We start from the raw sequence: 72,089 nt of genomic DNA on the forward strand, positions 1-72,089 counted from the left end.
TTGAGTTGCTTCCTGTAGAACTGTTCTTTGCTTTCCACACACAAATCCCTTGACAAGAATAAAAAAAGCAACTCATCAGAATACACACATTTCCATCGTACCTGAATCTTCATAGGGTCAAAGGTAGCAGGAGATATTTCCAAAATGCAAAATCACAAATTGAGATAATTAATGACAAAGTGTAGCACTTAAAAGCAAACCAAACCAAATGTACAAGGCTTGAGCTTTTATTCATGTTTTTAATAAATTGCCTCGACACCATAAATATTATGCTATTTTTTATAAATTATTAGTTCAAATTCAAAACTTGCACACTTTAAGCACAGTTCAGTTTTACAATATAATGTCAGCCTTCTTTCCCAACCAACACACAGGTCATAGCAAAAAAAAAAAAATGATTAAGTTTAAATTTACCACTCTACTTGAAGTGATGGATCAAATTTACTACTCATATTTGAATAGATGCAATTTTACAACTGTACTTTTTAATATGATTAAAAAAATGTTCAAAAGTTAACTTTAATAGAATATTCAATTAGAAAATGAAGGACTATTTTATAAATATCCTAAGCTCTCAACATTCTTAAACCAATTAGAAAGTACAGTGATAAAATTGCACCAATTCTAATATGAGTGGTAAATTTAATTCATCACCCAAAGTTGGGGTCATTAATTTAGACCATAGTCCAAAAAAAAAAAAGTTAACAAAAATCCAACAACATGCTGCTGATGCTAGCTTCAGGACAGCTATGATCATGTTAAAGGTTTCAGCTCTTCACTCATTATCCCTCTACTAACAAAAGCAATGCTGGAGATCCAAATATAGAGTTAATATTCTACTTGCTTCAAGTTATGGCTTTATGTAGACATTATAGAAGACTAAATTTCTCCAAAGATAAACTCAACTATTTCTTACTCAATCTGAGTATAATACATGCACGAAGACATACATCACCAGTTTTAGACAGTCAAATCTCTCTTCTCTGGTGGTTTCCAAAACCTCTCCATATAGCGACCCACACCAGGGGCTCCCAGTCTAACCACTTCAATTAGTGGTTTGACCCACAAATTTCTGTTGATAAATTACATACTAAATACATTGTATGTTGACATCATTTTGCATCTCGCTCGATGGTTTTGTGTTTTGATCGACCAAGGGCAATGTTTCAAACCTCACATTTACTAAAGATTTTAAGAAGATAAAAAGCATTTTAAGGTCAATTTTAATGAACCAGAACTGGTTCAACCAGGCTTAACTGAGCAATTCAATTTTGATTGCATCGAGTTTAAACAGTTTGCGACCTTTCCGCCAAAAGTATGTTCCTAACCAGAAAATTGACCAATTTCCGGTTCAAACAATCAAATTGGCTGGTCTGGTCCAATTTTCACAACACTGCCTTCCTCACCCAACTCCTTTTCCTTTTTTCTCCCTTTTTTTCCTCTGCCATTTATAAGGTTTACATAAACCTAATACTATAACAAATTGTCTTCCAAAATATAGGAGAGGGAAAACCTTTAAGAGGCAAATCCGGTCTTGGAGCTATAGGGGGCGGATGCTTTACAATCCATGATTTTAAAGACCTGCACAAAGACATCATATATGTGCAGATTTAGCCAACAATGTAAAGGCACTTGAAAATTAATCATAATGTAATAACAAAATACTCACGCTAAAAAGGGGGCCACCATATAAAGCTTTAGGCCTGTGATCCCACGAGATATCACTTCATTGGTTGCTGGCTGAAGATCATCAAGCCGGTGCCATGCAATTTCCTGCAATCAGATAATAGCAGCTAGCCATCAACATTACTGCTTTCTAAGAGATACAAGGTCTTAGACATCATCTCCATCACTTGGCAAAAACAGACGAACATGCTATGCAGGCCATAAAAACCAAGAGAAAAAGCACAAATCAAGTACCTATTTGAAAAAACGATTATGCTGCAGGTCATTTTCCTAGATAGGAGATAATTTGTCTATAGTTGGATCTAAATTTCTGATTGTTGTACCCATGAGATCCAAGTACAATCTACCGTTGCTTAACATGAAAAAAGAAAGTTACTATCATAATCTGACAAACTTAACTTATGGCCTTTTAATTCTAAAAGCAAAAAATTCAAGGGAAAAATTTTCGGTTACAGCTTTTACATCTTACTTCCTAATAGCGAAGGAAGGAAACTTTGTACTGTGCTGGGGCTATAGCCATGCCCCAATTGGTTAGTGCCACACACCACCGTCTAATAAAGAGCACTTACCCCAACCATTTCCAATATAGAAAAAGCATCTTTATTTTAGCAAAAGAAAAAGGATTCAACTGTTTGCTACTAAAAGAATATCTATCGAGCTTGTAACCCTATTTTCTAAAAATATTTTGAAGTTACCCTTGTTAAGTACCTTCTATGATATCTTGAATACAATTTTTTTTTTTCAAAACAGAAAAAAAAGTAGAAGAACAAATATCAAGTATGCTACTACCATATTTGCTTTTACTCTATATCAAATTTATCAAAATTCATTATCGAACAATGCATTAATTAAATCAATATAGCAATTCTGCCTTGTGTTTCCAAGCCAGCAATGTTCTATTTGAAGCAGACAACAGAGCTTATAAAGAAGGAAAAAAAACACATGCACACACATAATAAGAGCAGTGCGCAATTCTTGACAACTGTGGATGAGAGTGTCAGTTTGTGAAGGTCCCTTTTAATTTTCTTCATTTCCATTGGCAGAGAAAGACCAAGTAAAAACAGGCAATGCAAAATGTCTGAAGTTCATTGTATATTGAATTTGCCAAAAACAGCCCAGATGTGAATTATTTGAGAATTGAGCATACTAAAGTAACTAAACATAAACCAATTAGATATAATATAGGCTTTTAAGTTGCAAGAAAAACTGCAACTACATACAGAAGGGTTGCTTAAAATAGTACTTCTATCAGGCCGTTAGTGTTATGAACAAGTAAATTGCACTTATCAATGAAAGAACCACATACACTAATCTCCTTTTTTGTAAGCGGGGCAAAGGCAGTATCATCCTTAACACCAGCAATTATGTAGAGCCGCACCCTCTGCTGCCCAAATATTACTTCAATGTATTCATCTTTGTTTAGGAGCTCTGAAACATCAAAGCCTGTTTCTTCTAACACCTGTATTTCCATAGACAATACATCAATAATCAGAGATGGAGGAAAGAAAACAGAGTAATGGGAGACAAAGAACTCCCAAAGTAATCAGCAATCATTTGAATTCCCTCATTATCAGAAACTGGACTTATCTCTTTTAGGAACCATCAATTTCCAAATTAGAAGGAAAACATGTAATGAGTAAATTACAATAATGCTCCATGCCACAGATAAAGTTTAATGAAAGGTCCAATAGAAGATTGGCAACCCTTCTCTAGTTTTTGCTTTCGAGGAGTCAATGAACAACTGAAGGAAAGCTAGTTAATAAACTAACAAACATTCTACATTTCTTCCTCACCCATGTCACTCACAACTAGAAAGCAAAATCATTATGAAGTAAGCTTAGACTCTCTAGCCAACTGCATTAGCTAGTAGAGTCTAATTACTACTATCCGAAAGAAGAACACAAACAATACTGAATAGATCCATCTTGAGTGCAAAAGGCTAACCACTGGTCAAAGGAGATACATTTGTGATCTGATCTATTAGGAATCAGTTTCCAATCCTTCACACAAAATTGGTCACCAGTAATAAAGCATAATTACCATTGAATCATTAGACATCTGCTTATGGACAAAAATTTGTGGAGAAGCCCTAAAATACAGATAAGTTGAATGTGCAAGAAACTTGCACGAAAAATAAGCTTACTTCTCGTATGGCACATGCATGGTCTTCCTCATCTTTGTTCTTTTTCCCACGTGGGAAGCTCCAGCTAGTCCCTTTCCATCCCTTCACTAGGATGCACTATTAATTGCAGCAATAAACACAAAGTAAAGACACTAGTAGAATGGAAAGCTTAACACTTTACTTCAACATATATGATAATCCTGGCAAATGTTATACATCTTGAATTTAACATCCTGAAATGCAATAAATAGCTTTAATTTGAAGCCCCATCAATTGGAAAATAACATTTGAATGAAAAGACCCAAGAAGTATGGATGCAATAACACAAAATCTCTGACAAACATATCAAGAGATTGAGATTATGGGGAAACAGAGTGAATTAGCCAGATTTATAAACTAAACAGGAGCGAAATTTCCATTCTTAAGCATGAATACAAGAATAGCAAAGTGTATTAGCGTTAAAGTCAAGTACACAACTACCATGAAGCTAGCTTGTCAAAGTGGAAACCAGAGAGGGACAAAAAGTAACATTCACTCAAAATTGAAAACATGAAAAGGACAAAAGACTCTTCTTGTTTCTAACTTGCAAGTAAAAGACTCACCCGTTCACATGTTTCATCCAAAATAATTGCCCCTGTTACAGGAACACGAACCTTGTAATCGGTGAAATCCTTAAAGATATCATCTATATGAGCAACATAAGGCCTTAAAACATCGCAGTTGTTAAACACTGCAACACATTAAGGAAATGGATAATATTGATGACAGGAAAACAAGAAAAAGTACAGAACTAATACAATGCCTACAAAGATAGTCTTCTAAAAATAAAATCAAATGTCATGTCAAAAAGGATCTTGACTTATACTGCACTTAATAGTGTAACATCTAATCTTCAATTCCAAGAGGAAAACAAGATGGAATCAGAGGTCATCCTCTTCAGGGACAGAAAAAAGTTATAGGCTAATAATCCAACTCTATGTTATAAAATAGAGTTTTACTTTTTCTAATGGTATAGATTCCATGAAATAGAATTCCAAACTTTTGCGATCATTACATCAAAACCAGACATCAACATTAACTTATATGCTTTTTCTTTTTTTCCAAAAGAAACAATTTGATTCTTATGACAAACAACCTTCATCCTATTTAGTTGCAACATTAAGGAAGAAGTCAGCATCCAAGCAAAAAACTCCAAGGTCTTATATAAAAATGTTATTTCAGAAATTCAAGCAAAGTGAAATTAAATAACATAATCAATAGACAATAATTGGCAGACAAAAATGGAAAAAGAGAACCCACATCTTTGATCTTTAAGTATAGGCAAAAGAACCTTCACCATGTTAACAATTAAACATTTAATCATTAATCGCATCAAAGAATGCACATAAAAAAAGTTGTTACACAACTGGCTTCAACTTGACTAGTGACTAGTGTCTAGATGTAACCTTTTTCATAAACCAAGCTGCGAAACAAGATGATGCCAAAACATTTTGTTTTTATTTTGAATCAATACTTTAATGTAAAAAGCTATGATTATTTAAGATGAAAAGAGGTTTGAACAATTAAAAAAAAAAAGTCATGGAGTTGAAATCAACTGTGAATATTTAACAAATCAGCCATCGGGATAGTGATAGCAACAAATCACAACAACAAAGATGCATCAAATATAGGATACATAAAGAGGTGAACTCTTTCAGACTTAATGACTTCAGCGATGGGTTTTTTTCCACTGTATTGTCCTCGTAGAACCAATGTGCATACTCCACAAGGAAGAGAATTCTCTCAAATGACTGTTGGTCCTCTTTCGGCACATTTAAAACAAACCGACTGCAGCAAAATTATTGAAAGTATGCTTTAGATAGGATCTACGGAAAAACACAGAAATAGGGAAACAAAATGGAAGAACTAGAGAGAGAGAGAGAGACTGCTTCTGTCATAACACTTTAATGATAACTCATTTGGAAAAAAAAAAGAAGCCTTTAGAGAATAGTATCATACAAACAGACTATCGGTCCTCAATCAAATCATATCAGAGAAACTTTTAAAAAATAAATTTCCTAGCAACACAATCAATTTCCTCATTACCTCTAGCTGGTTTGATCAGATATTGCAAAAAAAAAAAAAAAAAGACATCTAAATGAAAAACCAGCTGATACAACTTGTCCAAGAATCATTTGGTCGAAAAATTCAATTCTGTGATACTTGGATGGATGATACTTAAATCATGATTCAAAGTCTAAGCATTATTGAATTTAAACCCTATACTAACTCAATTCTAACAAGCTCGATAGCAATGCTATTAAGAATCCCTATACAATATACATGAATATGGTTAAGTATAATTTGCATAATAACCTCCATGCCACACTACTAATCACGCTAAAGACCTTCGAAAACACATTTTGAAACAAGCAATATCAGAAAAATCACGACCTAATAAGTCAAAGATCCATTTTTTAACCAAGTTTAACAATCTTACAACAGAATTCAGTTTTTTTACTATAGAAAACCATAGCACCAGTCAAAATAAATCCAAAAAATCACTGCAAACTTAACACCAAATTCTCGGGCAACAAGCAGAAAAGTGAAACCTGCAAAGATCATCGAGGAGCTCTTGAGGAGGAAGGCCGTTCTTCAGTGGCGCACTCGAAGACCGATGGAGACCAGACATAGCTTTTACTAGTTAAAAAGAAACACCTAAAACCCTAACCCTGACTATTTTCTTAGAGAAAGATCCAGCAGATTCTAAAGGAAACTTTTTTTCTAAATTTCTTTTTTTTACTTTTTATCGGAAAACGAAGATGGAAAGAGGTAAAAGAGAGGTCCCGCCGGCCGGGATCTCTCAAGGGATGGTGACCCGAAAAACAAAAACGGTTTCTCCGCCTCCCAGAAAATGAGTTCTTCTTTGTGAATTTTGGGCTTTTATAGGACCCGGTTTTAAACATTAACGAACCGGGTTAAATTATCGGGTTGAAGTTGAATTGTTTTCTTGGGCTGGTCCATGGCCCATTAGCCATTAATTATTTGTCCCGGGTTGAAGTTGAACTGTTTTCTTGGGCTGATCCTTTAGCCCATTAGCCATTAATTACTTATCACGTAACGTTTTCAACTCAAACAACATTTTGTGATAAATGATGACAAATTCATATTTATATTTACATTCTACCAATAAAAAAGAAAGACTCATACACTAATTTAAGTCTACTCCATCTTTGTATTTTTCATGGGGGGCTCACATCAGTGCAAATCCGAATTTACTCTCACACAAAATGTCACGAGCTGATATTACTAATCTAAAATATATTTGATAAAGGGTAGAAAGTTAATGTTTATATACCTAAAACCTAATATATCTTGTGAGATCCAAAACAATATGTTTTTAGAGAAACGTATTAATTGGATAAGATAAGACGAGGAGTAAATAATTAAATCTTTTTAATCTTAAGTTCAACATGGAAATATATTGATAAATAGAGCAAGAAGTGGTGAATTAAAGTCATTAAATAAATTTTTTTTAGATTTTTTAAGATAAAAATCAATTTATTTGTCTAATTAAATATATAAATATTTAGTTTAATGATATATATATACACATGTATTTTTTTATTCAAAAAATAAATTCAAATTCCATTTCTTTCAAAACCTTAACTTGATAAAAGATGAATAATAATCTAATTAGAAATCATGAGAGAACAAGGACTAGTTAATTTGTATAAAAGTAATCTTTTAAAATATTATCATATTAATTTCAATCTTTTTATATTTCATTAATTAATGATTTAAAAAATTACTTAAAAAAGCAAATATATCTACTTCTCTTTAAAATTTGTAAATGAGATTTAATAAAATAATAATGTAATTAAGTTTTATACTTATATATATGACACAATAAATGATAATAAAATGTGTTTAACTATTTATAATTGTATATTACAAATTATTTATGAATTTTATAATCATTATACTCTTTTTATGCTTTTTTTTTTTTGTAAATTTTGATTTATCTTCTTTAATCAATATCAATATATAAATTATTTGTGATGGATGATAATGAATTTTTTACTCTGTTGATATTTCATTTTCATTTTTATATAGCTGCCATGATTAGTGTACATTTAGATAGAAATATGAGGTTATTTTGATTTTTCCGATATAATTACAGTTTTTTTTTTGGTTTGTTTATTTATGTTTTTGTTCATTTTTTTTATTTGTAATTTTTATTACAATTAAATAAAATGAGTAAGTTATGCTATTTAAAAAAAACCCTTTGAACATTAAAAATTTATATATTTATTTAAATATTATTTTTAAAAATAAAATTAATAAAAAATTAGTATCTATCAATTTCGAAATTAAATAACTTATCATTTAATCCTTATATTTGTATTACCTATTAAGAGACATCAATTTAATTAAATAAAATTACATAAAAAAGAAATATAAAAATAATAAAAATCCATGAAAATAAGGATGTAAAAATTATTTATCTTTTCTGTAAGTTAGGAAATAGACCCAAATTTAAGTTCATTTTATTTATCTTTTCTATATTTTATATTTTTTTAGTATTTAGCGGTGCCTGTTTTTAGCACCCAAGCACAATCTCCTGCTTTGACGGGTTAACTTGAAATCAAGAGTCCACACCACACTGACAAATAAACAAACTCCGGGTTTCTGCATCCAGTCTCTGCTGTAAGTCTCTCCTTTCTCCTTCCTTTCGTATCAAAATCTCTCTGTCTTTTTTTTTTCTTCAATTTTGTTCGTTACCCACTTCAAATTACTTATTTTTAATCAAGTTTCTGCATTTTTTTAGCTTTTAAATTGGCGGTATATTCATGTAATTTTTCTTAATTTGAATTCAGTTTATCAGTAAATACCCATTTCTTTTATGTCTTGTTTTTGTTTGATTATGGCTTTTGAGATTGAAAAGGAATGATCCCATGGAGTAGAATTCGTGGAAAAGTTGAAATTATTGCTTACCATGAATGAGAATGTATTAGTTTAACGTTATGTCAAGGTTCCTTGATACTTTTAATAGGCTCAAGTTCATGAAATCAGTACTCAGGATCTAGTCAGTAGCCTGTCATCAGAGGCGGAGGGAAGGGAAGGGGGGGGTGGGGGGGCTAGTAGGGGCCCCCGCACCCTCTCCCTTCCCCCAACAATTATAAATTTTTGATAACTTATTTTTATTTTTTAAAAACTTATAATTTGGTCTCTATAAAATTTTTAAATTTTCTGTAATATATTTTTATTTTTTTAAAATTTTATAACTTAACCCCTACAATAATTTTTTATTTGGTGAGATGTCTATAACAATTAATCAACAATTAATTTTAATAAGATTAAAATAAAACTTATTACAACAGAATTATTCTCAAATCTCACTTCTCCTGACAACCACACTCTAGTTCTCTTTTCTTTTTACCAAATATGATAAAAACAAAAAAATCATTTTGTTACACTTTTTTGCTTATTGGCATTCTCTGTATAGAAAACCTCTAATAACTCAATTTTCATATCATACTAAGTGACAAATTTGGTTAATTTACTTATTTTATTTCTAATATTTTAATTTTTAATTTTTTTTATTTAATAATTTTTACTTGATGATTTTGATTTCGAATTTACATTCTTAGCCATTTTTTCTTAAAAGCAACAAAATAAGGATTTGATTAAGCACCTAAGGTTAATTATTGCTTATTTATTTAGGAATTGCTTGATTGATTTCTTAAAAATTGTTTTTTTTTTTTACTTAGATTCCTGTGAATAATTAAATTTTTATTTGAGATTGCTTTCTCATTGAATTGTTTATTGCTATTGTATTTAATTTTTGTGATTAATTTTGGAGAATTGCTTCCCCATTGAATTGTTTATTGATAACCTTTAATATTTTTTTGAGAAATTATTTTTTATTGAGTTTTTTGTTATTATATTGGTTAATTTTTATTTGTTGTTAAGTTAGGATTATTGTCATTATTAAATTATTTATGATTATGCTAAGATTGATTTCTTTGAATAATTTTCAAAATTTATTTGTATAATTTTTATATAAACTTTTTCCATCTAAATTGTTTTATATTTTTGTCAAACATTGAACTTCTAGAATGAATGTTTTATAGAGATTATCTTCCACTCTTTGCCCCCAAATGCAAATCTTGTCCCAATTTTAGAAAAGGTAGAATTTTGTGTAAACAATCTTTTGGTTATGTTTTGAGCAGATAGTTTGGTTAAAAAATGCGGAAACGGCCTCAAAGTTCATCAATTTCAGCTGACACATCAGCCAGCCAATCAAGTGATACCCCAAAAACTGATGAGGAAGCCAAATTTAATAACAATGTTCAGATAAAAAGTGCAACGAGGTCAGGATTCGTATGGCTGACATTGTTTGTGGTGATTGTGTACTCCTCTTGGACTGTTCACTATTACCAGTTTGAGAGTTTGCCTGTGCCTCTTACTGCTGTGCAAGCAGGCAAAAGGGGTTTCTCAGAGGTGGAGGCAATGAAGCATGTTAAGGGATTGACTGAATTGGGCCCACATCCGGTTGGTTCTGATGCTCTTGATCTTGCTCTGCAGGTTGGGTACATTAAATCATTTTATTAGTTTTCAGCTAATTATGATAGGATTATTGTCCTGAATCTTGATTATATGTATTCTCTTTGCAATTGTCATTGGATTCTTTGTTATGCTTAGGAAGAAAAGAGAAGAATCTTATTTTGGTTTTGATTATAATATTTCAGTTGTTTGAACAAGATGTAGTTTAGGTTCTTTGATATGAATATTGTGATGTCGACAAAAAATAAAATGACGAGATGACATTGTGTTGTTGGTATATCATGCCTAAAAGATGTTCTTAGGTTCATAGAGGGATTAACTTGTTGTTTTATGATTTGATTTATCCCTTATTTTGTGATTTAGGCTGCAAAGCTTCTTTTTAGTCTGCAGTCCAGTCATGCATCTTGATTGATCTGTATATTAAATCAACAATGGCTGTTCTAGTGATCCATTTCTTGTGCAATCATGTTGTAGATATAACTGAATATGCTTTCAACCGCAGTATGTTTTGGCAGCATCAGAGACAATTAAGAAAACAGCTCACTGGGAGGTTGATGTTGAAGTGGACTTTTTCCATGTTAATTCTGGTGTAATTCGTCTGCTCACTGGCTTGTTTGTGGGGAGAACAATTGTCTATTCTGATCTAAATCACATCATATTAAGAATCTTACCAAAATATGTACCTGAAGCAGGAGAAAATGCTATTTTGGTTTCTTCCCACATTGACACTGTTTTCTCAACGTATGATTTCTTCCTTCTCTGTTAATCTACTCCATATTGGTTCAAATAAGTTTCCTTTTGTCCAAAATGAGCAGTGTTTTTTATATGACATGTTGCTTTCATATGAATTTAGCTAAGTCAGATGGTCTTGACATTCTTTCTTGTGGTAAATATGCTGCTCGTGGACCAATATAGTGCTCAAGTTTTAAAAAATAAAACTGCAGGTTGTCAGCATTGTAATATCCAGTGAATAATGCCATTTACATTTCAAATAAGTCAAGAAAGAGAAGAACAGCTAATTAATTAGTTTCCTGAAGAACAAAAAAGATGATACAAACTTTTATATTGGTACAGAACCAAATACTTCAGAATCTGGTTTAAAAGGTTGTAGTTGGGAAAAATTAACTGCAACACCTTGAAGCTTATTTCTTGAAAAAATTCCACTGGAATCTGTGGCCTCTATCATTTCATGTGGGAACATAATTTATCTGAAACTTTCTCATAACCTTCACATTTGCATAACACTGCTACATTTGGGTGTCATCATAATTTATCCTTCATTTCTCTTTGCTTGACAGCTTTAGTTAATATTACGATGATTTTGTTTGTTGGAAAATGTCTTGGTGTTGTTTCAGGGAAGGGGCTGGTGATTGCAGCTCATGTGTTGCCGTTATGTTGGAACTTGCTCGGGGGATTTCTCAGTGGGCTCATGGATTTAAGAATGCTGTGATATTTTTATTTAATACTGGAGAGGAGGAGGGTCTAACTGGTGCTCATAGCTTTATAACACAGGTTTGAACTATTTTTAGGGTGTTCACTTAAAAATTAAATTGTATTTTGTAAATTTTCTTGAGGATTAGCCACTTAAAGGTGCATTGTTTTGTTTGGGTGTATGTAGTAGTTTACATTTCTCGTAGTGCTTGATGATGATACCTTCATGTGTTTTCTCCTATATAGTGACTAGAAGATTTGCAAGAAAAATAGCATAATTAAAATAAAGAAAAAGGAATCTTATATGTCTTGTCTTCTGCACATAACACATTCACAGACATGAAGAATGTCTCTACCGTGTTTAGTGCTTGAACAAACCTATATGAAACTTATGGTTTGGTTTTTTTATTACAGTTTAATGGTTGATTAAACAAATTTTGTCAATATTAAAGTTGGATAGTTACATAAATTTCTAGTGAAACATGCAAGTTTATGCATATATTTTTTCTTCATAGAGTTAAGATCTAGTACTGCCACAGAGAAAAAATATAAGCAATTAAATTAGAGAAAGGAGTTCAATTAGGGGGAGGATTGGTGAAGGCATACATAGATTTGAAAATATTAAAAATGATTGTGAAGGCATTCATTTAGAATGGTGCAAGTCGTGTTATTTATGATATTTGTATATGCTAAAGAGCAAGTGATGTAGCCGGAAGGTTTAGGGCAATTAGAACTCTACAATTAGGCCCCGAATAGGGTTGATTGTGTTTGGAATAATAGAAAGATTAAAAGATTTTAAAGAAAATCATAACAATAATAATCCCCTATATAGGATCTCCTATTTATACTGATTAAAATAAATCCTAATCATGTGTAATTTTATTCCTAAATAAAGACTTAAATTACTGAAATCCTAATAAAGATAGAAAAAGAATCTCAAACTAAATAAAATAAAGAAAACAAATCTCTAAACCAAGTAAAATACTAAATCAAATAAAATTCTAGATGCACTTGCATCATTTCCCTCGAGTCCAAAAAAACTTAGCTCCAACAAATAGGCCTTGACATACTCCTCGTAGATGTCTAGATCCACTTGTTTCAATTCCTCTTCAGCAATCCAAGTGCTTTCATTAGCAGGTTTACCAAGCCATTTCACCAAAAATCATCTATATGGGTTCCCTTGTCTAGATCGAACCTTTTTCACATCCAACACTTCTTCAATAACTTCAACCTTAGCAATTGGAAGGTGCTAAATATAGTAGATGCAGTCCCATCACATCCATCAAATGGATACAAGTCCAAAACATTGAAAATTGGACTGATTTGTAACTCAGGTCGCAGCTCAATTAAGTAGGCATTTGAACTGATTTTCTTTAGCACCTTACAAGGTCCAAACTTTCTAGACTTGAGCTTGTGATTAGTACACTTAGGAAATTTTTCTTGCCTCAAGTGCACAAGTACTTGATCACTTTCCTCAAATTCCTACTTACGATGATGTTGATTTGCAGTGAAAGAGTATTCTGCATTGCTGGCTTTTAAGGCAGCCTTTACCTCTTCATTAATCTTTCGAATATGATCAGCAAATAACTCTCCATCATTACTCACTCTAGCTTTGATACGGTCCCTTGAAACGGATTGAGTTATGGGACGTTGTGTGGAAAGGTTTGGTTTAGTTTGAGGTACGCTAGGTACTTGAGTGGAAGGTTTCTTTTTTCGACCTATGTTGTAGTGCTGGCTCATTAGAGAGAACCTGCAGATCTCTTGAGTTTTAAGTACTCAAAAACTTGAATAGATTCTGAACAATCCCTTTTTATTAACTTCACTCCTTTTTAACTACAGCTTGGTGGAATAACCACCCTTAAAGCAAGAAAGTGGAAAGGTGGAGACACAACCTCCAGCAACATGAAATAGAAAACTACCATTAACAATAAAATAGGGTGGAAAACAACCTCTAACAACATGAAATGGAAAACTACCATTTAACAATAAAATAGGACCCACAATGAAACTGTTAACAATAAACTGATAGCAACCAATCAGATATGTTGATTCAGTTTATACTTCTCATGTGTGAATCGCTTGTAAACTAAAGGATTATCTGATGTGCTAACAAGCTTCTTGTGGTAATGGCATTAAATCCAGCATGTGTTGAGGTTTTGATCCATATGCAGCCTCAAATGGTGTCTTCTTTGTGCTTCAATTGACGGAATTGTTGTAGGCAAATTCAACTTGGTGTATGACTTAATCCCAAGTCTTTGGGTTGTTCCGAATAAGACATCTTAACCAAATCCATATTCAAATGAATCCATGGTGTTACCGGCTCAGGTAAAGGAACATATAAACCTGTGTTTTGAGCACTGCTTTTACCAAATAGGCAAGCTGGACATCTTTTCACCAACCTTTCCACATCTCAGCACATTTTTGGCCAAAATAACAATTAGCCACCATTGCCAAAGTCTTGTCTCTGCCAAAATGTCCTCCCAAGCCATTACCATGAAGTTTGCTAATAATTTGCTCCCTTAAACATCCTTATGGAATGCACAATTGGTTCCCTTTGAATAAATAATCTTAATGCAATCTATAAGGTAAATTTTCAGCTTGTGTGAACCTTGTTAATGAACTATTATCTTACTGAATTAAGGATCAGAACCATACTGATTTTTAAGTTCCTCAAAGCCTGTAACTTGAGTGGTTGTAGTTGATAATAGTAAATGTCGTCTCCTCAAAGCCTCGACTTGTCTTTGTACCTCGACTCGTTGCATAGGTGGCATTCTATATGCTGACGGGTTTGGTAATGATGCTCCTAGTACTAAATTAATTGCATGTTGGATGCTCCCTAGAGCTGGTAGACTTTTTGGCAAATCCTCATTAACCAACTCTCTGAACTCCTTCAATAGCTGCTGAATTTCAGTTGAATATTTAGGCTATTTACCCATCTGATTTCTCTTCAAAAGCATAGTTAACAAAGCATGCATAATTCCCATCTCACTACTTTCAGCTTCAACATTTTCAGCAGATAAATACCCAGTGATTTTGCTGATTTTGTTGCTTGTAGAGTTTGAAGTTGCCGATTGCTTAGCCTCTTTTTTAAGAGGATATAAAGTATATCTCTTGTTGTCCTTGTAAAAGGAATAGGTATTTAGCTTTGTCTTATGATCCATATCATGATCATACAACCAAGGTCTACCAACAAGAATATGACCAACATCTGTTGGCACAACATCACGTAAAGCCTCAGCATCCAAGTTACCTCCCATAGTGAATTTCACCAATTATTGAGTAGTTATCAATACCTTGTGTCTTTTCTTTAGACACCCAATCTTGTAAGGACAAGGATGTTTGTTTATAAGAAGCTTCAATTTGTCTAGTGCCTCTTTTGAAATAATATTTTTCATGCTTCCTCCACCAATGACAAAATCACACACTTTACCTTCACAAACAACACGTATGCGAAAAATACTTAAACCTCTTTCAATCTTTGGCTTCCTTATTTTCTTGTCATCACTCTTCATACCACCAAGGACTCATCTTGTGCAGGATAAATATTGATTTCCTCTATCTTCTCATCATATTCATCATAAACTGGTTCTAACTTTTCCCCTAATTCCCTTGAGTTCACCCTTTGTTGTGGGCAAGCAAAAGAAATGTGTCCCTTCTCCCTACAAGTAAAACATCGAATCTGAGAATTGCTGCCTCCTTTATTTGTAGAAGAATCAAAATTGTTTTGTCCACCATAAGGCATCATACTTTTGCTTTTATCGTTCTTTTCAACATTGGTTGCACCCCTATTAGTTTTATTGGTTGTGGCAGCTCCCCAATAATTTTGTTGGAATGTTTGATAACCTCATTGTGCTTCAAAATTGCTTTGCCAATTGGTGCCATATAAGGGCTTTCTAGCACTATAGAGTAAAAATTTGATTTTTTTTGCTGCTAAAGCATACTGACGAGCATCTTTAATGTTGTACAAATGAATTACTCGCATCTCGTCTCTAATAGAATGATTCAAACCAACAAGATAACGAGAATTAAAAATGTTCATTACTTTTAGTTAACGCAACTTGAATTGATAAGTTATTGAACTTCGATGTATACTTCTCAACAGTCATGTTATTTTGCTTCAAGCAATGAAACTTTTCATATAATTCTTTAGTATAATCAGCAAGTAAAAATGGTTTTTGTAACTTACTTTTCATTTGCTCTCAAGTGCTGACTTTAAGCATCCCTTGTTGTGCACGTTGTTCTTCAACTCTCTTCCACCATTGAAGTGCGGTACCTTTCAATTTCAGCTTTACAAATAACATTTAAAGTAATTTTCCAAACTAGCTTCGTAATCCAAATAATCCTCCTCAGGAAACTTTCCATGAAAATTAGCTACTTTAAGCTTGATTCCTCCATTTAAATCAAGGGCGTGTACTAATCGGCCCTCCAGTCCAACTCTTGCCGCTTGATTTGCGGATCCATCTTCATAAATGGGGTTCTCGTTCTCAAATTCATCATCATCCTCATGATCTTGACTTTCAAGGGGGTCGTGGTCACCTTTTAGACTCTCCATTCGAGCTCTCACAGGTTCCTAACACTGCAAGGCTTGCGTAGCTTAGGTCAAATCGTCAATCATTCTTTGCATCTTAGCCAACTCAGTTTGTTGGGGTTGGTTGCCTCTAACTCGACCTCTGCTTGGCCAACCATAGTCTTTTGGCTAAAAAATCTTTGTAAACTAGTCGATCGTTTGCTCTGATACCACTTGATGTAGTGAAAAGGTTTAAGGCAATCAGAACTCAACTATTAAGCTTGAATAGGGTTGATTGTGTTTGGAACAATAGAAAAATAATAAGGTTTTAAAGAAACCTCTTAAATAAAATTCAGAACAACAAAGATAATAGTAATAATAATGATAATAATCCTTTATTCACCTATTTATGCTAGTTAGGATAAATCCTAGTCAAGTAATATTCCTATTCCTAAATAAAGACTTAAAGCACTAAATTCCTAACAAAGATAGAAAAAGAATCTTAAACTTAATAAAATAAAAAAAATAAAATCTTAAATTAACTAAAATACTAAATAAAATAGAATTCTAGATGTGCTTACAACAGCAAGTCTACGTGGTAGATAAAATGTCCATATTGTTTTAGCTGACAACACTAGCATCAATCCTCGTTCAATTTTAGTTAAGTATTGGTTTCTATTTGTTGATTTTGGTAATTTGTTAGATGATGAAGCTTGAGTAGGCAATTGATAAGAAAATATTTGATCTCATCACGTAGCAATTAAGAGAAAGGACAGAGATATTGAGGGGGCAGGGGGTAATTTGAGGATGAGGTTAAAATGTGATTGTTAAGATTTTGAGATATGTTAATAAATAAGGATGCCCTGTTTGTTAATAAAAATGGTTAAGTCTAGGAAATGAGACACTGAGAGTTTAGAAAAACGGGGGTGAGGAATTCAATATAATGAATAAACAATTATTTGTACATAGATAAAATTTCTTTTTTACATGAGATGGTGAATTATGTTTCTTTTTAGATCATGTTTCTAGCAAAGTGCTTGGATACTTTTTCATACTTGTATTCTTCTAAGTTGTGGTTTTGTAGGTTTTAGACACATGAACGAGTGATTACTCTTTTGCAGCATTGCTCCTAACTGAATATGTATCAAGTACAGAAACTAACAAAATAACAAAATCTTTTGAGTTGAGGATTAACATTTTAGTTTGCTATTGCAGCATCCTTGGAGTTCAACCATTCGTATGGCTATTGATTTGGAGGCCATGGGTATTGGAGGAAAGTCCAGCATTTTCCAGGTATATTTCTGGGAATACTTTGATTTCCCCCACGTGAACTTCGTGAAATACTCTCAACGAGACAATGGTAATTGTTTATAATTTTTCATCACAAAGTTAAGCAATTGTACTGTATTTGGGTGTATATCTGCTTGTCAGATTTACCTAATTTTGAGTTGTACAGCCTTCTCCTGTTTACTGTGTTAGCTGTTAACAGAGATTAATATCCTCGGTGCATTGGCCCAACTAATTTTCTCCAGTCTAACACCAGTGGTAATCCTGAAGGAACTAACCAGGAACTTCTTCCTCTCATGCATGGATGGGTGCAAACAGTGATTGTTGGACAGCTATGCCATCCATGCTCATTTTTTTTTTTTTTAAAGAGGATACTTTTTATTGTTTGAAGTGCTCATATGCCACTGTTTTGACCTTGTGAAATCAAGCATATGACCGAATCTACCATCTGCTTGTATGAGATGTTGTTAGATCCTTGTCGTGGACTAATTTGATTTCAGTAATGTTCTTGTGTTTTACCATGTGAAATTTTCATTGTCCTGTCATATATATTCTGAACCCCAAAATAATCAAATCAAGATTAGTAGGTATTTTCTTAGGCTTACATAGTTTGCTTTGTTTTTGCCATATATCCCTTCAACTTATATTCTGTTCTTTACTTGATAGGCTGGTCCTCATCCATTGGCTGTTGAGAACTTTGCTGCAGTGGCGAAATACCCATCTGGTCTAATCATAGCTCAGGTGTGATTTTCTTCAGCTTCTCTTTTGGGTGTGTGTACACATGCATTCAGATGCACGTGCATCTTTTTATATGCTTTTTATTTTATGTTATGCTTTGATAGTTTTTTCGTTTAAGTTAGAAGAAAACCTTAAAATCGGAATGATATAATGCTGTAGGATCTTTTTTCCTCTGGAGCCATAAAATCTGCAACAGATTTCCAAGTGTACAAAGAGGTTGCTGGTCTTTCAGGGCTTGACTTTGTTTACACAGACAATGGTGCAGTATATCACACTAAGGTCTTCTTTCTGTTTCTTTGCCTTTTTCTCACCATTCACTTGGAAAAGTTCATTTTGAAATCAAATTATAACTCATTTGGAATCTTTTATTACTCTGGTCGAAGAAATGGGATTCACTAGGTCTTTTTCTTTTGTCTAGAAAAGATTAGCTCCTTTATTTAGATGCTATTTGTGATCCATACACATACATACATACATACAGACAAACATACATACATATGTATGTCTGTATGTCTGTTTGTATATGTATATAGCCTAACTGATATACAAGGATAGAATCATAATGTATTCAGTTGTTGTCAGAGATTGCGTAGAACATGGGGAGGCTTGCTTTGATGCACCTGCAGGTGGGGCAATAGTTAATAGCTTGAAAAAGCCTGGTTTATTGATGCATACTTGTCATTTCTCATTTTTTTTTTATTTTTTAAGTTTGGGGGGTTCCTATTGCAAGTTGCAAGAGAGCCATTAAGTTCATTTGTTGTGAACTTAGAGAGCAGGAGCTAAATTGTTGTGGCCACAGGATGGAATGAATAAGTTTATAACGTAAGAGTTGGTAATATGTAGTATGAAGAAGAAGCACACAATATTGGTATCTGAATTTTAAATGTATGATGTTATGTGGAAAGAAGTAGAGTGCATTATGATGATGGAGCTGTCAAATAGTGGAAAATGGGAAAAGAGAGTTATTAATTTATGGAGGGAGAAGAGCAAATGGAAGTTGAGTTTTTGAATAAGTTGCATAAGGAGATTTAAAGCATTTAAGGATAGGCTTTTACCAATGGGAAGCCATTATGATCAGCTGGTCAAAAGAGATGATACGCTCGGTTGAACTAATAGAAAAATGATATCCTCGTGGTAATTACAAGAGAAAGGAATAACCAATGAAAGGTGCTCTATGGGAAAACTGGTATGTACTGAAGCTCAAGCATCCAAGAAAGGTCAAGGAGAGATGGTGCTCTCCTTAATGGATCCCTCCCCAATTAAAGTTTACCAAATCCAATAATCATGATTATCCTTTGAATCTTGCCATCAATGTAAGAATTTTTGGCATTGTAGTTGGATAAGGCACCTTTTAATGATTCAGATATATAATCAAGTTTGAAAACTAATCAAGACAAACTGGGACATAAATTAATATGCCTAGCTATTTGTTTGAAAAGAATACTGCTGGAATATTTTAACATTCAAATAATTTCACTCAACAAGATTCATAGTTTCAGTAATTTACACCATTGAGCAAGCAACAGAATTTGTTAAGCTGCTTTTGGGTTAATGGTTCACATGATGTGATGCACATATAATTGGCTAGTGATCCTCTAACTAGAATTCCTTTTTAATATTTAGTATTACAAATTCCACTTTCACAAGCCAATCTAATTAACATCCTTATATTTATCAAGAAAAGAAAAAGATAAAAATTTTAATGTTACACCTGATACACAAAGCATTTTAGTTTCTCAGAAGTTTCAAGTAGTTCAATTAACAGAGTGCTTAGTCTGTGCATGTTTTTATTATATTTTCACTTTTGGAGTTTCATTGAATCTCAATATTACTTCCCTGCATTCTCAGTGTTGGAAGCAATTCATAGTCTATGAGACAATTAATGAAGTCCTAGTATAAATAATTTAATTAATTAAAGTAAAAGAGGAACATTGAATTATTTTTAGTCCTTTTCTTTGAGTGCTAATTAAGAAGACAAAACAGGAAAGGTAAAAAAAATTGAATGACAACTCTAATTCGTTTGTCTTATTTTATTTCAGAATAGTTAAAATTGACTATTTTCTGCAGAATGACAAGTTGGAGCTATTGAAATCAGGATCACTTCAGCATCTTGGAGAAAATATGCTTTCTTTCCTGCTTCAGATTGCATCATCCTCTCATCTTCTAAAAGCCAAAACTATGGATGGTGGTGGAAAACCTAACCACGATACTGCCGTATTTTTTGATATTTTGGTACCTTCATTATCTTTGACACATGGTTCTTGTTTTGGAAATGCACTTTTCCTCATTCCTTTGGTGCTCCACATTATTATTTCCTCTTTAGCCATGCTATAATGTTTTTGTGGGGCATTCTGCTATCATGAAAACATTTGCAGGATGCTGTTGCTAAAACATTGTTCATCTCAGGGGCAATATATGGTTGTCTACCACGTGCGTCTTGCAAACATGCTTCAATATTCGGTGATAGTGCAATCTCTTCTGATATGGACTACATCTTTGCTTATGGGTGGTTATACAGCTGCAGTTTCATTGTTCTTTTCATGTTTGAGTATTATCCTCATGTGGATATTTTCAATAAGTTTCTCTGCTGTTGTCGCGTTCATTCTACCCCTTATATCTTCATCACCAGTGCCATATATTGCAAGCCCATGGTTGATGGTTGGGTTGTTCGCTGCACCTGCTTGTCTTGGGGCTCTAACTGGTCAACATTTGGGGTATCTAGTTTTGCAAAGATATATATCAAATATATATGCCAAGAGAAAACAGCTATCACCTGTTATCCAAGCTGATCTGATCAAGTTAGAGACTGAAAGATGGCTCTTTAAAGCTGGTTTTGTGCAGTGGCTTGTTCTTTTGATTATAGGAACTTACTATAAAATTGGATCATCTTACGTTGCCCTTGTTTGGCTAGTTCCGCCAGCATTTGCATGTAAGCTGACAATAATTAGTTTGTCTTTTGCACAAGAAAAACTTCATCACTTTCTGTGACTTTGATGAATATGATGTTAAGAAAAATAATGATACATTGTTCTGAGTTGGGCACCTGTGGATGCATGCTGTCATAAATAATGTAGATAACACATTTCAAATTACTTATACTTTTTTCTCTCTTTTATTTTTCTGGTATAATATTTGGAATTCCTTATCTTGATGTGATCTTTTCTTTAGACTAATTTTCTTTACTAAAATCCTCAGATGGCTTGTTGGAAGCAACTTTAACCCCAGTTCGGTTACCAAGGCCTCTCAAACTTGCAACTCTACTGATGGGCTTGGCCATTCCGATTTTAGTTTCAGCTGGCATATTCATTAGATTTGCTAATGTAATCATTGGACTTATTGTACGATTTGACAGGTAAAATTTATAAGATGATTCTTAGTTTGAATGTTTTTCCCTTGGTTGAGATTCTATTCTTACCCTTTTTCATGTTATTGATTGTCAGCATTGGTAAGTTTCTGTATTGAACGTGCTGATAATAGAGTAGTGATAAGGCCTTATACTTTATCAACAAATAGCAGCAAGTAAATCATTCTTAAACTTCAGGGTTACTGCCAAACCTTCAGTTTATTAGAGGATAGGCATCTGATCTTAAGTGATATTCAGTTTTACAGATCATTCAATCTTGAGTTCTGTCATATAGATTCATGTGATACTAGTTGGACGGCAGGAATGTTCTACCAACATTAGTTTGTTACTTTTGTTTCAGTATGCTAGATATTTACATCAACTTGGGTGATTAACATACTTGAATTGAGCTTTTGAGGAAAATTATCTTGAGAATTTGCTTGTAATATTTGTCTTGACATCTTAGTGAGGATTCTGCAGAAGTATAGAGCTTTCTTTTCCCTGAAAAGGCACAGAAGTATAGAGTTTGTACTCCTATATTACTGCCTTAAAAAATATGGGTGATAAATGCAAAAAATCTAAGCTTTGCCCTATATGTGATCAGATACATTGATTTTGTTATGCCATTTAGGACCCATATCTGCATGTGGGATCAATAATTTCTAATCCTCTTGATAGTTTCCACTCATGTCCTCAATCTTCCATTCTGGTATTTGTCATGGGCACCCAATGAATTTGAATTTTCTTCCAAGCATTTGTCGGGCTTCACTTTACTTTTTCATATCACCTTAAACGTGTCTCCCCTCCTTTTTTTCTTTTGATTGTCACTGTACTTACCTTCTCTCAGGGAGCTCATTTGTACTTTTTATCTTCTGCATGTGTGTGTGTAGGGTGGGGTTGGCAGAGGGGTTCATCCATTGTAGTGTCATCGTCTTAGCTATGCTTATTTCTGCACTTATTGGTACTTAGGTATTCAATATACAATTGTGTAAAGCATTGTAAGTATTATTTCTATCTTATAAAATTTCCCTTAGCTTAACTTATATTTGTGGTCACAAAAGATTCTGGATGCACTCTTTGCTTTTATCTAATTTTTTCATAGTAAAGATATCAACAAGAAGATATAAACTATACTAGCTTTACATAACTATTGAAATTTTTGGGGATTTGGGGTCTGTGATCTTTTACCTTACTGTTATGCATCCTTATGATCCGAAAGCTTACAACAGGGTCAAATGTTAAGCAGAAAAACTTACTACTTTCAAAAAAAGATCCAAAATCCTGAATACCTGATTGTTTAGAAGTTGTATAGTGAATATATTTTTGGCTATCTTTCTAGTGATTAGACAGCATGCCAGTCAACATCCTTTGGGTATAGCATGCTCTGTGTTAATGGAAAATCTTTTGATGTTATTGTTCTCATGACAAACTTCTTAGTTTGGTTTTGGAATTTGGATTTTATACTTGCATTAGAGATTTGAGAAAACCACTGCTGATTTTGCTTTATATGCTTGTGTGTAGAAATCCAGGTGATACTCCTGAGTGGCTGGCGAGCGTGGTACTTTCCATTTTTATTGCTGTTGTTATATGCCTAACTCTGGTGTATCTCCTTTCATATATTCATCTTTCAGGTATTTATTTATTACAAATGCTTTCTATGTTTGCCCTTGGCATTGACATTTTGGTTGGTGATGATGAGGTGTTGCCATTAGGTTGCATATTCAATGAATATAGAGACAATGAAATTGCATATTTAGGTCCAGAATATATATTAACCATTAAGGACAGTCATATCATTTAATTTGAGGTCAGAGTCTTTGTCTTTTAGGCTTAAAAGGGCGTGAATCTGAACAGGTGTGAATTTGATCTAGGATATGTTTTCTAGAGTTGATTATATGGTGGTAGCATAAGCCAGATATGTTCAAATACCCTTCTGGAACATGGAACTTTGCAGCCTCTGAACAGTTTCAATTTCAGTGGCTATTGCATAATAAGATGATAATATAATCATTTGCTAAACTATCCTTACAGCTAGATCTCTTAATTGATAAAAGATTGATGTATAGTGAACCTTTTTGGCCATCAGCTAAAGGCATGATGAGCATGCAAAACAAAGAACTTATGGCTGAGCAAAATAATTTAATTATGCCACTGTTGTGTCATTTTTTTTTAATTTAGAAGGTTCCTAATTCAACTGTGGGCATTATGGCACGTGCACTGGTGAGTAATGAGTTGATAGTCCTGATGTGTGTGGTTAATTGATCTTCAGCCTGCTTTGAAGTTTTCCAGAGCTTCTGCCAAATGTCAGGATGTGCCACAGGTGTAGAACAGATTTGGGTGTTGGTGAGCTAGTGGTAGAAAATTAGGGATTTAGAGGTTTATGGCTTTGATAGGAATAAGGGTTAAGGTTTTGGAATCAGTTGGGGTATGATTCAATTGATATTTGATGATGAAAGAGGGCTGGCATAAAGGGGAAAAGATGCCGTAAATTCTGAGCAGAAAACTAGAATAATGCAGGTTATGTACCATTCGCTTAATATGAGTAGTACTCCAAGGCAGTGTAGTAGTGTAGAAAGAGAATAAGAAGAGTAAAACTACTTTATAACTCAGGTTTTTATTAGAAAATCCAACTCCGCCAAGTCTTGTAGTTCAAAAGACATAATTAGCCAAATACTATCTCATCATTCCTGGGCCAGGACTCCTAAATCATAAGACTTAAAACTAAGGACCAATGTTATAAACTAAAGATAACAGAAGCCTAATAAGTTTATTAGATCGAAACTCAATGGACCAGAGCTAATGCCTATTCTCAAAACAAAAGATTACCGAAATACCTGTGTCCTCTGGACATAGAAAGTTGATTGAAATGATAAACTACTGTAATATTTACCTACTAACTATCAACATGTTCCATTGGACCAAAAGAACTTCTTTGCTGATGAAGAGCCCATAATGGTTAGTTTTTGGCTTTTAAAGTGGATGAATTTATATAAGCAAGCTATTGAAGTCCATCACCCATGTAGTGAAAATTTAAGCAAAAGAAGTTCTTTGTGGATGAAGAGCCCATAATATTTATATAAGCAAGCTATTGAAGCCCATCACCCATGTGCAAGATTTAAGGGCTTCTTGAGTTATTAAGTATTATTTATTTCTATGAAATTATTTTGGGATGTTAATCATCTCTTCTATTCCCAGAGTCAATTACTTTCTGCCTGCAATTTTCCTATGTTGTCATTTAGGTGCTCCTTTATGTACAATAAAATATTTATAAAAAAATTATTGTTTGACATGCCTGTTTATTCTCTTCATATTGTGTGACCGCTTTGTAGGTGCAAAAACATCTGTTGTCCTTTCAACTTGTATTCTGTTTGTTCTCTCACTTGCTGTGGTATTTTCTGGTATCATTCCACCATTCACTGAGGACTTTGCCAGAGCTGTGAATGTAAGTTCCATGCCTATAGTTCAACAATTTTCATACTTAAACTACTACATCAAGGTGTTACCTTTCATCATATTAATGATAGTTGTTGTCCTTGGCATTAGAACCTGTAAAAATGTCCTGTTTGTGGTTCAGTTTTCTTGAATACAAGAATTTTAATGAATGAAATGTTTAACTCAAATTTTTTGGTACAGAATGTTAAACTCATTTGATTTGTTATGAAAGTTTCTTGCAGCTGCTTGGAACCCCCTTTTCAATTGTTTGCAGCTTAGCTTCAAAGAGCAAGAGTGGGGGTTTTAGTTGATTAGAGAACCACCAATCCTCTAAGTTTAAGCTAATAAGAAAGGGCTAAAAGATTGTTTTTAATTTTTTTTTTTTTGAAATTTAGATTGTTTTTAATTCTAACGGCTAAGATTATCTTCTAGCTTGTTTTCCATAAAGAGAAAGGTAGGAATGAAACTAAATTATAATCTTAGATGAGGTTCCTATTCTTGATATTTACACCTTGTGGCGATATGGAAGGAGTATCCATTGTCCTAATAATGCTTTTTTCATAAGTAGGGAACATGTATTACTCTTATCATTTTCAAGTAAGCTAAATCAGAAAAAGTTGAGGTACTTTTCTTTTTAATTTAACCTTAATTAAAATGGATTATCTGCCTGATATTCCGATTCCATTTAAAGTCACTAGCAGAATACAGTGCTTTTAGTACTTAATATCTGCATGGAACTTTCATTTCTTTCTTTACCAGTAATTTCGAGGTTACCTTTTTAGTTTGAATTAGTTTTAACCGATGCCTTTGGGTTGCTCTGAATTATGCTTTACATTCATGTTTAGATTCAATTGTGTTTGTTTTAGAATAATATATTCTGCTGTCTGTTATTAAATGTATTCTTGGGATTGTTGAATTAATGTTAGCATAATACTAGGATCTAATAAAACATGTTCTTGTATCTTCTTTAGATAACAAAAGATTTTATGGTTCCAGGTGGTGCATGTTGTGGATACAACAGGAAGATTTGGTGAAAAGCCTATCTCATTTGTTTCTCTATCTTCCATAACTCCTGGAAAGTTGACTAAGGAAATTGATCAGGTTAGAGAGGGCTTTGTATGTGGCAGACACAAGGTTATTGATTTTGTCACTTTTTCAGTCAAATATGGCTGTTTGACCTTTGATGAAACTGAAGGGGGCTGGAATGAGTCAGATATTCCCATGCTAGATGTTGTTTATGATACAAATAATGGAGTTAGGAGAATCACACAAGTTGCAATTGATACAAAGAGGTCCATACGCTGGTTTCTTGCAATCAATACTGAGGAAATTGATGACTTCATGTTTAAAGGTATAATGAAGTTAGCTCATGTGTGTCATTCTTCTTTGTTCTCATTGGCATACTTGCATTTGTTCCTTTCTGTTTCCCTATTTAGGGGGAAAAACCAGAAAGAGAAATAAGGCAGAAATGAAAATGGAGAAGGGGGTAATTACAGCAGTTGTCACACTCTGAAGGGTAGGACAGATATGGTGATTACTAGCTGAAAGTTTTCAGAAATTCTACTTTATAATTTGTGAGTACTGTGTGAGAAAGGGTTATAGTATCCCATTATGGACACTTGATCTTGTGAGAAAGCTGGGCGCAATCTGAAACTTTGTTAACACTTAGGATCGCACTATTTGATATGCCCCCTTTCTTTTTGGTTTGGTTTCTCTGGTTTTGATTTCTATTGGGCAAATAAATGGAAACCCCAGTTCTCTCTTCTGATTCCCCTAGCTAATGATGGCATTGGATATAGTTTCATGCTATGTAGCTGTTGCTCAAAAATTTATTTGGAACATGCTTGATATTGTTGTTAACATACAAATTTAAAACTTGCTGTGTGTAATCTTTTCTTGAGTATTATTTGCTTCGAATATTGTTCTTATATATAATTGCAGTTGTTTCTTGATCAAGGTTTAATCTTCAATTAGATATCTGTAACAATAATGTTATATGCTTGCATAGAACTCTGCACATGATATGTACTTAATTTAAGACAGTGCCATGTTATACTGGCTGATTTGAAGTCCGTGAAGTCTGTTCCGCTGGACATGTGGTGGTGGGGAGCTTGATGTGGTGGGTTGATTCACTCGCAATATTCAATCTTTTTTAGCATATGTCTAGGAGTAAATGACTGAATATAGATTATGTCAAGTTTTGGAAATGGTGATCATTGAGGCAAGTGTTTGGTCGTTGTGCACGGTAAGCTATATGCAAATGTAGGTCTACTTTTGCTGAAGTATTTATTATTGGAGTGACTGTAGTACTGGTTGGATTAACCTAACAACAGCAAGACTTCTAGGTTTTCTTTTTGATATCTCTGAAATATCTTTTCCAAAAGCTTCGGAGATAGGTGAAGAGGAGTTCCTAGCATGTTTGAGAAATGGTGTAGGGTTCTGGATATAGACTACACTAGTTTGATATCAATGCTTGCCCAACTTTACATGAATCTCTAGTCTGTCTTTCTATTAATCTTAGTTTTAACCTGGAATGCAGCGGATTCAATGGAGGTAGTCCCAGCAGATGGTAAGAGCAGCAAAGATGGATGGCATATTATTCAAGTTTCAGGAGGCAAAAATGCACCAACAAGGTTTGATCTGACTCTCTTCTGGGTGAAAAAGACCGAACAGCAGTCATACAAGATGCCGGGACAGGAAGCGGGACAGCGTCCACTCTTAAAGCTCAGAACCGATCTTAACGAATTAACCCCAAAAGCTGAAAGAGTCCTTAAGAAGCTTCCGGCGTGGTGTTCTTTGTTTGGGAAGTCCACTTCTCCATACACTTTATCTTTTCTGAGCAGTCTTCCTGTTAATTTCCAGACCACTGAAATTACCCCTCGAGACCCTACTGATAAATTATATAGACCCCTTGACTCGTAATGAGGAGTGGTACTGGTATTCTTGTGTAATTGCATAGGATGGCTTACTGGGGACAGGATGCACTCTTCTATTTTTCTTGCTTCTGTAAATACGGAAACTTTTCCAACATCAGAAATTAGATTGTATCCTTCATCACTTACCAATTTCTTATAATAAAAAGTTGTTGGTACTATTGGTGCTTTGGCACAAGGATTGGTTTTCTCAAGCTGTTCATTAGTCTGGGAAATGCTGAAAACATCAATGGAGATTGTACTGGAGTCTGCTCAGAGGACTGCCATTGCACACTAATTTAGGCTGTGATTATAGTTACAAAAAAGAGATTTTGTAAGGCATGCAGTACATGGCTTTACTTGATTCTTGAATCCTTACGAAGTTCATTAAGGAAAAAAAAATGAATCTACATATTCCCTCTGTTCTTAATTGATATTCCCTCTGTTCTTAATTGATTATCTCTTTTTTTTTATTTTCTTGATATTTAAAATTTGGTTTTTATGTAATATAATATTAAAAGTTAAATTTTCTTTTATAAATTAATGTTTCAAAACTTTTTTAATGCCAAAAAACTCCAAAAAGTAAAAAGAAATTTATGAGAAGTAGTTTGAAAAAAATAATTACTTTTGGAACTTAAAAAGGAAAAGATGGAAAAAAAAATTAAAAGCTGTTTTTATTTTATGAATTATCCTTTAATATAATTTCTTAATTTTATATATTTATTAAATTTGTTCGATCTATTCTTCTAATTATCAGAGTTTACAATCAATCGATAGTTACATTGTGTAGGACAAATTTGCATTATTTTGCAATAAAGTCGACACTTTTGACAACTAAGATTTTGATTATTTGCGTTTTGTATCTCAAAAACTAAAAAGCATATTCAACAAAATGGTGAAAAACAAACACCCAAACACTTAATTCATTGATCGATTCATTATCTCACTGTCTCAAAAACCAAAAGTCAAATCTCCCTTCTTTAATTATAAAAAATAATAATAAAAACACCAGCACAGTTGTATATAATAAATATGTTCTATTCTTTTGCTTCATGATATGTGTGAGTGTGAATCAACTTCTGTTCTTCAAAATTGGCAACGAAGGGTCCTGCAAGCAGAAAGAGACAAGTGAGCCTTTGGGTATATAGCGCCAAGAAGTGGCAGTGGCAGTATTTTTTGAATCAGTTCCGGCAATCAGTTATTTAACTTTTTGCAAAGATGCTTTGAGAATTTCTTAGGTCAGTGAATGGCATTTACTAACAATACTCCAGCCTAAATAGGAAAGAAATGGATTTATAATTTACTTTAATATAATTATCACAAAACACAAATGATTGAATCCTAAAGTGAGATTGATAACTAGCTAATTACTCTATTGAGAACTATCAAACCAAATTTGATGTTGAACAGTGACACAATCAGTAGAAGTAAGGCAAACAATTGTTTTTCCTTTTGTTTGATTGTTGATTATTGCTGCCTAAGTGAAATAAGTCTACTCATGAAACCTTAGAGTAAGATTAACACATAACGTAAATTAATTCCATGGTTCAGTCAAATGCAAAATAAAAAAGTACTATTTTGAGGGTTCATTATTTCGTACATATGGAGACTCATTAGACCTTAGGCTGCAGAGAGATTAAAGTAAAGACTCGTTTGATCTATATATATATAAAATGATTTTGCATAAACTAGAAAATAACTACTGTCCATGAACTTCACGTACACAAAAAAGGGACACTGCACAAGAGTAGTGGCTATCATGGCCAGCTTATCTTCAACTTCGAGAGGGGGGCTCATGGACTCCACGACATCTGTTGGCCACATTGCAATGCCTAGAACGGGCACCTTTGACGGCCTTCGGGCAGTGATTCGGATGATCTGCATTGCATGGGGGTCTCTGGTACTTTGGGATCCCAAGAACACCCTGCACTTGGACACTTTCTTCTGATGACGCCGGCAACGGCAGCAGATGAACAAGCATTAAGAATAGTACCACTCCTAGTCCCGTAATGCTCCGTTTTGTCAACAAAATGCAACTGTTTCTGTAAATTTTTCCCAACTTAGTGAAGTTCAAATGCAAGAAATAAGATTTTTACTTGAGAAAAAAAAAAAAAAACCCCGGCCGTATTATGTAAGTGGAATCTGGAGTTTAGACAAAAATATAAAATTACAGAAGAGAAATAAGAAAAAAAAAATACCTAGGGTTTGCCATCGGGGATCCCACTTCCGTGCCGACTCAAGAAATGCTCTACGTATTAACGAGCGGGAATCGTCGAGGTATTTGTGCGAGTGGGTATAATCAATGGAATCGAAAAACCTATCAAGATGAAAGAATCGGAATTTAATAATCCAATTTTTCAATTATAAGAAAACAAAATCATCGAAACGAAAAGAAAAATCCCAAATTATGTAAACGACATTAATGAGATTAGAGAATACATTAGCAAGAAGAAAGAACGGATTACCTTGAAAATTATTTATTAGGAATTTGCTGCGACGCTGCCAGAGAGAAAATAGATGGAATAAGGGAGAAAGAAAAAGGAAGAAGAGAATGCTCTGGATGGGAGAAAATTTTCCTCTTAGGTTCAACTCGCTTCAAGCCACTCCTAAGTTGGAATCCACACAGACCTGCACCTTCCACTTAGGCAACGCCCCGCAGAACAACCCCAACAAGTTTGCTCCCCGCATAACCTAGAATAGTTATTCTATTCATTTTTCTCTATCCTGCGAACCACACGTGTAACTAAAATTATTTTTATTAATTATGTAACAATTTCTATCATATTTTATTATTGTACTAAATAATATAATAATTATTTTATTATACTTTTACCTTATTTTATTTCGTTCTTGTCTATTTCATGAAACCGCGTTGTAAAAATTCATCGTCACAAAGGCTCTTGGGCTAAACTCAATCTCTTTAGGCGGTTGGGCCAAAACCTTGAGCCCATTGGGATTGTTTTCTTTCTGTGGACATTTCAACCCATCAAGACGATCTAAGCAGATGAACAAATAAAATTATATAAAATATATAAGATAATAAAATACAGCTTGAGTTAGATCAAAAGCTTTTGATAAAAAAATATATATGAGAGCATGCTAAGGTCTTTATTGTAAAATAAAAGTAATATGATCAATATGTATTAAAATTCATAATTAAAAAAAAAATAACTCGTGGCATCGCATAAATCTATTTCTTGTACTGATCATAATAAGCATTTGACGTTTGAAAAAGTTATAATTTTTATCAGATGTGTCCTACGTGTTATGAGGGAGTGAATCCAGAAACTTGGATGAAATAAACATAGGGGTGGATGGACATAGGGTGGAGTAAGTGTTAAAAATCTTTATTAATTATAGTATTTGTGTTAGAGTTTTATATAGTTAATCATATTAATGAATTTGTTAATTTTTTATAATTTTATAAGAAGTGGAGTAAAAGATTTTAATTAAGCTTATTTATTTCTTAAAAACAAAAGATAGATCAAGCAAGATTTTTGATAAGTTTTTAAAGAGAAAAAATTTTAGAGAAAAAAAATTTCTTTTAAAATAGATCAAATTTTCAAAAAATATCTCTCTCAATAAATCTGTTGAGAGTTGTTATGTTTTTTTATAAATTTTTTTGATTTTAACATATAAAATCGTATAAAAACTCGAAATAGGTTTCTTCCGTTTTTGTTTTGACGATGGAAGATGATATGAATCTCTTTTATAATAATTTTAATTAAAATTAAAATTTATATAATTTATTTTATTAATCAATTTTAATTTAATTTTAAAAAAAATATTTTTCATAAAAATGTTATAATAACTTTTAAATTAAAAAAACTAGAACAAGCACTCTCTTAGTGATTTCATCATTCAGAAACATTTATGAGTTGTTTCTGAATAAATATGTATATTGTGTTTTTTTAGAAGAAAAAGGACAATGAATGGCTCTACTTCAACAAGTTGATTATTAACTAAAAAAAAAAAGCACCTGTGGAGAGTTGCAAAATAGGAAAACAAAGATGCATTCACTTCGCCTTACGAGGTCAACGAACTTCGTTACACCAGACGCGGTGTGGTAGGATGCCTTTCCATCGATCTGAAACTCTTTGTACCGAGCAGGACTTGTATCCTCTTTCTTCAAATAAAAAATAAATAAAACTTCTATCCAGTATCCAGCTAGATCTCATTAACTTGAACATGCTGATCGCCATGGACAAGGTCCGTCTTCACAAAAATATCTCTTTTTTTTTTTTTCTGGTATTCTCGTTGAGATTTGCTTCATCAGATTCTTGAGCCTTCGCCAAAAACACTGGACCACAATCGCTTCACCAAAAAACTTGAACCAATTAAGGTGACCAAACAAAACTGCAAGCGAAATAGAGCGTTGTTGTTACCATGATATCGAAGGAGATGAGACTTTTGTGGAGAAAGTTTTCCACAATAGTTGGCATCTATACTTTCCCTGTAGTTGTCCAAAAGCTTGGTCCCAATGCGTCATTTTCAACGAACATAGTATCAAACGATGCATTTCAAAAAAACAAATGCAGAAACAATGTCATAAAAATAAGAGGTTAAAAGCTACCTACGACAATAACAGCACCACCTATCGGATATCTGATATTCGATCGAAGTTGGTGTTTGATATCGGATACCTAAAAGACGGAATCGGATAGACCTAAAAGAAAATAAGTATTGAGCCGGCGCGCCTCTTTGTTTCCCATATTGCCATTTCGGCTAAAGTACTAAAATATTTTTTTATTGTGTTCATAAAAATCATTATCTTATTAATTGTATTTAAATAAATTTTGATATTGATAAATTAAAGTCACAAATATCACGTGAAATTAACAACACTTTTTTAAAATAATAAAATTGGTTAAGTAAGAAAAAATAAATAAAAATTATAGAATAAGAGTTTTAAAAGAGTTTAAAGGCATATTTAATATTTTTTATATTTTAATTTTTTACTTTATATTTTTAATAAAATAATCCAGCGAAAGTGATTTATATGCGAAAATATCATAACCATAACGGGTGTTTTCTGTATGGAAGTTGAGGAATCACGTGGTTGCATATGCTAGCAGAGCCTATTGACTCATTTAAAAGTTATTAATGACTACTGTATATATTTTTTCTCCAGAAACCAACCTCCTCTATAACAAAACATAAAGATCCGTCAACCAATTTACATTGACAATGAATCCTCACAGAAAGGACTTTCAGCGAGAACGAGAAAAAGACCCAACGGTTTGCGTGCACAGTGAGGCTCCGCGATCAATTGGAAATCCAAAGACAAAATAGCTCCGAAGAAGATTGAAAAGACAAAATAGGGTTAAAATATAAAGAAGAGCACACTAAAGACAAAGTAAAGGCACAGCACGGAATCGAAGCATTACTCTATAAAGAAAAATATATATAATAATAATAATTATTATTATTATTATTATTATTTGATGTTTCTTCTTATAAAATAAAATAATTTATTTATCTGCTTGAACATATAAAAAAAAAATTTCAATCAAAAAGTTTCATTTCATGCAAGAAAAATTTCTTATTTTATATTTTAATTTTAAAATATTAAAAAACATTCATGCAGGGGTAACAAGTAGGAGAAATTTAATTTTTTTAATTTCTTTGAAAAGTAAGAAAAATTAAAAATAAATAAATAAATTACAAGAAGGAGAAGAAGAACTTACCTGTTCAAAAAAACAAATCCGCAAAAATGCAACCTTGCTCTAAAATTTGCTTTGTTTGGAATTTTGCTTTACTTTGAATTTGAATGAAGAAAATTGTTCATAGTAATTTCATATTTATAAGTCACATTGAATCAAGGTTTTTATGAAAAAGATTAACCTTCCTTTTACAATTTGTATCTTGAAAATCTTATTTTATGAAAATATATTATTGTATAATGAATCAAATATTACATTAGACAGTAATATGTTGTTACTTAAGGTATTACTGTTTAAAATATTACTATCTAAGATGGTACTATCCGAGGCGTTACTACCCGAGGTGTTACAATACAATATATTATCATACAAAATAAAACTTTTCTTTAAATTAATGCATAAGAATTATTTTTAAGTAAGAATTCTTATGCAGTAAGTAAAATGTAAATACTTGATTTTGATTAATACTTATTATATAAAGAATTATTTTATAGCATAATATTGTACAAAGAGCAATGAGAACAACCATTACAAATGAAACTCTATTTCACGTAGAACAACTAAAATAAATGTAGTATTTCACGCATAACAACGAAAACAAATGAAATGTTACTCCACGTAAAACAACTAGAACAAGTGAAGTACTACTTCACGCAGATAATAACGGAAGCAACCCATAATAAATAATAAGATTCACAAGTTAGTTTCATTTTTGAATGTTTTTGAGAGTTTGGCTTGGTGACTCGGATATAGAGATAGTTAAGAGGTCTTTTTCTTAACCTTTTTCTGAAGTACAAATATTTCACCCTCTTACCTTGTTCTCTTGTACCTATACAGCTTATTCTCTTATACTTGTTCACGTACAACTTATTCTCTTGTATATTTTCATGTATATCTCTTCTTTGTTACTTTCTACTCGAGAATAAGTTTTATCACACCTAATTACTTCAATGATCACATAATGGGTTTCTAATCGTTACTCAATATTAACTCTTAGTAACGATTACTCAACATTAAAGCTATTCTTAATAATGTCATGCATTACATGTATTAAAGTCTTTTCTTATAACCACTACTTTTTGCACTATATATATAGTCTTTACAATTCATTCGAGGCTTTTCTTTCTTTTAAAGCTAACACATTCTCCTCTAAAGTTTCTCTCTCTAATTCTCTTATACTCTATAATTTTTTTCTTCTTGTTTTTCACCTGTCACGACAATCAATACTTTATGAACTATTTCAATCTTCTTTTCCGTCACCTCCAGCTCATCTTTTACTTATTTGTAACGCTTTCTCTTTCTATCACAAGAACCTTATTACAAATTCAAATTAGAAACCAAAATCATCCACAAAAATCCAAATCTCATGAAAATCAGAGAGGAGAAAGAAGAAGGCAACACCAAACTTGGTAAAATAAAAAGAAGTCATTTTAACTTTGTTTATTTAACAGAGAAAGGAGAAACAAGTTTGTTGTCTGGGGGAATTTTAATATTTTGCACATAGACATAATAATATGAAGGGAAAAAGAAAGAAACCACGAGATGGGTTAGGGGATTTTTTTGAGATTATGAAAATTTATTAATTAATCGATAAATTAATAATTTATTAATTTATACATCAATTAGTTGAAGGTGAAATTTAAGATGATAGTTTCATACTAGAGTCTGTCTCATGTAAACATACATTCAAAGTTTTCTTATAATATGAGTATATTACACTAGAATTTTTTAATACATTAAGAAAAGTTAGAGATAAGGTCTAAGGAAAATAAGTAACATTGAAATCATATTTTATAAACATTTTTTAATTTAGTCATTTATATGTATAATTTTGATGTATTATTAATTTATATATCAAGTGGAACCGATATGCTTTTTTAAAAAATATATACTATTTAATAAATTTAACGAATTTTTAATTTACCATATTGATCTTAAATCGAGATCGATCTAAAATATCATTTAATTGAAGTTATTAATTTGTCGAATATTAATTTATTGAGATTATACTATAGTTTGTTTTATTTTTTTTATGCTATGTGTCAAGCACAAGTAAATGTGGCATGGAATGGAGGCACATTTAAGAAGCGGATAATTTTTGTTCATTTGGGAATAATTTTTTAAGATGCAGTCTAATTAAACTCATATTGGATTAATTTATTTTATTAATAAATATTTATTAAATGTAAAATTTAAATTATATTTAAAAATATCAAAATATTATATGTAAAATAATATATTATAAAAATAATAATAATTAGATGAATGAACTAAGTTGAGCTCAATTCTTATTTTTAGAAAAGAGGTACGATAAATCAAACCTAAATCTGACTTGATCGGTTCATGAATATATATATTAACACTTGGCTTTTCACATTTTTCTTATTTTTTAAATGACACAAAATTACACGTTGGCAACAAAAAAATCATTAATTGTATTCAAATGAACCCAAAGGAGAAGCAATTTCCCTTATTGTCAAACTTAAGCCAGTTAATTTATTATTGGTAAGAATCCACTGTCCCCAATTGACCGGTTAACACGTGGGAGCTTAAATTCTTACGATACCAAAACTTACGCTTCTGTCTTGAGATCAACGAAGGAGATTTCTTCATTGAGAAGAAAATTTCTTCTAAAAAGTTACTTATCCAAACAACCCAATTACAAATTCTGCTGTTTTGAATTGTTGCCAACAACTGAAGATACCTTTGAGGACAGTTTTTATATATTTTTAATTTTAAATTAATATTTGAAAATATTAAAATATAAAATAATATTTTATTAATTTAATATAAAATACTAATTAAATGAATGGGTCCTGCCGAGCTCGATCTTAACTTTGAAAACGGAAGTCCAGTGAATTGGGGTTGAATGTGACTTTATACAAAATATAATATATATTATATTGATTTTACTTTTTCAAGTTTTTCCTCTTTTTCAAAATTTTTTCTAATACGTTGAGGACAAAAGAACCACTAATTATAGTCAAATGAATCCAAAAGACAAGCAATTTCCTCTGTTGGATGCATCCCCTGTGCAATTGAAGTCTTCAATTTTTTTCAAAACCAAAGACTTTAAAAGTTATGATTTTCCCATCTTCCTTATATGGTCGAAAATTGAAGTTGATAAATTATTCAAATAAGTATGAGACGTGATACATTGTTTTTAACGATAATTTTCGTCTATTAAGAAAATCTTAAATTTTCTAAAATTTAAGAGAAATCTTCATTTAGAATTTGAAATAGATTTTATAAATACCACCTAAACTAATATTATCACATTCTTAAACATGAGAGATAAATATTTAGTAGATAATAACAAATACGTGATAAGGGTTACAATTGAATTTTAAATTTAAATTAAATCTAAAATTTCAATATTTTCCCACTTGATCCAAACATTTGTTATTTTAATATGGTTAAATATCCAAATAAACCCCTGAACTATGTAAAAAAAATTAATTCAACCCTTATCCTTTGATTGCGTTCAAATAAGTTCCTGAACTTTTGTTTCGAGTCAAATAAACCCCTCTATCTAACCGTTGACTTAACTTCTATAGTCAACGGTATATGTGGCACTTTTATACCATGTCATCTACTACGTGACAGATAATGTATCATTAAATATTGTTTATTAGGATTGAGTAAATTGGTCAAAAAAGTTAATTCAACTTTTATCTTTTTATTGCGTTCAAATAAGCTTTTGAATTTTTATTTTGAATCAAATAAGTCCCTCCCTCTAACCCTTGACTAACTTCCATTAGTCAACGTTACATGTGGCACTTTTATACCATGTCATCTACCATATGACAGATAATGTGACATTAAATATTGTTGATTAAGATTTAGTAAATGGGTAAAAAAGTAAGCACACAAATCTTAATCAATAATATTTAATATCAGGTCATCTGCCACATGGCAGATGATGTGGTATAAAAGCATCACATGTATCGTTGATTAATAGAAGTTAGCTAACGGTTAGATAGAGTGGTTTATTTGACCCGAAATAGAAGTTCAGGGGCTTATTTGAACGTAATAAAAAGATAGGGTCTAAATTAATTTTTTTGACATAGTTCAAAGGTTTATTTGGATATTTAACCTTTTAATATCTACACAATATATTAGTTTAATTACCCAAATGCTTAAAATAAAAAGAATAAATTACAAGAATCAAAATGATAAGTCCTTTAAGAACAAGTATTACTTTCCAATGTATTACAATGTAAAAATCCCTTTCACAAAAAGCTCAATATGTGGTATATAACTTTATGGATAAACCTTAAAGGTTTATTCCATGTTCTCAAAAACAATTGTTATTCTCATAATAACTTGATGCAATCCAAAAAGTGAAAACAATTAAAACATTCAAAGTTTTACAATAAAATATGCTAGCATCTTAATTCAAACGATATGTGACAAGATAGAACTAAGTTCTATTCGAGAAACATGATCCTTAAATAACTTTGGTTGAGCAAAGATCATTTGATGATGCATGCGGGGTGCTGTGATACCCAACATCTCACATCTGATGTGAATGTGATTGTTAAGACATATATAACAATCCAAGTCCACCACTACTAGCAACTTGAGCTTGAGTTTTTGAGGGCCACGTGGTTTAGGCTTAAAAAGTTACTGGACCAGTGGTTGGACTTATCTGATGTGAATATGATTGTTAAGACCTATATAACAATCCAAACCCATCACTACTAATAACTTGAGCTTGCTTTTTTGAGAGCCACGTGATTTAAGCCCAAAAAGTTGTTGGACTAATCGGTGGACTTGGGTTGTTACAGGTGCCATGTATGGTTGTACCGACACTTTATTACTGTAAAAAATATGAATATAATATTATATTTATATCTTGTATTATCGATTTTTTAGTTGTCAATAAATCGATACCACATGGATGTCAGATATGATTTTTAATTTCATAATTTCATGTAAATATAGCTCATAGCTGTAGCCAAGAACATAGTTTTGACTCTTCCTTTTTCTTTGGATAAATACATATCCTAGCTTTTGATTTATGAAAAAAAAATGTGAATATATTTATGATTTTTTGGGCACGGGAAGGTTGAGTGTTATGTCCTTTTTCTTATTTAACATCAAGTGGCCTCTACCCGTTAACATGGCGATAATATTAAATAACGCTGTTTGAAACGGTAACGGCAATAGGATTCTACCGTCCTTTTTCGGGATTGTGTTGCTTTTAATTTGTTGCTTTTAAATATATATTATTTTTCCCATCTTTTCCATCTAGTGGCCTCCTGTAAGGTTTTCTTCTTACTTTATATTTAAATTCGACGATTAAAGCAAAAACCAGTAGAGGCAATCAACAATCACTCCACAAAAACCTGATGAAGCAGACATTCACAACATCAAACAGTTAAAGGAGTGATCAAATCAATTAGCAGGACTCACAAAAAATATAAAATCAAGCAGACACGAGAGTCTTCAAAACCAAGAAGACGCCAGCACAGAGCAGGAAACTCAGATCGACGAAAGACCTTGGACCACCTGGGAGTCATAGTAGAGCCCAAAAAGAAGCCAGGGATGCGAGTAGAGAAAAAAAAAATCCAAAAACCATTCTTCCAACTCAAAATGGAATCTAAACAGAGTGAAATAACAAAAGATTATGTTCCCTCCCCACCCCGGCCCTAGCAAGCAAATCCGCCATGTTGTTTCCAGATCTATCAGTATGTTGAATTTGCCATTGTTGAAGTTTATTAGTCAGGGCAACAATATGCAGCACATGATTTCTCAACCTCCACGGAGCCATAATAGGACATTAGGTCCACCTTATAGCAGTGACAAAGAACCAAATCGAAAAAATTTATGTGCTATAATCAAATTAGTAAGCGAATTTTCTCATCCCATTTGGATATACGGCGGCTCTACTCGCCGCACCACCTGACTTCAACTTGCATATTTCTGTTTTTTCAACAACAAAAAAAACCTCTTACCAAATTCCTCTCTCTTAAATTCGTTTTAACTCTAACTTTTTTTTTTGTCAAATTTCTTTTTTTACGTAGGTTTGGTTTCTTTTGAATTGATTTTCGCGATTTGATTATTAACCCTTTCAAACGCTGTTAGTTAACAAGTTTAGTCAAAAACTGCAAGACATATAAGATACATGGCATGATCACATATCAGATACAGGGGATTTCTATTCATAACATGAGGCCATAAAACTTTGTTTAACCAAATTTTTTCAAACTTCACGCAACCCCACTTTGCATGTGATTCGTTTATTCTTTTTCTCGTTGTAACTGTATTTTCTTTCCTACTCTGCTTGACGCATCTTTATTTTTTTTTATAAAGGAGCTTCGTTTCTCGAGAAAAATATATATATTAATAATTTTTAAAGAAGACAATAGGCTAAATTCTTTATTGACAAATGCTAGCACAAGCAACCACCCGATTCCTCAACTTGCATATACAAAAACACCAGTTATGATTGTGATATTTCTTATCAATGCTTTTCTGTTAACAAGAAAGAAAATATGTTGAAATATATATTAATTTAGTGTTATATTATCACATCAATAAATGTAGAAAAATAAATTTTTTTAAGTAGTTGAATAAATCAATAAAAAACAAAAAATATAATTTACCAATCTTTAATTTTGAAAGAAATACAAAAAGATGTAATGAAGATTATAAGAAAAAGATGCCGCCTCAAGTTTTCAAGCACGATTCTCCCAATCGTTTTTCTCCGATTGTTTTTAATCTTGTTTTCAATACCGTCGGTGTTAGTTTTGAGCCCTACTAACGTCGTTAAAAATCACAAGCTTATTGAGCCCTACTAACGTCGTTAAAAATCACAAGCTTACTTTTGCTCAACCAAAAGACAGATAATAAACCAAAAGACAAATGACCAAACATTATGAAATGGGTAGGAAAGGGGGGCATGGGAGACAGATAATAAATCAGAAGACAGATGGCAGAAAATTGTGAAATGGCTAGGAAAGTACGAATGACAGAAAATTATGAAATGGCTAGGAAAGTGGGGCACGGGAGGGGCCAGGGGACTTGTATTTGCACCTAACGGGTTAAAAGCTAAATGCAACACCACATATCGGATATCTGATATTCAAGTTTGAGTTTGGCATCGGATACCTAAAATATGAAATCGGATCTTAATGATTAAAAGCTTTTCGTTTGGCGCAACGGATTGGCCTGCCTGTCTCCAACTATTTTGAATTTTAATTAAGGAAAAGATAGGAAGAGATAGAAACGACGTGTCAGTCAGAAGTCAGCCTCAAATTAAGGTCGGAAAATGGCATGTGAAGCATCTTCTACTGACTTGATGCGTAGCAGACAGACTCGTGTGCCCCACCGACTACGTGTCAAGTTTGGCATAATTTTCTAGGGTGGGGTCCGGAACGGTTCAACTCCATTACTTTACTTGCCAATAAAATAATAATGAAACGAACCTTAATCTGGTTGGAGGCAACACCTTTCAACATTAGAACACTATTTATTTATTTATTTTTTAATTTTGAGGGTTTTTCAAAATTTTAAAGGTGTTCCAACAACACCTTTTTCTCTTTTCTCACGTCAGTCACATTGATGACAAAAAAAAAAGAAAAAGCCATTAATTGTACTGAAATGAACCAAGACTATAAGGGTAGAAAAAAAATGAGTTTTTATAGGAGTGAGAACAACGTCGGGTCAATCCAAACCTGAAATATTTGTTTTCCATACGGAAACTTCCTACCTCATGAGTCATCACCATCCTATAAGGTTTTGAAATGACCGTAATATCCTCATATATGTCAAAATCACAATCCAATTCTAATTAATAACCCGACACTACATACAAAGGACTTGAAAGACCAGAATAACCTTTACTTTCCCCAAAATTCCATACAAAACCGACTTAAGACGTGAAGTTCCAAAAATAGCCTAAAAACCCACGTTAAAAGATCATAATAACCTTGACCTCATCTTATAATATCATCCGTCCTATAAAATGACACTAAAATACCATAAACATACCCAAAAACATTGGGAAAAGACCAAAGAAGAACGAGTGAAGGCGACCTGGCACCTCCTGAAGAAGAACGGTGACTAGGCTTTTTAAAATAGAGAGGAAACAGGCGGCAGAAGGAAGGGGGAAGAGAAGAAAAGAGGAAAGGAAAAGAAAGAGGGAGCTACCGTAAAGGCCTAGGCCGGCGAAGGCTAAGGCGAAGGCTAAGGCGACGGCATCGGGGACCGACAAAGGGAGAGATGGTTGCGAGAAAGGGTGTTGGTTGCTACTCTGCTATGGTTAGCGAGAGAAAAAGAGAGAAAGATGAATAACAGGGAAAGGGTTTGGCTGCCAGCGTCAGGTTAAGATTTTATCTGAAGATAAAACTACGTCGTTTTACTTGATACAAAAAAAGTGGGTTGGATCCAACCAAGCCCAACCCGGATTAGCTTTAGGCTTTAGCGTATCTGGGTCAAACCCAACAAGATATTTTTTAACTCATTGTTTTATTTTTTAATTGTTTATTTTATTTACGTAATTTTTATGTTTATGGACGAATTAAATTTATCAAATTACTTAAAAATATTGATAAAAATAAAAAATACAAAAATTAATTTAATAATTACTTTCTAAAATTGTTGGACGATCCCAAGATTATTTTCACAAAGTGGATTAATTCTAAATAATTACAAAGATCTGAGATAAAAAAATGTTAATGAAAGTTGAAGTAAGATTTTATTAATATTAACATATATTAAGATATAAAATATCAAATCTTTGTAAAAATTAAAAATCATTTAAATAATAAATTTTAATCCACATGAAAAAAATAAAATATTAGTATTTTAAAATTATTATCTTTAATTTATAATTACTACTATTATTTATAGTATTTTTAAATTTAAATTTATTTATTATTATTATTACTTTTATTTATAAAATTATATAATTTAAAATTATTATTTGTCATAAATATTTGAAAAAAATGAATGACAGCCACTCAAAGCAGGGCACCACCTTGGTTTATTGTGAAAATGTTAAATGTTGATAATTTATTATTTAATATATTAGTAAGTTATTATTAAAATATTTGTAATTTTCTAAGGAAATATTAATATGATTTTATCTAAATGTAAATTAATATGATTATTACTTTAGACATAATATTAAAAAAAAGTTATTAAACTATTAAAAAAATTTAAATAAACCCTTATACTTTTATTACCTTCAATCAAACTCTTAGGTGACTTTTGGTACTTTACAATATAATGTGATTACAGGTAATGTGATTGCAAATAATTTGATTGCAGAGAATATAACATTATAGTGTTTGGTATACAAGTAAAATAATAATGAAAATACAGGGAAAATAGCATTGTTACGTTTGGTTTACAAGTACTTTTTTGAGAATGTAATGTTAATTTTTAAAATTATCATTGTTTATTAAAATGTAAGTTTAATATACTTGTATTTTTTATTAATAGTTTTTATATAATATCATCTCTTAGATATATTTTTAATGTCATATATTTTATTTTCATTTCTTGTTATAATCTTATATATTTTATTTTTATTTCTTTAATATAATTTTTTATATTATATATTTTATTTTAATTTCTTTTACCTATATTATATAAATTTTAATTTTTTATATTTTATTTTATTTTTTAATTCTTATATTATATATTTTATTTTAATTATAACATTACAAAATATTTTTAACAAAATAATAAAGTTAAACGATAAAAATGTCTTTGATAACCTTGTAGAGTGTAATGTAATGTGATTGAATTAGTTTTAAATTACAATCGCATTACATCCCTTAGCTGTAATGTGATTGCATTGCAATCTTACATTGCAGTAATCTGTTGTAAAATAAATACTGTAATGTAATTTAATTTGATACATTGCAGGGAATGTACTCCGACTTCCCTCATACCAAACGCTATCTTATGTTTTTATTTAGGGCCAAATAAGTCATTGTATTTTTTATTTTAAATCAAATAAAACTTTATGTTTAATGATTGACTTAATCGAAATATTATTTGTCATTTTATATTATGTGATGATGATGTAACATGCTAACAGATCATAATTAATGATGACATAACATAATTATATAACATTATAATATAGTCATTGGTATTTTTTACTGTTCCCATCAGTGTTATATCAATGTTATGGATATTAAATGACAAGTGACGTTTTAAGTAATAACAATTAGTCAACCATTTGTAATAAGAGCTTACTTAACATAAAATAAGAATATAAAGATTTAATTGAACGTAATAGAAGAACAAGGATTTTATTTGAATATTCTTTAACAGTTTAAAAACTTTTTTTTAGCATTATGTCATTATTTTATCTCTATTTTCATTTTTTTCAGTTTTCTTTTTCAATGTTGTTTTTATTAGAATAATGTTAAAATATTAATAATATAATATATTATTAATGATAAAATATTATTAAAAATATAATTTAATACTTTATTATTTAAATATTAATATTTTAGTATTAATATATTAATAATTAATTATTGAAATGTTATTAATTTATTATTAAAATATTAATATGTTTTTATTTTGACATGTTGTTACTTTTTCAGTATTTTAATTTTTCTTTTTTTCTCTTTTAATTTCTTTTTATTAAAATAATAATAATAATTTAATAATTTATAATTAAAATATTAAACTGATATTTTGTATAGTAAGCTTAGTAATTCAATTTGATTAGGTTGGTGTGGAATGAATGAGATATTTGAATGCAATTTAAAATTTAAAATTTAATTTTAGTGGGGTTGGAATGTTAGTGTGCAGTGGAGATAAAGTTGCATAGGAACGAAATTCTCTTCAAATTGAGTGGTTGGAGAACGCCTATGTCATGTTTTCTTTTTTGAAACGAGAACGGTTATGTTATTAACTATGTGTCACATGATTAAGTAGCTAGAATATATTGTGCATCAGTGAATACATCTAGACATCTTAAGCCTAAATTCTTTAAATATTACAGGATTATTTTTCTTGTTGACGTTCTTTATGTACTTAATAGGCCACTAAACTATGTCTTAGTTAATGGCTGTGAGCAACAATAAATAATTATTTTTTTTAAAAAATAGGGTTAGTAATTTAACATATTACACAAGGTCGAGCTTCTATTCTTACCCTTTCTCATGTTATTGATTGTCAGCATTGGTAAGTATCTGTATTGAACGTGCTGATAATAGAGTCGTGATAAGGCTTTATACTTTATCAACAAATAGCAGCAAATAAATCATTCTTAAACCAGTGTATTCAGAGGACAGGCATCTGATCTCAACTGATATTCAGTTTTACAGATCATTCAATCTTGAGTTCTGTCATATAGAGTCATGTGATATTAGTTGGACGGCAGGAATGTTCTACCAACATTAGTTTGTTACTTTTGTTTCAGTATGCTAGATATTTACATCAACTTGGGTGATTAACATGCTTGAATTGAGCTTTTGAGGAAAATTGTCTTGAGAATTTGCTTGTAATATTTTGCTCGACATCTTAGTGAGGATTTTGCACAAGTATAGAGCTTTCTTTTCCCTGAAAAGGCACAGAAGTATAGAGTTCGTACTGCTATATTACTGCCTTAAAGAATATGGGTGATAAATACAAAAAATCTAAGCTTTGCCCTATATGTGATCAGATACATCAGGGGCGGAGCGTCCCTTTGCAAAATTTTTTAAAATTTTTATATATGATATATTTTTTAATAATTTTTCAAAATAGTTTTTAGTGAATAATTAATATAATTAAAAATAATAATAAAATGATCTTACAAGTCCTATTCAATTTTACTCAAAATTTTAAAATTTTTTAATTTTTTAAGTTTTTCCACTCATCTTTCCCTCTTGTCTTTTCTGTCTTTATATTGTGAAATTAATAAGAGATAAATTTTTTTTTAATTTTTTATTTATATTTATTTTTTTTAATTTTATTTTATTTTTTCATATATTTTAAGTTTCTATAGATTTTCTTTTTTAAATTTTTACGAATCATTAATCATATTCTTTTTTTTTGTTATATAGGTTATATCTCCTACTTGTTATGATTTTTTTCCTGTTATGTGGATTTTATTTTTAATGATTTTAATTTTTAAAACTTAAAAAATTATTCTTTATGTAATTCTTAAATATAAGTTCTAGTGTTTAGATTCAATTAATGTTTAGTGATTTTAATTTTAAAAAATTTTCTTTGGGTTGCTCTGAACTATGCTTTACATTCATGTTTAGATTCAATTGTGTTTGTTTTAGAATAATAGATTCCGCTGTCTGTTATTAAATGTATTCTTGGGCTTGTTGAATTAATGTTAGCATAATACTAGCATCTAATAAAACATGTTCTTGTATCTTCTTTAGATAACAAAAGATTTTATGGTTCCAGGTGGTGCATGTTGTGGATGCAACAGGAAGATTTGGTGAAAAGCCTATCTCATTTGTTTCTCTAACTTCCATAACTCCTGGAAAGTTGACCAAGGAAATTGATCAAGTTAGAGAGGGCTTTGAATGTGGCAGACACAAGGTTATTGATTTTGTCACTTTTTCAGTCAAATATGGCTGTTTGACCTTTGATGAAATTGAAGGGGGCTGGAATGAGTCAGATATTCCCACGCTAGATGTTGTTTATGATACAAACAATGGAGTTAGGAGAATCACACAAGTTGCAATTGATACAAAGAGGTCCATACGCTGGTTTCTTGCCATCAATATTGAGGATATTGATGACTTCATGTTTAAAGGTATAATGAAGTTAGCTCATGTGTGTCATTCTTCTTTATTCCCATTGGCATACTTGCATCTGTTCCTTTCTGTTTCCCTATTTAGGGGGAAAAACCAAAAAGAGAAATAAGGCAGAAATGAAAATGGAGAAGGGGGTAATTACAGCAGTTGTCACACTCTGAAGGGTAGGACAGATATGGTGTTTACTAGCCGAAAGTTTTCAGAAATTCTACTTTATAATTTGTGTGTACTGTGTGAGAAAGAGTTATAGTATCTGGGATCAATTTCCCATTATGGACACTTGTGATCTTGTGAGAAAGCAGGGCGCAATCTGAAACTTTGTTAACACTTAGGATTGCACTATTTGATATGCCCCAGCATTTAGGGTGGTTTGCCCTTTCTTTTTGGTTTGGTTTCTCTGGTTTTGATTTCTATTGGGCAAATAAATGGAAACCCCAGTTCTCTCTTCTGATTGCCCTAGCTAATGATGGCATTGGATATAGTTTCATGCTATGTAGCTGTTGCTCAAAAATTTATTTGGAGCATGCTTGATATTGTTGTTAACATACAAATTTAAAACTTGCTGTGAGTAAACTTTTCTTGAGTATTCTTTGCTTAGCATGTTGTTCTTATATATAATTGCAGTTAGTTTCTAGATCAAGGTTTAATCTTAAATTAGATATCTGTAACTATAATGTTATATGCTTGCATAGAACTCTGCACATGATATGTACCTAATTTAAGACAGTGCCATGTTAGACTGGCTGATTTGAAGTCTGTTCAGCTGGGCGTGTGGTGGTGGGGAGCTTGATGTGGAAGGTTGATTCACTTGCAATATTCAATCTTTTTGAGCATTTGTCTAGGAGTAAATGACTGAATATAGATTATGTCAAGTTTTGGAAATGGTGCTCGTTGAGGCAAGTGTTTGGTCATTGTGCACGGTAAGCTATATGTAAATGTAGGTCTAATTTTGCTGAAAGTATTGATTATTGGAGTGACTGTAGTACTGGTTGGATTAACCTAACAACAGCAAGACTTCTAGGTTTTCTTTGTGATATCTCTGAAATATCTTTTCCAAAAGCTTCGGAGATAGGTGAAGAGGAGTTCCTAGTGTGTTTGAGAAATGGTGTAGGGTTCTGGATGTAGACTACAGTAGTTTGATATCAATGCTGGCCCCACTTTACATGAATCTCTAGTCTGTCTGTCCGTCTATTAATCTTAGTTTTAACCTGGAATGCAGCGGATTCAATGGAGGTAGTCCCAGCGGATGGTAAGAGCAGCAAAGATGGATGGCATATTATTCAAGTTTCAGGAGGCAAAAATGCACCAACAAGGTTTGATCTGACTCTCTTCTGGGTGAAAAAGACCGAACAGCAGTCACACGAGATGCCAGGACAGGAAGCGGAACAGCGTCCACTCTTAAAGCTCAGAACCGATCTTAACGAATTAACCCCAAAAGTAGAAAGAATCCTTAAGAAGCTTCCGGCGTGGTGTTCCTTGTTCGGGAAGTCCATTTCCTCACACACTTTATCTTTTCTGAGCAGTCTTCCTGTTAATTTCCAGACCCCTGAAATACCCCTTGACTCGTAATGATAACAGTGGTACTGGCATTCTTGTGTAAGTGCATAGGTTGAGTTACTGGGGACAGGGTGCACTCTTCTATTTTTCTTGCTTTCCTCTGTAAATACAGAAACTTTTCCAACATCAGAAATTAGATTGTATCCTTCATCACTAACCAATTTCTTATAATAAAAAGTTGTTAGGACTGTTGGTGCTTTGGCACAAGAATTGGTTTTCTCAAGCTGTTCATTAGTCTGGGAAATGCTGAAAACAACAATGGAGTCTGCTCAGACGACTGCCATTGCACACTAATTTAGGCTGTGATTATAGTTACAAAAAAGAGATTTTGTAAGGCATGCAGTTTATGGTTTTACTTGATACTCGAATCCTTACGAAGTTCATTGAAAAAAAAAAGATGAATCTACATATTCCCTCTGTTCTTAATAGTTTTATCTCTTTTTTTCATTTTCTTGAAATTTAAAATTTGGTTTTTACGTATATAATATTAAAAATTAAATTTTCTTTTGTAAATAACTGTTTCATGATTGTTTAATGCCTAAAAAAGGCCTAAAAATAAAAATAAAAAGGAAAAAATGGAAAGAAAAAAATAAAAGCAATTTTTATTTTACGAATTATCCTTGAATGTAATTTCTTTTTTTTTATATTATTAAATTTGTACGATCTCTTCTAATTATTGGAGTTTAAAGTCAATTGATAGTTATATTCTGTAGGCAAACTGATTAAATAAACGTATTAATAACAAATATGCATTATTGGCAATAAAGTCGACACTTTTGACCATTAAGATTTTGATTATTTGCATTTTGTATCTCAAAAACTGAAAAGCATAATTAACAAAATGGTGAAAAACAACGGCACAGTTAAATGAAAATGATAAAAGGGAAGCATTAAGTAAGAAACAAGCCGTAGACATTGCGAATTATCCTAGGGTACACTGCCCTACAATATCTGCTACATTGATCAAAAACAGGACCACCATTGTGTTTATGCTCTCAATGAGAGCATTCGCTTCGGAAAAAAAAAGGGTCACTCCTATTCCTCTTTGTATTCCATTCTATGAACCTAAAATTCCAATATTTACCTGGGTATACAACTCTAAAGAAACATAGTTCACACACAAAGTACACAGCTCCCTGTCTTATCAATTATAAATATATTAGTATAACAAAGTTGTAGTGAAATTGTTTCTTTTGGTAAAAGGCAGCAAACTCCATTTGGTTCATAATATACGTCCTGCAAGCAGAAAAAGACAAGTTAGTCTCTGGGTATAGCACCAGGAAGTGGCAGCGGCAGTATTTTTCTGAATCAGTTTCAACAATCAGTTATTTAACTTTTGCAAAGATGCTTTGAGAATTGGCATTTAAAACAGTATTTACTAACAATACTCCAGCCTGAATAGGAAAGAAATGGATTTATAATTTACTTTAATATATTATCACAAAACACATATAATTACTTTAATATATTAGACTTTAGGCTGCAGAGAGATTAAAGTAAAGACTCATTTGATCTATATATATCAAATGATAAAACTGTTTCATTTTAATTCTTTGAACAAACTATAATACTATCAAATACATACGAGATAAAGCTTCAGTCAAGTTCTTACCATTGGCTCTGCATAAGCAGGGTTAAGAAAGAATTTCTCAGGACTTTGGAGGGCTCATGGACTCCTCATGTCCCTCTGACTCCATCCTTGTGGCCTTCAACCATAATTTGTGAAACATATCTGGAACAGGTTTCATAATGCCATTCACATCAGCTTCCCCAAGACCTTTAGCAATAGTGGAGAACTCAAACATCACCGCCTTACCAGGACGACTAGCTGCTCACAAGATAAAAGTTTACCAGTTAAAAAAGATCTTAGAAAAAATTCTATTTGTAAACAAAAGGAAATCCTTCCAAGCAGAAATGATTATTTTCGAGCATGTGTAATCTTTATATACTCTGCTAACAGAAAAACAACCTGTTATTGTAATGTTCGCATAGAATGGATCAAAAGATGCCACTTTTTCAGAATGTGTACCGTCTGATGCTGGTGTAGATGCTAGTCTACAAAAGGAAAATTACATCAATTAACATAATATGTGCAAACTCAAAAAAATTTTAACTGGAGGATAGAAAGACAATAAACTACAAAGGTAAAATCAATGAAAAAAACTGCTGGTATGTTTTCACAAAGGAAACGAGTATATTGGATGATGATATGCTCTAAATACAAAACAAAGACACTGGTACTACCACTACTGCTGCCATCATAGTAACTTATAGAAAAAACCTTCCAGACTCCAACAGAAATCAAGTGCTTCAATCATTTGACATGCCTGTTTATTCTCTTCATATTGTGTACTAATGTCATTACGTACTAATGTCATCCAATAGCTATACTCGCTTGGACCCATTACCATTGTTGACAGATCCTTAAGTACTAATGTCATCCAATCATTAGCTCAACATGAAAAATAGAAGACCAACATAAAAATAGAAAATCATTACTTACTCAAAATTCAAGCCCACTTGACGAATTGCTTGACAAGCAGCATACTGTAAAGTCAATTGTCAAACAATCAATAATCAAAGAAATTAATTTGTAGTAATTTTCTTCCAGACAATTAATCTAGCAGCAATGATGCCAGTCAGATGATTAAAAGAGAGAACATTGACTTCATTCCATTTTAATATTACATAAACCTGCAATAGAAGAAAAAGAAAGTAACTAGCATCTAAAAATTAATTGTAAAAAGCAAATACCTGTAACTGAGCGGATGTAGGAGAATCAGCAGATGTAGGAGAATGACCATCAATTGTATTGATAAGAATTCTTAACTGTCCAGATGCTTTATCCTTTGTTTTCTTCACCAACCATCTAGAAATAGCAGTAGTGACTGCTTCTGTAAGTACTAGATCAGTGAGCTTCGCAGGTCCTCCCTCCACAATAAGCTCAACCAAAAATCGGTTACCACTGTATGCACGGCAGGAGAATGAAGGAAGGTTAAGTTTAATAGCTCAAAATAACCAAATCAATGGTAAATGTTTTCATCCCATTAAAATGCCATAGGCCTATGGCAGTGTGACCTGTCAACCAGAGTAGTGCCAACACTGCCTAACTATTAAGATATAGTAGTTTTATTTGTAAAGCAAAACATTCATCATCCCCACCATCTAATGAGGGTTTTTTTTCTCAACATTAAGACCAGTGGATAAAATATGCAAGTAAAAATAAGTCCACCAGCTATTGACACTATTTGGAGCTATCATGCATTCGACTACAGCATTGAAAGACCATAAAAGCTCTAGTAAACTGCAAACTAGGCTGACCATGCAACCACCCATTCTCTAAACTTTAAACTGATAAAAACTGAGCTAAAATCAATCCAAAACACTTGCACCTTGTTTGGTAGGAGGAAAACAAGAATACGGAAGGAAGATGGGTAAAATATTCGACCTTTTCCACTATTCCCTCAAACTCCAATCCTTTCGCAAGTGCTGGGACTCATGCAACTAAAATTAATAACATTATCTACAATTTTATTCTAATTCCTTCTTTTCTTTTCCTTTCATTATCCATACAAAAATGAGAAAGGAAAAACACAGTGTTAGAAAATGTTTGAAAGAAAGGAAGTACAATGGAGGGGAGGAACAAACATGGCTGAGAGGAAATAAGAAAAACTTTTGAAACCACCCACATTAAAAAATCGGTGTGACTCATAATACCTGCCATCTTCATAAAACATCGAATGAATACGGCATCTGTTGGCCACATTGCAATGGTTAGAAGAGGTATGATTGACGGGCTTCGGACAGTTGTTCGGATGATCTGCATTGCATGGAGGGCTCTGATACTTTGGAATAACAATGGCATTTTGCACTTGGACACTTTCTTCCGATGAAACCAGCAACGGAAGCAGAGGAACAAGGATTAAGCATAGTACCATTCCTAGTCCCGTCATGCTTCGTTTTCTCAACCAAATGCTTGATGGAATATTCCTGTCCATTTTTCCCATATTAGTGAAGTTCAAATGCAAGAAATAAGATTTTTACTTGAGAAAAAAAAAGACCCCGGTGGTATTATGTGAGAGGAATCTGGAGTTTAGCCAAAAATATAAAATTACAGAAGAGAAACAAGAAAAAAAAGATCAACTTGCGTTAGCTATTGGGGATCCCATTTCCATACCGACTCAAGATATGCTTCTTGGGCTCTATGTATTAACGAGCGGGAATCGTCGAGGTATTTGTGCGATTAGGTATAATCTATGGAATCGAAAAAACCTATCAAAATGAAAGAATCGGAGTTTCATAATCCAATTTTTCAATTTACAAGAAAATTAAATCATCGAAACGAAAGGAAAAATCCAAAAATTAATTACACGACATAAATGGGATTAGAGAATACATTAGCAATAAGAAAGAGACGGATTACCTTGGAATTTGCTGCGACGCTGCCAGGGAGAAAATAGATTGCTGCATCGCCTTTTATACACAGCTTGGCGGTCCATTTTTTAATATATATTTTTGTGATGAGGGAGGAAGAGAAAGCAAGAAGTGCTTCTCTTTTGACTTGGGTACCGAAAAATCCAATATTTTTTTTAAACATGCTATAATGTCAAAAGACAGAAGTCAAATGTCAAAAGACAGAAGTCAAATGTCAAAAGCATACGGAACTAAGACCTAGAAACGGACATATATCCGCTAACGAAGATTCTTATGATAGTCGGTGCAATTATTGGCTTCATTCAACACGAATAGCATGTTTAGTTAGGGGAATGCCTAAGTTATTCTCCCTTTATTTTCAAAAAATTTTAATTTCTTTGTTTGATTGAAAAATGATTCAAGGAATAGCTATTTCATAAGAATGACTATTCTTCAAAATCCTTCAAAATCAAGAAATAACTAATATCACCCTCCCCATGTTATTAGCTATTTCATGATTGAGAAATAAATTAAAAAATTAATAAAGATAAAAATATCCCTTATAAATTTAAAAATTTACAACTTTATTAGTATAAAATATTATTTCTCTCTCTCCTCTTTCTCTCACTTGATTCTAACTTTTAATAAAATATTAATATTAAATTATAAATAAAATATTAATATTTAAATTATCAATTATTAATAAAATAAATTATAAATTATTCCTATTTAAAAACAAAATAAATTAAAAATAAATAAACATAATATCATTTAAATTAGATAAACAATATTAATAATTAAATCATCAATTATTAATATTTTAAATAAATTACCAATTATTAATATTTAAAAAATAAAATAAAAAATTAATCATAATAATATTTAAATTAAATAAAATATTAATATTTAAATTATCTATTATTAATATTTTAAATAAATAATCAATTATTAATTTTCAAAAATAAAATAAAATAAAATAAAATAAAATAATTGATCATCATAATATTTAAATTAAATAAAATATTAATATTTTAAAATATAAATAATTAAATTATAAATAAATATTAATATTGAAATTATCAATTATTAATATTTTAAATAAATTATCAATTATTAATATTTTAAAAATAAAATAAAATAAAAATTAATCATAATAATATTTAAATTAAATAAATGTTAATATTTAAATTATTAATTATTAATATTTTAATTAAATTCTAGATTATTAATATTTAAAAAATCTAATAAAAATAAAATATCACATAAATAATAAAAGGTGTTTTTGTCTTTTTATTTTCTATTCCTTTCTTATTCCAAAATTATTGTTACTAACCAAACATTACAATAAGTCATAATAATTATTCTTATACTATTCTCTTTATCATACCAAACTAAGTAATAACTATTCTATTCTATTCCCACCTCATTCTATTCTCACATAATAATTATTCTATTCCATTTCTATCTATTCTGCCAACCAAACGTACCAAGAGTGAGCATGATCAGTCTCACCGGACAATATTTTGTATATTCTTCACAATGCTCGTGCATGGCTCCAAATAAGATCCCATCTGAGTTACCCCTAGAATTTTCTACCAAGACCCTTTCTAAAGCCTCTTTCCCAGCATAGTTCAAGACCCTTTAAAATTGTCCAAAGCTCGGCTCCAAGGGAGAAGGAAATACCAATCTTGAAGGCAAACCCAAATAACCAATTTCCCTTATCGTCCCTGACTAATCCTCCAGCAACAGCATCTCCTGGTTGGCCTTTTACACTACCATCCATATTCAGCTTCACATAAGGATGATTTGGTTTAACCCAGACTACAGGAATTTGATATCTCATTTTCGGCTCACAACAGTGCAGAATATCCCAAGCTTCCTTGGCTTTCAGCCAAATCTTTTGTGGTGCAGTATCCGGCCATTTAAAATCTGTTTCAAATATACTCAAGTCTCTCCAATACTAGAGCATCCAAAGTGTATGAATGGAGATAACACCCCAGAGCAAAGAATCATACAATGCATTGCTAGTAATATTTACTTGGACCCACTGCAGAAAGTCTAAATCAAAAAAGTGCACGGAAGTCAAATCCGGTTTAATTCCCAACCACGTGTCTCTAGATGAGGAGCAATCTCTCAGAGCATGTGTAAGATTTTCTGTATCATTATTATATCCATTGCAAAAACTCGAAGAGCCTAAAGTTCTTAACATTTTGACCTTACTACAACTCAATAAACTCCATAACTGTCGCCGTTCATTCATCTCAGGCAGATTTATTGCACTTAAGACTTTCATAGGCAGATTTTACAGTGAATTCTCCGCTGCTCGTCAAAGTCCAAAGGCATTTGTCATTTTCAGTACTGCTGGGATCAATAGAATATGGTGCAGTTTTCTGAATAACCTGCATTGGTAAGGAATCAGTACGAGAATCTAAGTCCCAGTTTCCATAGTCATCACAGAAGCATGCCACTGGTAAATCTATTTCAGCTAAAGACAAATCTCTGGTAACAAAGCCAATTAATGGGCCACAGGGCAGCCAGGAGTCCAACCAGAATTTTGTATGAAGGCCGTCATTCACTACCATTGCTAATCGCTTTGCAAGAACCTCCCTATTTTTCAGTATGCTACTCCAAATGTGGGAGTCAGATGATTTAGCTTTTACTGAGAAAAGATCATTATTCTGTAGATATTTCTTCCACAAAATTTCAACCAAAAAAAATCCTTTCCTTGCCACAATTTCCAACCAAGCTTGGCAAGTAAAGCAAATTAAATTTCCTGGTCTCTCTAACCTGTAAACCTCCAAGGTTTTTGGGAAGACAAAGGGTGCTCCAGTTATAGCATGAATTTTCCTCTCTCCACCCAACCGACCACAAATAAAATTCAACTTGTCAATTTCCTTGGCCACATTATCCGGGATTAATGTGGTTTGCATAATATACAAAGCCATTGTATTAGTAACTGCTTGTACTAAGGAAACTCTCCCCGCCATTGAAAGGAATTTATTGCTCCATTGATCAAGCTTCCTCAACAGTTTGCTACATAAATCAGAATAAGTGGTTCTTTGAACCCTACCATGAAGCATCGGGGTGCCCAAATATTTACCAAAATCATTTGTGAGGCTCGTGTAGGCAGCACAACTTAACTCTTTAGCTCTAGTTGGATTAATATTTGAGAAGACGAGCATTTTGGATTTCTGACGGTTTACTTTTTGATCTAACGCTGAGCAAAACTTATGGATATCCCGCATCATAACTTGTAGTTGGTTCTGAGTAGCTGTTCCAAATAACTTGATGTCATCTGCAAAACATACATGAGAGAGAGTCGGTCCATTTTTTGTTTGCCAGTTCCTTAGTTTAACTTCTTCATTAATTAGCTGTGACAATTTCTACAAAAATAGCACAAAAAGATAAAGAGAAAGAGGATCTCCTAGCCTAATGCCCCTGGATGGTACAAATTTTTGTGATTGCTTACCATTCCATATAACAGAAAAAGTAGGGGTCTGTACAATATGCATGATTAACATATCCATTGCGAGGGAAGACCTACCTCCACAAGGATTCTTGAAGAAAAGACCACTTAAGTCTACCGTGAGCTTTCTCTAGGTTGATTTTGATGGCCAAAACTCCTTTCCTTCTTTTCATAATCTGCATTGTGTGGATGGCTTCTTGCATTACAATTACATTATCAGATGCTTGTTGCTCCGGTATAAAGCTGCTCTGTGTGTCACCAACTAACTCAATCAGCATTGGTTGTAAGATATCTACAAGAATTTTGCTAAGCAACTTCAGTGGAACTGAATGGAGACTTATAAGACGAAATTGACTCACCTAATGGGACTCGTAGCGTTAAAATTAAACTATTTCCCCCTCTACTATATGGTTGACAATTTAACAAAAAAAATAACAATTCTTAAATTTTACCAATTTTTAAAATAAATAAAAAAACATCTTTTATTAAACCCAAAAAAAAACTATCTTTTAACTAAATCTAACCCCTTGCTATCAGTATTCCATAAATTTAGAAAGTTACAACTCTACTCATATAAAATCATTTTTTTCTCTCTCTTTGTCCTCCCCTCCTTCCCTTCCACCGCCTCTCTCTCGTCCACCTTTCCAGCTGCGTTGCCTCTCTTCCACCGTCCACCTTTCCAGCTGCGTTGCCTCTCTTCCACCGTCCACCTTTCCAGCTCCGCCAGATGAATAAAATCTGTCATCACAGCTCCTAATACTTTCTCTCCCCCCACCCCCAGGTAATTTCTCTTTCTCCAACTTGTTTAAACGTTTGGAATCTCGTATCCCTTATGCTTATCGTAGAGCTGATGCTGAATTTGATGTTCTTCAAGTTCAATTTAGAATCTCTATGTTTAGTTTTGCTCTGGTTCACTTGACATTTTAATCACTGAAATTTTCTCAATTTTGAGGAGATAATCCATTCTGTTTGGTTCATGGACAAAAGAGGGAAAAAAAAAAAAGAAAGTGGAATTCTTGGATTTCATTTCCTGTGATTGGCAGGGATAGGAAAATTAAGGGAAAATTAGTGAAAAAATCACTTTCCTCTGGAAAGAAACGAGGAAAATAGAAGAAAAAGTTGTTGACCAGTAGTTAACCTGAATAACCGAATGTTTGAACCGCTGACTCTGTGACCCAATTCTCAGATGTTGAGTGTCTGGTCTGAATTTTATGACTGGTTTAATATTTTTTTTGTTGCATATGCTGCTAATCCAAGAGATTTTCACATAATGTGATTGAATTGAAAATGTTTAAGGTTTCAATGATCTTTACTTTGTTGGCTGTTTGTGATTGTTCATAGGTTGTTTGTTAAAAGTCAGGTTTAACTAAACCTACCATTCCCCTTCGTATTAGCTATTTCATGTCTGATGGAGTAGTTTCAAAAATTGTTAAAGATTAAATTATCCTTCATAAATTTAAAAATTTACAATTCTACCTATATTAATATTTGTAAATAAAATATTTATAAAATAAAATAAAATAAAAAATAATATTTAAATTATACATAAATTTTAAATTATTAATATTTTAAAAAACATAATATAAATAAATAATCATAATAATATTTAAATTATAAATAAATTATTAATATTTAAATTATTAAATAAATTATTAATTATTAATATTTTAAAAAAGATAATATAAATAAATATTTAAAATAAATTATAAACTATTCATATTAAAACAATAAAACAAAAAATAAATAATCATAATAATATTTAAATTATAAATAAAATATTAATATTTAAATGATAAATCATTAATATTATAAATAAATTATAAATTATTAATATTTCAAAAATAAAATACAATAAAATAAAAAATATAATAACATTTAAATTATAAATAAAGTATTATTATTTTATAATGTTAATCATTAAATTATAGAGAAAATATTAAAATTTAAATTGTCAATTATTAATATTTTCAATAAATTATAAGTTATTAATATTTAAAAAATAAAATAAAAATAAATAATCATAATAATATTTAAATTATAAAATATTAATATTTAAAAATATTAATAATTAAAGTATAAATAAAATATAAATTTTTATATTTATATTTATACTTAGGCAAGCCCCGCATAACAACCCCAACAAGTTTACTCCCCAGCCATCAAGTTTGAGGCCTGATCTTCTATCCTAGGTTCAACTCGCTTCAAGCCACTCCTAAGTTGGAATCCACAGAGACCTGCACCTTCCACTTAGGCAACCCCCCGCAGAACAACCCCAACACGTTTACTCCCTGCAGCACCTAGAATAGTTATTCTATATCGTTCTTTTCTATTATGCTAATCAAACGTGTAATTAAAATTATTTTTATTAATTAATTATTATAATAAATCATGTTACATTTTTTATCATATTTCATTTGCTGCACTAAATAATATAATAACTATGTTATTATACTTTTATCTTATTTTATTTTTATAAAATAATTATTTTATTTTATTATTATCTATTTCACAAACCGAACTTGTAAATATTTCTCGTTACATGGGCTCTTGGGCTAAATTCAATCTCTTTAGGCGGTTGGGCCAAAACCTTATACCCATTGGGATTGTTTTCTTTCTGTGGACTTTTCAACCCATCAAGCCAATCTAAGCAGCTGAACAAATATAATAATATAAAATATATAAGATAATAACATACAGCTTGAGTTAGATCAAAGCTTTTGACAAAAAAAATATATATGAGAGCATGCTAAGGTCTTTATTGTAAAACAAAAGTAATATGATCAATATGTATTAAAATTCATAATGTAAAAAAAATTAACTCGTGTCATCGCATAAATCTATTTCCAGTACTGATCATAATGAGCATTTGACGTTTGAAAAAATTATAACTTTTATCATATGTATCATACGTGTTATGAGGGAGTGAATCCAAAATCTTGGATGAAATAAACATAGGGGTGGTTGGACATAGGGTGGAGTAAGTGTTAAAAATCTTTATTAATTATAGTATTTGTGTTAGAGTTTTATATAGTTAATTATATTAATGAATTTGTTGATTTCTTAAAATTTTATAAAAAAGTAGAGTAAAATATTTTAATTTAATTTATTTATCTCTTAAAAACAAAAGATAGATCAAGCAGGATTGTTGATAAATTTTTTAAAAAAGTTTTTTAAATAAAATTTAAAAAAATTTAAAGAGAAATTTTTTCTTCTTTTCTTTTAAAATAGATCAACTTTTCAGAAAATTATTCTCTCTCAATCAACCTGTTGAGGGTTGTTATGTTTTTTATAAATTTATTTGATTTTAACATATAAAATTATATAAAAATTTGAAATAAATTTGTTTCGTTTTTATTTGATAATTGAAGATGATATGAATCTTTTTATGATAATTTTAATTAAAATTAAAATTTATATAATTTATTTTATTAATCAATTTTAATTTAATTTTTAAAAATATTATTTTTTACAAAAATTTTATAATAACTTTTAAATTAAAAAAACTATACCAAGCACTCCCTTAGTGATTTCATCGTTCAGAAAAATTTATGAATTGTTTTTGAATAAGTATATAAATATATATATATATATATATATATATATTGTGTTTTTTTAGAAGAAAAAGGAAAATGAATGCTTCTACTCCAAGAAGTTGATTATTAATTAAAAAAAAAAGCACCTGTGGAGAGTTGCAAAATAGAAAACAAAGATGCATTAGCTTCGTCTTACCAGGTCAAAGAACTTCGGTACACCGGAGGCGGTGTGGTAGGATGCCTTTCCATCGAACTGAAACTCTTTGTACCGAGCAGGACGTGTATCCTCTTTCTTCAAATAAAAAATAAAATATAACTTTTGTCCAGTATTCAGCTAGATCTCATTAACTCGAACATGCTGATCGCCTGGATAAGGTCCGTCTTCACAAAAATATCTCTTTTTTTTTTTTTTTTGGTATTCTCGTTCAGATTTGCTTCATCAGATTCTCGAGCCTTCGCAAAAAACATTGGACCACAATCGCTTCACCAAAAAACTTGAACCAATTAAGGTGACTAAACAAAACTGCAAGCGAAATAGAGCGCTGTTGTTACCAGGATATGGAAGGAGATGAGACTTTTGTAGAGAAAGTTTCTCCACAGTTGCTGGTATCGATACTTTCCTTTCGTTTTCCTAACGCTTGGTCCCACTGCATTATTTCAACGAACCTAGTATAGAGACAATGTCATAAAAATAAGAAAGCTACCTACCACAGCAACACCACCTATCGGATATCTGATATTCGATCGAAGTTGGTGTTTGATATCGTATCGACCTAAAAGAAAATAAGTATTGAGCCGGCGCGCCTCTTTGATATCGTATCGACCTAAAAGAAAACCACGAGATGGGCTGGGGGATTTTTTTGAGATTATGAAATTTTATTAATTAATTAAGATATTATTTAATCGATAAATTAATAATTTATTAATTTATACATCAATTAGTTGAAGATGAAATTTAAGATGATAGTTTTATACTAGAGTCTGTCTTACGTAAACATACATTCAAAGTTTTCTTATAATACGAGTATATTATATTAGAATTTTTTAATACATTAAGAAAAGTTAGAGATGAGGTCTAAGGAAAATAAGTAACATTGAAATCATATTTTATAAACGTTTTTTAATTTAGTCATTTATATGTATAATTTTGATGTATTATTAATTTATATATCAAGTGGAACCGATATGTTTTTTTAAAAAATATATACTATTTAATAAATTTAACGAATTTTTAATTTACCATATTGATCTTAAATCGAGATCGATCTAAAATATCATTTAATTGAAGTTATTAATTTGTCGAATATTAATTTATAGAGATTATACTATAGTTTGTTTTATTTTTTTTATGCTATGTGTCAAGCACAAGTAAATGTGGCATGGAATGGAGGCACATTTAAGAAGCGGATAATTTTTGTTCATTTGGGAATAATTTTTTAAGATGCAGTCTAATTAAACTCATATTGGATTAATTTATTTTATTAATAAATATTTATTAAATGTAAAATTTAAATTATATTTAAAAATATCAAAATATTATATGTAAAATAATATATTATGAAAATAATAATAATTAGATGAATGAACTAAGTTGAGCTCAATTCTTATTTTTAGAAAAGAGGTACGATAAATCAAACCTAAATCTGACTTGATCGGTTCATGAATATATATATATTAACACTTGGCTTTTCACATTTTTCCTATTTTTTAAATGACACAAAATTACACGTTGGCAACAAAAAAATCATTAATTGTATTCAAATGAACCAAAAGAGAAGCAATTTCCTTTATTGTCAAACTTAAGCCAGTTAATTTATTATAGGTAAGAATCCACTGTCCCCAATTGACCGTTAACACGTGGGAGCTTAAATTCTTACGATACCAAAACTTACGCTTCTGTCTTGAGATCAACGAAGGAGATTTCTTCATTCAGAAGAAAATTTCTTCTAAAAAGTTACTTATCCAAACAACCCAATTACAAATTCTGCTGTTTTGAATTGTTGCCAACAACTGAAGACACCTTTGAGGACAGTTTTTATATATTTTAAATTTTAAATTAATATTTGAAAATATTAAAATATAAAATAATATTTTATTAATTTAATATAAAATAATAATTAAATGAATGGGTCATGCCGAACTCGATCTTAACTTTGAAAAACGAAGTCCAGTGAATTGGGGTTGAATGTGACTTTACACAAAATATAATATATATTATATTGATTTTACTTTTTCAAGTTTTTCCTCTTTTTCAAAATTTTTTCTAATACTTTGAGGACAAAAGAACCACTAATTGTAGTCAAATGAATCCAAAAGACAAGCAATTTCCTCTGTTGGATGCATCCCCTGTGCAATTGAAGTCTTCAATTTTTTTCGAAACCAAAGACTTTAAAAGTTATGATCTTCCCATCTTCCTTATATGGTTGAAAATTGAAGTTGATAAATTATTCGAATAAGTATGAGACGTGATACATTGTTTTTAACGATAATTTTCATCTATCATGAAAATCTTAAATTTTTCAAAATTTAAGAGAAATCTTTATTTAGAATTTGAAATAGATTTTATCTATACCACCTAAACTAATATTATCACATTCTTAAACATGGGAGATAAATATTTAGTAGATAATAACAAATACGTGATAAGGGTCACAATTGAATTCTAAATTTAAATTAAATCTAAAATTTCAACATTTTCCCACTTGATCCAAACATTTGTTATTTTAATATGGCTAAATATCCAAATAAACCTCTGAACTATGTTAAAAAAAATATTCAACCCCTATCATTTTATTGCGTTCAAATAAATTCTTGAACTTTTGTTTCGAGTCAAATAAGCCCTTCTATCTAACCGTTGACTAACTTCCATTAATCAATGGTACATGTGATACTTTTATATCATGTCATCTACCACGTGGCAGATAATGTATAATTAAATATTGTTGATTAGGATTGAGTAAATGGGTTAAAAAAGTTAATTCAGCCTTTATCTTTTTATTGCGTTCAAATAAACCTTTGAATTTTTATTTTGGATCAAATAAGTCCCTCTCTCTAACCCTTGACTAACTTCCATTAGTCAACGGTACATGTGGCACTTTTATACCATGTCATTTATCATATGGCAGATAATGTGACATTAAATATTGTTGATTAGGATTTAGTAAATGGGTAAAAAAGTAAGCACACAAATCCTAATCAATAATATTTATTTAATACCAGATCATTTGCCACATGGTAGATGATGTGGTATAAAAGCATCATATATCGTTGATTAATAGAAGTTAGTCAACGGTTAGATAGAGTGGTTTATTTGACCCGAAATAGAAGTTTAGGAGCTTATTTGAACGTAATAAAAAGATAGGGTCTGAATTAATTTTTTTGACATAGTTCAAAGGTTTATTGGGATATTTAACCTTTTAATATCTACACAATATATTAGTTTAATTACCCAAATGCTTAAAATAAAAATAATAAATTACAAGAATCAAAATGATAAGTCCTTTAAGAACAAGTATTACCTTCCATGTATTACAATGTAAAAATCCCTTTCACAAAAAGCTCAATATGTGGTATATAACTTTATGGATAAACCTTAAAGGTTTATTCCATGTTCTCAAAAACAATTGTTATTCTCATAATAACTTGATGCAATCCAAAAAGTGGAAACAATTAAAACATTCAAAGTTTCACAATAAAATATGCTAGCATCTTAATTCAAACGATATGTGACAAGATAGAGCTAAGTTCTATTCGAGAAACATGATCCTTAAATAACTTTGGTTGAGCAAAGATAATCTGATGATGCATGCGGGTGCCATGTATGGTGGTACCGATACTTTATTACTGTAAAATATATGAATATAATATTATATTTATATCTTGTATTATCGATTTTTTAGTTGTCAATAAATCGATACCACATGGATGTCAGATATGATTTTTAATTTCATAATTTCATGTAAATATTGCTCATAGCTGTAGCCAATAACATAGTTTTGACTCTTCCTTTTTCTTTGGATAAATTCATATCCTAGCTTTTGATTTATGAAAAAAAAATGTGAATACATTTATGATTTTTTGGGTCAGTGTGCAAATTAAAATATTATCCATAGACATTCAATGTACATTTCTAGTAATAATAATATTTGAAAATTACCATATACGTTATTAATTATTTTCATGTTTTCATATATAAAGATTCCGACTTTGTGTTTGTAATTTTTTTGAACAATTTATTTATTTCAAAATTATGTGAAAAAATTGAGTACAATTAACAACGAGTAATTAAATAATTAAAAAACTTAATTAAAAATAATTAATAGGATTATTAGAGACAAAAGCTTTTACAGTATTATAAGTTCATAATATAAATAAATTAGGGGGGAAATCTCTCAAATTATCTTTAATATCACATTTAGTTTCTTTGCAGTTCGAAATTATAAAAAAATGTAGAGTTTCCTAGATACCCAAGCTCACTTTTCAATAATAAAATAATGTAAATAGATAGATGTTACTATCATGAGCCTTACTTATAAACTCAAAATCTATTCTATTTCTCTCACTTAATTATATAGCACTCTTGTTACACTGACTTTTTTCAATAATAAACTAATCCACCATCATTGTAAACCTAAACATTGATATTGACATAAAAAAAATAGCAAATTTAATAGTTTAATCCAATTCGTTAAATTAAACATGAATAGTAGTGTCGAAATCTAGTCACTATTCTAAACATTTTGTCAAAGTAGTCATGCGTATTTTGATAACCATTCTAATATGCATTTCAATCACTATCACAATAAGTTTTTTGACATCATCATGTTCAATAAGATTTATCTTGTTTTCAGAACCAAAAACAGCAATCTTGTTTTCAAAATTTTCAACAATTCTAAACTTACACTTCTTGATAAAATGCTCTTTCTTTTCACAATGATAAAAATGAGTGCATATCTATCACGATTTTTTGTCTCAATATGCAAATGAGTTTGAAGCTCTTCAATACTAAAACTTTTTAGAAAATGCAAAACTTTTGTCCTATATCTATTTTCAGAAGGTGAAAGTTTAGATAGAATTACTTCTACTTAAAGTGAGTTAAAGATTTTGATTTCTAAATCACTTAATTTAAAGGTTAAAATTTATAACTTATGTATTTGATCAGTAGTTGATTTAGTATTGGTCATGGTAAACTTAAAGTATTTCAATATAAAAAATTTATCTATCTCTTTTTTTCTCTTTTTGTAGGTTTACAGGACGTGTAAACATGCTGTGGGCATTTTATCTTTTCGTAAACAGCGCGCTATTGTTACCACGCTATGGAAGGAGATGAGATTTTTGTGGAGAAAGTTTTTACGAAACGGCTCCAACAAGTTTCTCAACTTGACCTCACATATCTATCGTCAGCCAATACGTAGATGGGCATTTTTCTGTAGATGTGCTTTCCATTTTGTCTTTTCGTCGTTTTTCTTATGCTTACAGATGCAGAAAATTATGGAAGGGACAGGAAAGTGGGGCACGGGATGGTTGAGTGTTTTGTACTTTTTCTAATTTAACATCAAGTGGGCTCTACCCGTTAACTTTGAGCTAACGGCAACGGCAAATAGGATTCTACCGTCCTTTTTCAGGCTTGTGTTGCTTTTAATTTGTTGCTGTGTTCTTTAAATATATATAAATATATATATCCACCTTTTCCATCTATTAGCCTCTTGTAAGGTTTTCTTCTTACTTTTTATTTAAATTCAACGATTCAAGCAAAAACCAGTAGAGGCAATCAACAATCACTCCACAAAAAAACCTGATGAAGCAGGCATTCACAACATCAAACAGTTAAAAGGAGTGATCAAATCAATTAGCAGGACTCACAAAAAATCTAAAATCAAACAGACACGAGTCTTCAAAACCAAGAAGACCCAAGCACAGAGCAGGAAACTCAGATCGACGAAAGAACTTGGACCACCTGGGAGCAATATAATTTATCACATCAATAAATATAATAAAGTAAAATTTTTTTGAGTAGTTGAATAAAAAACAAAAAATATAATTTACCTATCTTTAATTTTGAATAAGAAAGTGATGCCGCCTCAAGTTTTCAAGTACGATTCTCCCTTACTTTTGAGCCTTTCTAACGTCGTTAAAATTCACAAGCTTACTTTTTGTCAACCAAAGACAGATAATAAACCAAAAGATAGATGACCAAACATTATATAGGAGCGGGAAAGTGGGGCATGGCAGACAGATAATAAATCAAAAGACATAAGTCAGAAAGTTATGAAATGGGTAGGAAAGTGGGGCACGGGAGGGGCAGGGGATTTGTATTTGTACCTAAAGGGTTAAAAGCTAAATACAACACCACATATCGGATATCTGATATTCAAGTTCGAGTTTGGCATCGTACACCTAAAATATGAAATCGGATCTTAAATATGACCTTAAAAAAAAGTATTGGGCCCGTGTGCCCCTTTGTTTTGTATATTTTCATTTCGGCTAAAGTGCAAAGTACGTTTCTAATTTTTTTTCACTTTTCAAATAAATTTTATTTTTATTATTTTTTTTTATATATTTAATTATTGATAGGTTAATTCATTTTATTTTAACTTTTTCAATTTTGACAACAATAACTATAAAAAATCTTTTTAATAATAAAAATTATGATAACAAAATCATAGAACAAAATAGATGATGAATTTTTTGTAAATAATTTTGTTGTTTATATTTAAAAATACATTATTAGTCTTTTTAATATAAAGTTAATAAATGATGAATTTGAATTTAGAAAACATCATCGAGCATAATTTTTTTAAAAAATTATTGTAATTATTTATTTATTTTTTAATTTATATTTTATATAAAATTATTATTTATGATGAATTTTTTTATTATTGATTAAATTCAATATATTAATTTTAAAAATTTTCAACTCTTATTCCTCTTCATCCTTGATCCCCTAACAAAAATTAGTTAGTTCCGTCCTTGTATATATATATAATACCCATAATCAAATTAGCATCACTTGTTTCATGCCATAAACTGGATTAGTAAAATTATTTAGGAAAAGAAAAATTGATAAAAAAATGTATAAAATTACATAGTTTTCAAATAAACTACATATATAATGACATTTTTTAATCGAAAAAAATATAAAAATAATTGACTTGAGGGTTGTTATAATCTTTTAATATGCTAGTGGAGGAATCGCATGCTTGCATATTAGCCTTTGCTAATAAAGAATTTAGCATATTGTTTGTATAATTTATCTCATTTAAACATTATTAATGAAAAGCACTTGAAATCTGATCTAACAGTCACACCTAAAAGAACGACAAAACAAATACAACGTAAAAGGACGGATGAATTCCGTGACAAAGTGGGGCCGCTAGTTAGGTAATCTCTGATTGATAATTTAACACGTTCAACAACTTTTTATATTCGTTTCCTTTATTTTTTTATTAAACAATTAAATTTAATTATTTAAATATAAAATATAAATATTTACTTTTAAATAAAATATTTTAATTTTTTATATTTTAATTATAATTTCATACGAATTTATTGATATTCAAAATAAATAATTCGTCTCAACGAGTAAACGATGTTAAAAACATATGAAATATTTAAAAAATGTTTTCTTTTCTTCACTCTTTTTCACTATTTTCTTTTTTTTCAATCAGATTGACAGCGTTCCTTTATGCTTGTCAGTCATTCTGTAGTTGGATCTCGCTATTAAATGCTAAATTAGGCCAAATCTCCCTAAAGGGAGAGCGAGAGGAGTGCAAGAGAAGGGCGGCCAAATTGCGCTCCTCCTGGGGAGACTCGGTTGTAAGTGGATCTTGCGTTCTAATAGCAAAAGGTAGGATGGAGAGAATTTTTTTTAATAAGAAAGAAAAAATTTTAAAAATAAAAAATTATAATTTATAATGTAGTAAATTTTGAAATTAATAAAAAATATTATCATATCATTAAATTAACAAAAAATATTAATAATTAAGTACAATTGAACTTATATTACAAGAAAAATATATATTTTTGAGACAGATTATACATTTTGAATATTAATAAATTTATGTAAAATTATAGTTAAAATTTTAAAAAGTCAAAATATTTATCTTTTATTTTTTTAATACAATAACACAAAATCTCATCACATGTTTAGTTTATAAAATAAAATAACAAAAAAAATATAATTATTTATAAAAATAAAATAAATCATTTCAAAAAATATTTTTCTTTAACTTCAATTGAAAAGACTCATTTAAAAATAAAATTTTTTATTGTTTTCATATTACTAATAATATCTTACATGAAGAAATGAGATGCGCGGACCATGGTTCACATACTGTTTTTTGCTTTTGAAATGGGACCCACGAGCAGGACATCGACTTTGCGTGTTCCTCGCTTTGAAGATTGCTTTTCGTTTGGCGCAACGGATTGGCCTACCTGTTTCCAACTATTTTGAATTTTAATTAAGGAAAAGAAAGGAAGAGATAGAAACGGACGTGTCAGTCAGAAGTCAGCCTCAAATTGAGGTCGGAAAATGGCATGTGAAGCATCTTCTAATGACTTGATGCGTAGCAGACAGACTCGTTTGCCCCACCGACTACGTGTCCAGTTTGGCATAATTTTCTAGGGTGGAGTCCGGAACGGTTCAACTCCATTACTTTACTTGCCAATAAAATAATAATGAAACGAACCTTAATCTGGTTGGCGGCAACACCTTTCAACATTAGAACACTATTTATTTATTTATTTTTTAATTTTGAGGGTTTTTCAAAATTTTAAAGGTGTTCTAACAACACCTTTTTATCTTTTCTCACGTCAGTCACATTGATGACAAAAAAAAAAAGAAAAAGCCATTAATTGTACCGAAATGAACCAAGACTATAAGGGTAGAAAAAAAAAAGAGTTTTTATAGGAGTGAGAACAACGTTGGGTCAATCCAAATCTGAAATATTTGTTTTCCACATGGAAACTTCCTACCTCATGAGTCATCACCATCCTATAAGGTTTTGAAATGACCGTAATATCCTCATATATGTCAAAATCACATTCCAATTCCAATTAATAACCCGACACTACATACAAAGTACTTGAAAGACCAGAATAACCTTTACTTTCTCCACAATTCCATACAAAACCGACTTAAGACGTGAAGTTCCAAAAATAGCCTAAAAACCCACGTTAAAAGATCATAATAACCTTGACCTCATCTTATAATATCATCCGTCCTATAAAATGACACTAAAATACCATAAACATACCCAAAAACATTGGGAAAAGACCAAAGAAGAACGAGTGAAGGCGACCTGGCACCTCCTGAAGAAGAACGGTGACTAGGCTTTTTAAAATAGAGAGGAAACAGGCGGCAGAAGGAAAGGGGAAGAGAAGAAAAGAGGAAAGGAAAAGAAAGAGGGAGCTACCGTCAAGGCCTAGGCCGGCGAAGGCTAAGGCGACGGCATCGGGGACCGACAAAGGGAGAGATGGTTGCGACAAAGGGTGTTGGTTGCTACTCTGCTATGGTTAGCGAGAGAAAAAGAGCGAAAGATGAATAACAGGGAAAGGGATTGGCTGCCAACGTCAGGTTAAGATTTTATCTGAAGATAAAACTACGTCGTTTTACTTGATACAAAAAAAGTGGGTTGGATCCAACCAAGCCCAACCCGGATTAGCTTTAGGCTTTAGCGTATCTGGGTCAAACCCAACAAGATATTTTTTAACTCATTGTTTTATCTTTTAATTGTTTATTTTATTTACGTAATTTTTATTTTTATGGACGAATTAAATTTATCAAATTACTTTAAAAAATAAATAAAAATAAAAAATTTAATTTAATAAATTTAATAAGTACTTTCTAAAATTGTTGGGCAATCCCAAGATTATTTTCACTAGGTGCATTAATTCTAAATAATTACAAAGACATGGGATAAAAAAATGTTGATGAAAGTTGAAGTAAGATTTTATTAATATTAACATATATTAAGATATAAAATATCAAATCTTTGCAAAAATTAAAAATTACTTAAATAATAAATTTTAATCCACACAAAAAAATAAAATATTAGTATTTTAAAATTATTATCTTTAATTTATATTACTACTATTATTTATAATATTTTTTATTGTTATTACTTTTATTTATAATATTATATAATTTAAAATTATTTTTTATCATAAATATTTGGAAAAAAAGAATGACAGCCACTCAAAGCGAGGCACCACTTTGGTTTATTATTAAAATGGTAAATATTGATAATTTATTATTTAATATATTAGTAAGTTATTATTAAAATATTTGTAGTTTTCTAAGGAAATAGTAATACGATTTTATCTAAATGTAAATTAATATGATTATTATTTTAGACATAATATTTAAAAAAAGTTATTAAACAATTAAAAAAATTCAAACAAATTCTTATACTTTTATTACGTTCAATCAAATTCTTATATTTTTTATTTTAAGTTAAATAAAATTTAATATTTTTTATTTTAAATTAAATAAGATTTTATATTTAATGATTAATTTAATTAAAATATTATTTATCATTTTATATTATGTGACGATGATGTAACATGCTAATATGTTATAATTAATGATGATATGATATATTGACATATCATAATTAATGATACTATGATATAATTATATAACATGATAATATAGTCATTGATATTTTTTACTATTCACATAAGTGAATAACAAGTGACATTTTGAGTGATAACAATTAGTCAACCATTTGTAATAAGAGCTTACTTAACATAAAATAAAAATATAAAGACTTAATTGAACGTAATAGAAGAATAAAAATTTTATTTGAATATTCTTTAATAATTTAAAAACTTTTTTTAGCATTATGTCATTATTTTATCTTTATTTTCATTTTTTTCTAGTTTTTCTCATTTAATGTTGTTTTTATTAGAATAATATTAAAATATTAATAATATAATAGATTATTTAATAATAAAATGTTATTAAAAATCATAATTTAATACTTTATTATTTAAATATTAATATTTTAGTATTAATATATTAATAATTAATTACTGAAATGTTATTAATTTATTATTAAAATATTAATATGTTTTTATTTTGATATGTTGTTGCTTTTTCAATATTTTAATTTTTTCTTTTTTCTCTTTTAATTTCTTTTTATTAAAATAATAATAATAATTTAATAATTTATCATTAATATATTAAACTGATATTTTATATAGTAAGGTTAGTAATTCAATTTGATTAGGTTGGTGTGGAATGAGATATTTGAATGCAATTTAAAATTTTTAATTTAATTTTAGCCGGGTTTGAATGTTAATGTGCAGTGGAGATAAAGTTGTATAGGAACGAAATTCTCTTCAAATTGAGTGGTGGGAGAATGGCTATGTTATTTTTTTCTTTTTTGAAACGAGAACGGTTGTGTTATTAACTATCTGTCACATGATTAACTAGCTAGATTATATTGTGCGTCAGTGAATATATCTAGACATCTTAAGCCCAAATTCTTTATATATTACAGGATTATTTTTCTTGTTGATGTTCTTTATGTACTTAATAGGCCACTAAACTATGTCTTAGTTAATGGCTATGAGCAGTAATAAATAATTATTTTTTTTAAAAAATAGGGTTTAGTAATTTAACATAATACACAAGGTTATTTTTGTTTATATTTATTTGAGCTCTATTGCATAAAAGTTGAAGTAGCTAATATCAAAAGAGAATGGTATTAATTATTTCGTGTATCATTTTTAAAAATAACTATTTTGTAATACAAAAATGAATCAAGCAAAATAACAACTATCCCATTTCCCTTAACCAGCAAACAAGTCCTTTAGATTAGATAACTAGGTTTAACTGGGCTAAGTCTTTATATACTCATAAGCTTTTACTATTATCATAATGAAAATAGTTTTTGTTTTAATATGTTACTAGAATTTAATAAGGCAAATATCGTCAATTGCAAGCCACCACTTATACAGATCACTCGTGATGCGGCTCGCCTAAGATCAAATTTCATAAACTCTTCTTTGTTGGCTCACGTTAAAAACTCAATCACTCTTTTGATCTGCAGCATTTTTTTGTTGATGTATTCACGTGATACTGTTTGAGAACCCCATTTAAACTTCTTTTTATATAAAATTATAGATTATTTTTTATTTTATAAATATATAGTATAATAATATTTCAGATGGAGTCAGAGTCAAGCTTGAAAATATAAACTAGTTCAGGCCCAAATAAATGTCCATAGGTCAGCCGAGCCTCCTGGGTTTGCCATCTTGGCCAACTATAATATAAAGCAATGTTTTTCAAGTTTGAAAAGAGAAAGAGGTAGTTCTAAATTATTTTACTGTATTATAGAAAATAATGCATTCTCAATGAAAAATAAAATATCATAATATGAAAATTAAATTATTATTATTATTATTATCTGATATAGTTGTTATCATGATATTAAAAGTTATGAAATTTCAATAATATCTTAATATTTTTTAAGAAGTACACTTCATTATAAACATTTTTAATTGATAAAATAAACTAAGGATTCCCAAAAAAAAAAAAGAAAGAAAGATTACCGCATGATATCTAATTCAAATACTCAACCAATGAAGTTAAAGTTACATGTGTTTGTTCCTTAAAGTAGATTATAACTTATAGTAATTATACATATATACTTGCATTTGTACATAAAAGTGTATGGATTTCACAATCAATAAAAAATGAGACGATTTTT

At 30.9% G+C, this 72,089-nt stretch overlaps 4 protein-coding genes and 2 long non-coding RNA genes across 12 annotated transcripts in view; 2 read left to right on the forward strand and 4 right to left on the reverse strand.

Annotated features, from left to right (window-relative positions):
• Window positions 1-6,700, reverse strand: part of DCP2 (decapping 2) — a 7,092-nt gene extending 392 nt beyond the window's left edge. The window contains exons 1-8 of the mRNA XM_018129470.2: window positions 6,400-6,700; window positions 5,484-5,635; window positions 4,411-4,538; window positions 3,830-3,925; window positions 2,993-3,145; window positions 1,670-1,773; window positions 1,514-1,581; window positions 1-48 (exon numbers count right to left, since the gene is read on the reverse strand). The exon at window positions 1-48 is cut by the window's left edge and continues 392 nt beyond it. Coding sequence (XP_017984959.1) covers window positions 1-48; window positions 1,514-1,581; window positions 1,670-1,773; window positions 2,993-3,145; window positions 3,830-3,925; window positions 4,411-4,538; window positions 5,484-5,635; window positions 6,400-6,479 — 829 coding nt within the window. The 5' untranslated portion in view covers window positions 6,480-6,700. The remainder of the gene's footprint in view (window positions 49-1,513; window positions 1,582-1,669; window positions 1,774-2,992; window positions 3,146-3,829; window positions 3,926-4,410; window positions 4,539-5,483; window positions 5,636-6,399) is intronic.
• Window positions 6,701-8,343: 1,643 nt separating this feature from the next.
• LOC18586397 (Zn-dependent exopeptidases superfamily protein) lies at window positions 8,344-28,206 on the forward strand. Its single transcript, XM_007009773.3, has 14 exons — window positions 8,344-8,497; window positions 10,024-10,378; window positions 10,860-11,098; window positions 11,713-11,869; window positions 17,511-17,588; window positions 18,249-18,323; window positions 18,480-18,599; window positions 20,388-20,552; window positions 20,727-21,249; window positions 21,516-21,672; window positions 23,185-23,294; window positions 24,993-25,105; window positions 26,092-26,446; window positions 27,635-28,206. Exons 2-14 carry the CDS (start codon window positions 10,040-10,042, stop codon window positions 28,015-28,017), a joined length of 2,814 nt encoding a protein of 937 aa, XP_007009835.3. The 5' UTR covers window positions 8,344-8,497; window positions 10,024-10,039; the 3' UTR covers window positions 28,018-28,206.
• A 697-nt stretch (window positions 28,207-28,903) lies between these two features.
• On the reverse strand, window positions 28,904-32,538 carry LOC18586398 (uncharacterized). 5 transcript variants are annotated; one of them, XR_016023111.1, is made up of 6 exons: window positions 32,038-32,538; window positions 30,841-30,974; window positions 30,473-30,731; window positions 30,206-30,324; window positions 29,731-30,049; window positions 28,904-29,115 (listed from the first exon to the last, which is right to left on the reverse strand). It is a non-coding gene; the product is annotated as an uncharacterized LOC18586398 (long non-coding RNA). The 5 variants fall into 5 exon arrangements; XR_001929924.2 differs by having other exon boundaries at window positions 30,841-31,003; XR_001929923.2 differs by having other exon boundaries at window positions 31,987-32,538.
• Window positions 32,539-40,946: 8,408 nt separating this feature from the next.
• LOC148760288 (uncharacterized) lies at window positions 40,947-48,171 on the forward strand. The gene is made up of 4 exons (XM_088802528.1): window positions 40,947-40,997; window positions 41,759-41,938; window positions 46,034-46,403; window positions 47,624-48,171. Exons 1-4 carry the CDS (start codon window positions 40,947-40,949, stop codon window positions 47,971-47,973), a joined length of 951 nt encoding a protein of 316 aa, XP_088658654.1. The 3' UTR covers window positions 47,974-48,171.
• Window positions 48,172-48,851: 680 nt separating this feature from the next.
• Window positions 48,852-53,086, reverse strand: LOC18586400 (uncharacterized). 3 transcript variants are annotated; one of them, XM_088802577.1, is made up of 8 exons: window positions 52,385-53,081; window positions 52,110-52,233; window positions 51,679-51,951; window positions 50,716-50,926; window positions 50,465-50,508; window positions 49,931-50,016; window positions 49,574-49,789; window positions 48,852-49,197 (listed from the first exon to the last, which is right to left on the reverse strand). In XM_088802577.1, exons 3-7 carry the CDS (start codon window positions 51,912-51,914, stop codon window positions 49,611-49,613), a joined length of 756 nt encoding a protein of 251 aa, XP_088658703.1. In that variant the 5' UTR covers window positions 51,915-51,951; window positions 52,110-52,233; window positions 52,385-53,081; the 3' UTR covers window positions 48,852-49,197; window positions 49,574-49,610. The 3 variants fall into 3 exon arrangements, with proteins under 3 accessions (XP_088658703.1, XP_088658702.1, XP_088658701.1); XM_088802576.1 differs by having other exon boundaries at window positions 52,139-52,233; window positions 52,385-53,079; XM_088802575.1 differs by lacking the exon at window positions 52,110-52,233 and having other exon boundaries at window positions 52,385-53,086.
• A 12,113-nt stretch (window positions 53,087-65,199) lies between these two features.
• Window positions 65,200-65,544, reverse strand: LOC148760289 (uncharacterized). Its single transcript, XR_016023253.1, has 2 exons — window positions 65,419-65,544; window positions 65,200-65,329 (listed from the first exon to the last, which is right to left on the reverse strand). It is a non-coding gene; the product is annotated as an uncharacterized LOC148760289 (long non-coding RNA).
• Window positions 65,545-72,089: the final 6,545 nt, after the last annotated feature.

The sequence above is a fragment of the Theobroma cacao genome, chromosome 10 (genome assembly GCF_053813885.1).
Source record: "Theobroma cacao isolate CCN51 chromosome 10, ASM5381388v1, whole genome shotgun sequence".
NCBI lineage: Eukaryota > Viridiplantae > Streptophyta > Magnoliopsida > Malvales > Malvaceae > Theobroma > Theobroma cacao.

Excerpts from the sequence above, each read along its gene's own strand:
- LOC18586397 (XM_007009773.3), top strand. The coding sequence starts at position 10,040 with ATGCGGAAACGGCCTCAAAGTTCATCAATTTCAGCTGACACATCAGCC. Across the intron at positions 10,379-10,859 it reads CTCTTGATCTTGCTCTGCAG|TATGTTTTGGCAGCATCAGA; the intron begins GTTGGGTACATT and ends TTTCAACCGCAG. Across the intron at positions 11,099-11,712 it reads ATTGACACTGTTTTCTCAAC|GGAAGGGGCTGGTGATTGCA; the intron begins GTATGATTTCTT and ends GTGTTGTTTCAG.
- LOC148760288 (XM_088802528.1), top strand. The coding sequence starts at position 40,947 with ATGGCATGTGAAGCATCTTCTACTGACTTGATGCGTAGCAGACAGACT. Across the intron at positions 41,939-46,033 it reads TTGGTTGCTACTCTGCTATG|ATTTTATGGTTCCAGGTGGT; the intron begins GTTAGCGAGAGA and ends AGATAACAAAAG. Across the intron at positions 46,404-47,623 it reads TGATGACTTCATGTTTAAAG|CGGATTCAATGGAGGTAGTC; the intron begins GTATAATGAAGT and ends CCTGGAATGCAG.
- LOC18586400 (XM_088802575.1), bottom strand. The coding sequence starts at position 52,431 with ATGCAGCAATCTATTTTCTCCCTGGCAGCGTCGCAGCAAATTCCAAG. Across the intron at positions 51,952-52,384 it reads GCGTCGCAGCAAATTCCAAG|GAATATTCCATCAAGCATTT; the intron begins GTAATCCGTCTC and ends AAAAATGGACAG. Across the intron at positions 49,790-49,930 it reads TGCGAACATTACAATAACAG|CTAGTCGTCCTGGTAAGGCG; the intron begins GTTGTTTTTCTG and ends TCTTGTGAGCAG.